General features: G+C 37.6%; 3 protein-coding genes and 2 long non-coding RNA genes across 9 annotated transcripts; 1 reads left to right on the forward strand and 4 right to left on the reverse strand.

The window, feature by feature from the left end:
• Window positions 1-9,138: 9,138 nt before the first annotated feature.
• Window positions 9,139-52,721, reverse strand: LOC136260211 (myotilin-like). 5 transcript variants are annotated; one of them, XM_066053853.1, is made up of 20 exons: window positions 52,233-52,721; window positions 51,482-52,176; window positions 36,807-36,874; window positions 36,187-36,371; window positions 35,648-35,822; window positions 34,801-35,076; window positions 33,737-33,789; window positions 33,123-33,330; window positions 32,921-33,016; window positions 32,786-32,848; window positions 32,632-32,731; window positions 31,911-31,965; window positions 30,746-30,855; window positions 21,605-21,750; window positions 21,405-21,486; window positions 18,724-21,068; window positions 10,561-10,611; window positions 10,412-10,504; window positions 9,525-9,547; window positions 9,139-9,433 (listed from the first exon to the last, which is right to left on the reverse strand). In XM_066053853.1, the coding sequence occupies exons 3-13, from the start codon at window positions 36,868-36,870 to the stop codon at window positions 30,847-30,849; spliced, it is 1,284 nt and encodes a 427-aa protein (XP_065909925.1). In that variant the 5' UTR covers window positions 36,871-36,874; window positions 51,482-52,176; window positions 52,233-52,721; the 3' UTR covers window positions 9,139-9,433; window positions 9,525-9,547; window positions 10,412-10,504; window positions 10,561-10,611; window positions 18,724-21,068; window positions 21,405-21,486; window positions 21,605-21,750; window positions 30,746-30,846. The 5 variants fall into 5 exon arrangements, with proteins under 5 accessions (XP_065909925.1, XP_065909923.1, XP_065909922.1 ...); XM_066053851.1 differs by lacking the exons at window positions 51,482-52,176; window positions 52,233-52,721 and adding exons at window positions 44,109-44,201; window positions 44,253-44,482 and having other exon boundaries at window positions 32,786-32,866; XM_066053850.1 differs by lacking the exon at window positions 51,482-52,176 and having other exon boundaries at window positions 32,786-32,866; window positions 52,233-52,719.
• Window positions 9,207-23,696, reverse strand: LOC136261179 (apoptosis inhibitor 5-like). Its single transcript, XM_066055152.1, has 8 exons — window positions 23,634-23,696; window positions 21,605-21,750; window positions 20,849-21,068; window positions 19,830-19,913; window positions 18,724-18,909; window positions 10,561-10,611; window positions 9,530-9,547; window positions 9,207-9,476 (listed from the first exon to the last, which is right to left on the reverse strand). Exons 1-8 carry the CDS (start codon window positions 23,694-23,696, stop codon window positions 9,207-9,209), a joined length of 1,038 nt encoding a protein of 345 aa, XP_065911224.1.
• On the forward strand, window positions 52,275-54,671 carry LOC136260212 (uncharacterized). The gene is made up of 2 exons (XR_010703454.1): window positions 52,275-52,484; window positions 54,429-54,671. It is a non-coding gene; the product is annotated as an uncharacterized lncRNA (long non-coding RNA).
• Window positions 54,672-63,016: 8,345 nt separating this feature from the next.
• On the reverse strand, window positions 63,017-67,114 carry LOC136261750 (uncharacterized). The gene is made up of 16 exons (XM_066055797.1): window positions 66,938-67,114; window positions 66,596-66,874; window positions 66,043-66,537; window positions 65,810-65,986; window positions 65,126-65,203; window positions 64,653-65,066; window positions 64,503-64,574; window positions 64,332-64,453; window positions 64,228-64,272; window positions 64,067-64,153; window positions 63,941-64,009; window positions 63,795-63,892; window positions 63,534-63,654; window positions 63,383-63,482; window positions 63,267-63,325; window positions 63,017-63,213 (listed from the first exon to the last, which is right to left on the reverse strand). The coding sequence occupies exons 1-16, from the start codon at window positions 67,002-67,004 to the stop codon at window positions 63,064-63,066; spliced, it is 2,433 nt and encodes an 810-aa protein (XP_065911869.1). The 5' UTR covers window positions 67,005-67,114; the 3' UTR covers window positions 63,017-63,063.
• A 75-nt stretch (window positions 67,115-67,189) lies between these two features.
• Window positions 67,190-67,910, reverse strand: LOC136261751 (uncharacterized). Its single transcript, XR_010704007.1, has 3 exons — window positions 67,791-67,910; window positions 67,462-67,605; window positions 67,190-67,381 (listed from the first exon to the last, which is right to left on the reverse strand). It is a non-coding gene; the product is annotated as an uncharacterized lncRNA (long non-coding RNA).
• Window positions 67,911-72,089: the final 4,179 nt, after the last annotated feature.

Raw genomic sequence — 72,089 nt, forward strand, 5'->3', positions numbered from 1 at the left:
CATTGTGTCTAGTTTCTAGCTGATCTCTCTACAGGGTGATTTGTTTGTAGCTGATCTCTCTACAAGTTGATTTGTGTGTAGCTGATCTCTCTGCAGGTTGATTAATTTGTAGCCGATCTCTCTACAAGGTAATTTGTTTGTAACTGAACTGTCTATAAGGTGATTTATTTGTAGCTGATCTCTCTGCAGGTTGATTTGTTTTAGCTGAACTCTCTACAGGGTGATTTACTTGTAGCTGAACCCCCTACATTATGTCTAGTTTCTAGCTGATCTCTCTACAGGGTGATTTGTGTGTGGCTGATCTTTCTACAGGTTGATTTGTTTGTAGCCGATCTCTCTAAAAGGTAATTCGTTTGTAGCTGAACTCTGTACAAGGTGCTTTTTTGTAGGTGATCTCACTGCAGGTTGATTGTTTTGTAGCTGAACTCACTAAAGGGTGATTTGCTTGTAGCTGAACTCCTTACATTGTGTCTAGTTTCTAGCTGATCTCTCTACAGGGTGATTTGTTTGTAGCTAATCTCTCTACAAGTTGATTTGAGTGCAGCTGATCTCTCTGCAGGTTGATTAATTTGTAGCCGATCTCTCTACAAGGTAATTTGTTTGTAGCTGAACTCTCTATAAGGTGATTCGTTTGCAGCTGAACTCTCTACATGGTGGTTTCTTTGTTGCTGAACTCTCTACAGGGTGTTTTGCTTGTAGCTGAACTCTCTACAGGGTGATTTGTTTCTAGCTGATCTCTCTACAGGGTGATTTTTGTAGCTGACCTCTCTTCAGGGTGATTTTTTTCTAGCTGATTGCTCTACAGGTTGATTTGTTTGTAGATGAACTCTCTACAGGGTAATTTGCATGTAGCTGAACTCCTTACTTTGTGTCTAGTTTGTAGCTGATCTCTCTACAGGGTGATTTGTTTGTAGCTGATCTCTATACAAGTTGATTTGTGTGTAGCTGATCTCTCTGCAGGGTGATTTGTTTGTAGTCGATCTCTCTACAAGGTAATTTGTTTGTAGCTGAGCTATCTATATGGTGATTTGTATGTAGCTGATCTCTCTGCAGATTGATTTGTTTTAGCTGAACTCTCTACAGGGTGATTTGTTTCTAGCTTATCTCTCTACAGGTTGATTTGTGTGTAACTGATCTCTCTACAAGCTGATTTGTTTGTAGCTGATCACTCTGCAGGTTGATTTGTTTCTAGATGATCTCTCTACAGGTTGATTTGTTTGTAGCTGAGCTCTCTGCAAAGTGTTTTGTTTGTAGTTGATCTCTCTACAAGGTGATTTTTGTAACTGACCTCTCTTCAGGGTGATTTTTTTCTAGCTGATATCTCTACAGGGTGATTTTTTGTAGTTGACCTCTCTTCAGGGTGATTTGTTTCTAGCTGATCGCTCTACAGGTTGGTTTGTTTGTAGCTGAACTCTCTACAGGGTGATTTGTTTCTAGCTGATCGCTCTACAGGTTGGTTTGCTTGTAGCTGAACTCCTTACATTGTGTCTAGTTTGTAGCTGATCTCTCTACAGGGTGATTTGTTTGTAGCTGATCTCTATACAAGTTGAATTGTGTGTAGCTGATCTCTCTGCAGGTTGATTTGTTTGTAGCCGATCTCTCTACAAGGTAATTTGTTTGTAGCTGAACTATCTAAAAGGTGATTTGTTTGTAGCTGATCTCTCTGCAGGTTGATTTGTTTTAGCTGAACTCTCTACAGGGTGATTTATTTGTAGCTGAACTCCTTACATTGTGTGTAGTTTGTAGCTGATGTCTCTACAGGGTGATTTTTTGTAGCTGAACTCTCTACAGGGTGATTGCTTGTAGCTGAACTCCTTACATTGTGTCTAGTTTCTAGCTGATGTCTCTACAGGGTGATTTTTTGTAGCTGAACTCTCTACAGGGTGATTTGTTTCTAGCTTATCTCTCTACAGGTAGATTTGTTCATTGCTGATCGCTCTAAAGGTTGATTTGTTGCAGCTGAACACCCTGCAAAGTGTTTTGTTTGTAGCTGATCACTCTAAAGGGTAATTTGTTTGTAGCTGAACTCTCTCCACAGTGACTTGTGTGTAGCTGAATTCTGTGTAACTGAATTCTCTAGAGAGTGACTTAATTGTAGCTGAATTCTCTACACAGTGCATGACTTGTTTATAGCTGAACTTTCTTCAGTGTGACTTGTAATGTTCTGAATCTCTATAGTGATATATTTGCATAACTCTCCACATGGTGACTGTCTTCTTGCTGAACTGTCTATAAGATTAACTGTTTGCAGCTGAACTCCCTACAGAATAACTTGTGATGTAATAAAATTCTATAATGGAATAAATAAATTAGCCGAATGCTCTATTAGGGTGACTGTTCTATTAGAGTATCTCGATCTCGCATTTGCTACACGGAGTTGGCTTTCCAATCATAACTCAGTGGTTTGTAATCCGATTCTTCTGTACTACTGCAAGGACTTTCTATGAAGATTATTCCAGCTATACACCGATTTTCAGCTCATTGCTATAAGCGGTTTGCCTAATAGGCGTGAAAACTAATACTTTTTTATTCATAAAAATCGATCGCGTAATTGTGACACAGGTTGGGTTTTGTGTCATATCTCCGTGGTCTTTATCTCGATTCCTTTAAAACCACCAAAAGGCACTCCTACGATGGTTACTCCATCTACATAGCAATTTCCAACTCATTCCATGAAGCGGTTTACCCTGTAGGCGTGACAACAAATCGATCTTGTTTTACGCGAATAATCGGTCATAACTCCTGAACCATTCATCGGATTTGTACCAAATTTGATGCTAGGATTCGCCGTTGGACTCCCTTTCTGTGTGCCAAATTTCAAGGCGATCGGAGTACGCGTTTGCTTGTTATAGCAACTTTTGCAAGTGTGCGAAAAGACGAAGAAGAAGAAAAAAAAAACGAAGAAAAAAAAAACGGAACTTTGGCAGCTCGTATCTCGGAAATGGCTGGAGCGATTTCCTTCAAATTTGGAATGTAGACTCCCTTGGCTGGCGGGCAACTGTGTAGCAAATTTGGTTCCAATCAGATAAGTGATCACCGAGATACAAATGTGTGAAAATGACGTTTTCGTTCTTCCTGTCAATATACTCACGGGTGTGGCGCGCCAGCTTCTTGGGCCGAACGACACACTACCGTGTGTCTTGATAGCAATTTTTGCAAGTGTGCGAAAAGACGAAGAAGAAAAAAAAACGAAGAAAGAAAAACGAAACTTTGGCAGCTCGTATCTCGGAAATGGCTGGAGCGATTTCCTTCAAATTTGGAATGTAGACTCCCTTGGCTGGCGGGCAACTGTGTAGCAAATTTGGTTCCAATCAGATAAGTGATCACCGAGATACAAATGTGTGAAAATGACGTTTTCGTTCTTCCTGTCAATATACTCACGGGTGTGGCGCGCCAGTTTCTTGGGCCGCACGACACACTACCGTGCATGTGTCTTGATTTTATAGTTGCTTAAAGGAAAAGGTCAAACCACAAAAATGTAGCTTTTTCCTTTGATCTTAATTTTCAAAAATATATACTCTTTAATTAAGTTTATTTTTGGTTTACATGTTGCTCTAATACCCATCATTCACCACTGTGAGTTTAAAGTTGGGACCAATAGTAGATCATGAGTTATAAGTGTTAATGTATAGCCTTGTAATCACTGCTGTTTGTATGGTTCAAGTATGCAAAGATGCAATACCAATTGCAAGTGGCTTTATATAATACTATGTCACAATCATTTTATACATTGTTGGTTTGTAAGTAATGTTAATTTGTTTATGTTTGTAAGAAAACTCAGTAAAAGCTTATAGCTACTTAAATACATATATTCAAGTATTTTACCCCTGATCAAGCTTGTATATATTGTTTCTGATTATGACGCCAAGTCTATTATACAGTAGTGAAATATTGAACTTGATGACATTTTCACTAGCTACAGTAACTGCTACTACTACTGTTAGCATTTAATGCTGATTGTTAATATGCAAGTATGTATTTTGATACACAAATGTAGCTATAGTGGAAACTATCTAAGCCAGTCAGTGCCAATTTTTTTGGCCTTAATATTCAGGTGGCTATTTATATTGTTTGATGTGTATAAATGTCTTACTAGACCAATTTAAAGTTGGCCCTTAATAGAAAGGTGGCCTTTCGTTACAGGTGGCCACTAAGACAAGTTCCACTGTAATTTGAAACACTACAAATAAAACATGATGTTATGTAGCTGCATTCTTTGTTCTTAACACAGGCATGAATGTTTTAATATTGTAATCTACTAGAGATTTTCTTAAAAAGTAGTAATGAATGACTGATGCAGTATTAACGGTCTTTTCAACTTATACCTTCAAAAATTCAATTGTGTACTGATATCAATGCATCAGATTTCATCATAGGCGGTGGAAAGGGGGGGCTAGGGGGCTGAAGCCCCCCCTCAGAATGATATCACACAGAAATTATCTTTCTTGGAGTGGGGTTGAAAACTGTGATAAAGATCGAGATACTCTAATAGAGCAGTCACTCTAATAAAGTGATCAGTGTGTAGTGAGCTATGTAAGGATTTTTATGTAGTTTATCAGCTAGAAATGGTAGCTGGTGAGGTAGAAAGCTCTTGTCAGTTGGTTGTGACCTTTTTTTTTTTTTTTTTTTTTGGTCTCACCTTACCAAACTATAGAAATAAGTCTGGGTCAGCCCAGCCTCCCTCATATCAACTACTTGCTCCGCTGCTGGATTTCATTGCATATCAAAGTTACATGTGAATGATTGTAGAGACTGTCATGCAATATGCACCACTTTCAGTCTCAAGTTTTACTATAATGCTCTGATTTAACTTTGAAGTTAATTGCCTTGACCCTTTCTTTAATTGATTGTTAATGTATTTCACTTAAAGCTATAGATATGTATCAGTGTGCAATTGCTGTAGTGAACCTTTCTACAATGTAATTTCTATAGAACATTTCTGTGATTCTAATTATAAAAGAGCTATATACATTGCTATTTTTATCATGATACAGTTGATGTATGGAGTTAAAGTCAGGTACCTTAGAGCCATAATTTCTGGGCCTTAATGTGCAGGTAGCTGCTTAATACATTTGCAATAAGTGTATAGCAACAATTTAAAATTGGCCCTTATGGAGTGGTGGCCTTTCTATACAGGTGGTAACTTTCCACTCTATTCCATCAAATTTCTGACGAGTAAGTGGTTTTAAAAGTGTACATTTTTCCAGCAAAGGCATTGTTTATAGGTACAAACATATAAAGTTGGCCTTTAAGTGGTCAGTAGTAGGCTTGCTCTTTCAAAGTATGATTCAAAAGTGATATACAGTGTAACATACCTTAGCGGCTACCTTAAAGGCCACCTTTTTATAAGAGCCAACTTAAAATAGGATATTTCTACTCTAGTGCAACTATATGAAGCAGCTATCTAGGTATTAATACCAAGAAGCTTTGGATATCACTAAGACATGGTATTTCAATTCCACTTTACATGTACATATGTATGAATAACTGTCGTTTGCATCCATTATACACACATATAAGATTGGAGACGCTGAACTTACAGCAAAAACATAATCAGTGATTCCTTTATTAGGCAGCCTTATTATTGCTCCAACTTTCTTAGCTTTAAAAGTGGCTCTGTTAATATGGGTTCACTGTAGTGAGCCCTTGTCAATACTATTTTAATGCATAAATGATATTTAACATACCAATATAAGGCTACTTGCAATTGGTATTAGAAATTACACTGTAAAAATACCATACAAACAGCAGTAACTACAAGGCTACACATTAACACTTATAACTCATGATCTACTATTGGTCCCACCTTTAAACTCACAGTGATGAATGATAGGTATTAGAGCAACATGTAAACCAAAAATAAATTTAATTAAAGAATATATATTTTTGAAAATGAAGATCAAAGGAAAAAGCTATATTTTTGTGGTTTGACCTTTTCCTTTGAGCAATTATAAAATATTATATATCACCTGAAAGAGAATGTAATAATGATTTCAAAACTCTAAACTAGAAATTTCTACATCACTCACAAGCAAAGTTATGGTCATTTTATTGAAGACATGTAAGCAAAATAAAATTTTCAACAGAAACTTTGAGTGGTCATAACTTAAAGGGAGACCAATGAAATGAGCTAAATTTTGGTATGAGAAAGTTTCTTGATAGAGTCCATGTTTGTGCCAAATTTCATGAAAATCGAAAGGGGTCCGGATTTTTTTTGGTTGATTTGGTATGGAATGACCCCTGGGTCATTCCATACCAAATCAACAAAAAAAAATCTGGACCCCTTTCAATTTTCATGAAATTTGCACAAACGTGGCCCCTTTCAAGAAACTTTCTCACACCAAAATTTGGCTCATTTCATAGGTCTCCCTTTAAGTTATGACCACTCAAAGTTTCTGCTGAAAATTTTATTTTGCTTACATGTCTTCAATAAAATGGCCATAACTTTGCTTGTGATTGACGTAGAAACATCTGGTTTAGATTTTTGAAATGCTTATTAAATTCTCTTTCAGGTGATATATTATGTTTTATAATTGCTCAAAGGAAAAGGTCAAACCACAAAAATGTAGCTTTTTCCTTTGATCTTAATTTTCAAAAATATGTATTCTTTGATTAAGTTTAGTTTTGGTTTACATGTTGCTCTAATACCCATCATTCACCACTGTGAGTTTAAAGTTGGGACCAATAGTAGATCATGAGTTATAAGTGTTAATGTGTAGCCTTGTAATCACTGCTGTTTGTATGGTATTTTTCAGTGTAATTTCCAATACCAATTGCAAGTAACCTTATATTAGCATGTCAAAAATCATTTATGCATTAAAATAGTTAGGGTTTGTATTGACAAAGACTCACTACAGTGAAACCATACTAACAGAGCCACTTTTAAAGCTAAGAAAGTTGGAGCAATAATAAGGCTGCCTAATAAAGGAATCACTGATTATGTTTTTTGCTGTAGTTCAGTGTCCTATAAAATATAGGTGGTCTTATTATAGAGGTAGCTGTATTTATAAGAGATTTACTGTACAACTAATGATATTCCAACTATTTTACTTACTGTACAATAATATTCAGCCACAGATTATGATGATAGTTTCCAATCTTATACGTGTGTATAATGGATGCACACGACACAGTTATTCATACATATGTACATGTAAAGTGGAATCGAAATGCCATGTCTTAGTGATATCCAAAGCTTCTTGGTCTTAATACCTAGATAGCTGCTTCATATAGTTACATTAGAGTAGAAATAATATTCTATTTTAAGCTGGCCCTTATAAAAAGGTGGCCTTTAAGGTAGCCGCTAAGATATGTTACACTGTATATCACTTTTGAATCATACTTTGAAAGGGAAAGCCTACTACTGCATGGCCACTTAAAGGCCACCTTTATATGTTTGAACCTATAAATGCTGCCTTTGCTGGAAAAATGTACACTTCTAAAACCACTATGCATTGTCTTCCTCGTTAAATTAAAAATTTGATGGAATAGAGTGGAAAGTGGCCACCTGTATAGAAAGGCTACCACTCCAATAAGGCCAACTTTAAATTGTTGCTATACACTTATGCAAATGTATTAAGCAGCTACCTGCACATTAAGGCCCAGAAATTTTGGCCCTAAGGTGACTAGCTTATACTCCATACATCAACTGTATCATAATGAAAATAGCAATGTAGCTCATAATTTGATTCTACAATTGAGAATCATAGAATCATAGAAATTTTCCATAGAAATTACATTGTACGAAGGTTCACTACAGCAATTGCACACTGATGCATATCTATAGCTTTAAGTGAAATACATCAACAATCGATTAAAGAAAGGGTCATTAAAGAAAGGGTCAACGCAACTAACTTCAAAGTTAAATCAGAGCTTTACAGTAAAAGTTGAGACTGAAAGTGGTGCATATTGCATGACAGTCTCTACAATCATTCACATGGAAACTTGATACATTGATATCAGTACACAATTGAATTTTTGAAGGTATAAATTGAAAAGACTGTTAATACTACATCAGTCATTCATTACTACTTGTTAGAAAAGCTCTAGTAGATTACAATATTGAAACATTCATGCCTGTGTGAATGCAGATACGTAACATTGTTTTATTTGTAAGTGTTTCAAATTACAGTGGAACTTGTCGTAGCAGCCGCCTGTAATGAAAGGCCACCTTTCTATTAAGGGCCAACTTTAAATTGTTCAAGTAAGAGATTTGTACACATCAAACTATATAAATAGCCACCTACATTATTAAGGCCAAAAAAATTGGCCTGACTGGCTTAGACAGTTTCCACTATAGCTACATTTGTGTATCAAAATACAGACTTGCATATCAACAATCAGCATTAAATGCTAACAGTAGCAGTAGCAGTTACTGTAGATAGTGAAAATGTCATCAAGTTCAATATTTCACTACTATATAATAGACTTGGTGTCATAATCAGAAACAATATATACAAGCTTGATAAGGGGTAAATTACTTGAGTATATGTATTTAATTACAAGCTTTTACTGGGTTTTCTTACAAAACATAAACAAGTTAACTTTACTTACAAACCATCAATGTATAAAATAATTGTGACGTACTATTATATAAAGTTACTTGCAATTCGTATTGCGTTTTTGCGTATTTGAACCATACAAACAGCAGTGATTACAAGGCTATACATTAACACTTATAACTCATGATCTACTATTGGTCCCAACTTTAAACTCACATTGGTGAATGATGGGTATTAGAGCAACATGTAAACCAAAAATAAATTTAATTAAACAATATATATTTTTGAAAACTAAGATCAAAGAAAAAAGCTACATTTTTGTGGTTTGACCTTTTCCTTTGAGCAATTATAAAACATAATATATCACCTGAAAGGGAATTTAATAAGCATTTCAAACCTCTTAACTAGATGTATCTACGTCAATCACAAGCAAAGTTATGGCCATTTTATTGAAGACATGTAAGCAAAATAAAATTTTCTGCAGCAACTTTGAGTGGTCATAACTTAAAGGGAGACCTATGAAATGAGCCAAATTTTGGTGTGAGAAAGTTTCTTGAAAAGGTCCATGTTTGTGCCAAATTTCACGAAAATCAAAAGGGGTCCGGATTTTTTTTTGTTGATTTGGTATGGAATGACCCTACTGCTATATTATAACTGAAGTTATGTCCACCTTCCACCAGTTCTCCAAGTGCCTCTACCACGACCTTATCTATTGCATCTTCCTGTACCCCAGCCATCTTGCCAATTACTTTCTGGTAAGTCACTGGTGTCTAGCTTGTTACTGTAACTGCCTTTTGATGGTTCATATACAGACCATGGTTGATGCTTTCCTGCTGTTGCGGCATTTGCTGCAGAGCTGAGTCTGATGGGAGAGACTTTTCTCTTTGGAGCTGGTGAAGTAGCTGTGTCATTAAGTTGGTACTGGTCTCTTGCTAGAGAGGAAAACAGTAAGAGGTAGGAGTTGTTCCAACACATCTATCAACATGACTATACACACACTATACTCATACACATAATCTATACCTTGCCTGCACTATTTTTGGTTGCTGTAATGAATTCACATAACACAAGAATCAAAACACAATCGTGACCAGATTTTGCAAAACCGACCCAAATCGCACATCAGGCAAAATCAAACTAACACCACCTGTGGATAGCTACAGTATCACACTACTAGTTTAGACACTCAGTACTACTCAAACTACTCGAGGCTGCTTTCAACAGACGTCTTTTCTGGGTGGTGTGTAGAGCTCGAATGGCAGTTTTAGGCCTTGTGAAGGACCTGACTTGGCAAGAATCAGTGGTTTACTGGTGGACAGTCTGGTAATGTTGGGCAGATGTTTTTCTGTGGATTTTGCTGCATATCAGTCACTAAGGAGCCAGCACAGCCCTGTAATCTCGTCTCTGGGCTCCAATCGTGGTCTGCCTCCACCCCACCACCCTCCACCCCTTCGTGAGCACTTGTGATACTACTTTGCTCATCCAACTGCTCAGATGTTCTATCTTATTTGGTGGGAAACTCTATGAGCAGCTACAAGTACTGGAAGTGGTCTGAAAGGTAACAGATTGATGCATCTTTAGTGTAAATTTCATATGCGTACTTGTTATCCTTGGAGAGTTACGCTGGCTTGAATTCTTTAAAACCGTTTATCTTGAAACTTCTAATGTGCGATTTGAATCGTTTTTCCAAAATCCATGCAGTCACAATTTTAATACATACCGTAATTTGCTTTATTTTCATGTAAAAAATTTTCGTTGTAAAAATATTTTCATATGATTTACATGAATGACTGTTCTATTAGAGTATTTCGATCTTTTATAAAAATTTTGTGCAAGAAATTTTCGTACAAGTTTTTGCACACGAAAATTATTTTACAATGAAATAAAAAGGAAATTATGGTACCTCTTACTTTTAAGAATAACAGTTTAATTTTTGTTTTGTATGATCATAGATGTCCGGAGGTATATTATCTATGGTATGATGGCGGATTATGAAAGAAATCCTACACATTCACAGAACATGAGTAACCCTGAGGGTTAATCTACACACAACACATACCTTAACCAAACTGTTAATATCTCCAGTGATTGCGTGTACAACTTTGTGAATCTGTGTAGGTAGAAAATAGGCATTAAATGTGTAGATTAGATTTTTATTCATTGTCACCAAGTAAATTTTATTACAAACACAGGGGGCAGGTCCAGGAGGTGTTGGAGGATTGTAGTAGTGGGGCAGATCCAGACTTTCAAAAAGGGGTCCACTCTGGAACATGGTAATTGCAATTTAGTCTAGCTACTTAATTACCCTATGGAAATGTCTAACTAACTGTTAAATCTTAAACCTTACCACAGAAATGCAATGAAGTCTTTATAAGTAATTTTACAACCATCAAAATGATAGAGGCACCTATTTCGTATAAAGATGCTGGGGTAGCAGTTTCAAGTGATTTTGTAGTAAAATGAATGCTTTGTTACTAGTAGTATTTCAAATGAGCACTTATTTGACTGATAAACTGATTTTGTATACTGAATTAGAGAAAAAAATTGACATCAAGGCTCTTCAATAGTGGAACCCTTTGATCCCCCCTCCCCTGAGCATGGGGTCTGGGGGCACAGCCACCCAGAAGCAAAGGTATTTCATATCTTTCAGGACTGTTATTTTTAAGTAGAGCAGAGATAGTATTATTGTAAAAAATCATGCTTCCTATTAGTGATCTGTGTTGATCAGAAGTTGTAGGCAGTCATACGTAGGTAGTTCAATTATGAGCCAATTGTTAAGCATACAAAGCATTATATTTTCAAATATTCCTACCACCTGCAGGCTAAATGTGTTATGGGATGGTACTGCAGATGCCAGTTGTTAACTGTGGAGGATTCTAAATAGTGTTACATGTGGTGACTGTTCTATTAGAGCACTTGACGGACTGCTCTATTAGAGTATCTTGATTTTTTTGTGCAGGGGAAGGGGGAACATTCCCCCTATGCCTCCCTTTAGATCCACCACTGAAACATAACATGTAAGAAGTCACTTATGACTTCCTCACATATAATAATCTTATGCCAGAAAGTGATACCATATTTTCTCGTATAATAGAGCGGCATAATGCAAAAAATGGGCATTTCTTACACTTTGTGATACAATTATGAAATACTCCACACAAATTACACTCCTCATATCATTTATTTTTTGATATAGTGCCACTGCAGATTTGATCTTTGGTGACCTTTACAGTCATTTTACATTGAAAATTCATCATTAATACTGTATTTATTTCCCTGGGGCATTATTTTACACTGTTAAAACATTAAAGGTATTAAACTAAGAAACAAGTTGTAGTTGACTTTTGTTTGAAGTGAATAGCTCATTCCAGTTATGCCACTTTATTAGTGACAGAACTATTTACCCTTGAGGTATAAATTACCAATGAACAAGTAACTTTAAATTTTGTGGCTAATATGCAGTCATAACTTTGAAATGAAATCACCTATTTACTTCAAATAAAAACCACATTGTTACTATTTGAAACCATGTTCTAACCATGTAAAATAATGCCTCAGGGAGAAAAGGGAAAAATGATGAATTTTCAACGTAAAGATGGCTGTAAAGGTCACCAAAGGTCAAATATGTGATGGCACCTAAAAAATAAATGATAAATGTCATAAGGAGTGCAATTTGTGCAGAAAGTTTCAGAATTGTATCAAAAAATTGGCATTTTTTTGCACAATGCTGCTCTATAGTATGCTATACTATATAACCTAAATGTTTCAAGGGAGAACATGCATTTTCACTGATTTTGAGATTTCAGTAGGTTAGCAGCAGAAATTTTATCCTGAATATTTAGACCTCCATATAGTCTAAAAATCTGCAAAAATTTAACATTGTTCAACCTCAAAACTTTTCCCCCTCAAAATATTTAGGCTATTGTATAGACTAAATATTTCAAGGGGGAAAAGTTTCGCTACAATAGCCTAAATATTTCAAGGGGGAAAAGTTTCGCTGACTTCATGATTTTGGGAGTTACCAGTGAAAATTTTATCCTTGAAATATTTAGACCTTCATATAGTATATTTGTGACCAGATTTTACAGAACCGATCCAAATCGCACATCAGGCAAAATCAAACTAACACCACCAGTGGATAGCTACACCATCGTACTACAAGTTTTGACCCTCAGCACTACTCAAACTACACGAGGCTGGTTTTTACACACGTCTTTTCTGGGTGGTGTGGAGTGCTCAAATGGCGGTTTCAGGCCTTGTGAAGGACCTGGCTTGGCAAGAGTCAGTGGCTTACTGGTGGACAGCCTTATAATGTTGGCCAGACGTGTTCTCTGTTGATTTTGCTACATATCAGCCACTAAGGAGCCAGCACAGCCCTGTAATCTCGTGTCTGGACTCCAATCGTGGTCTGCCTCCATTTTGAGGTCTAACTTTTGCCCTCCCCACCACCCCCCAGCCTCCACCCCTTTGTGAGCACTCGTGATACTACTTCGCTCGTCCAACTGCTCAGATTGTCTATCTTATTTGGCGGGAAACTGTACAAGCAGCTACAAGTACTGGAAGTGGCTTGAAAGGTAACAGATTGATGCATCTTTTGTGTAACTTTCATACGCGTGCTTGCTATCCTTGGAGAGTTATGCTGGCTTCAATTCTTTAAAACCGTTTATCTCGGAACTTCCAATGTGCGATTTGGATCGTTTTTCCAAAATCCAGTCACATATAATACTCATCTGGCTGTAAAGGAGCCAAACACACAAAAACATACTTTGGAATCACTCCATGACCAGTGCCAGCCACCACACACTGACCAGACTTCTTTCCACTGCTCCAGGATTCTTGCCAGGTCACGTGATCTCACGTGATGCTCCAGAAATAATTTATATGTGACCAGATTTTACAGAACCGATCCAAATCGCACATCAGGCAAAATCAAACTAACACCACCAGTGGATAGCTACACCATCGTACTACAAGTTTTGACCCTCAGCACTACTCAAACTACACGAGGCTGGTTTTTACACACGTCTTTTCTGGGTGGTGTGGAGTGCTCAAATGGCGGTTTCAGGCCTTGTGAAGGACCTGGCTTGGCAAGAGTCAGTGGCTTACTGGTGGACAGCCTTATAATGTTGGCCAGACGTGTTCTCTGTTGATTTTGCTACATATCAGCCACTAAGGAGCCAGCACAGCCCTGTAATCTCGTGTCTGGACTCCAATCGTGGTCTGCCTCCATTTTGAGGTCTAACTTTTGCCCTCCCCACCACCCCCCAGCCTCCACCCCTTTGTGAGCACTCGTGATACTACTTCGCTCGTCCAACTGCTCAGATTGTCTATCTTATTTGGCGGGAAACTGTACAAGCAGCTACAAGTACTGGAAGTGGCTTGAAAGGTAACAGATTGATGCATCTTTTGTGTAACTTTCATACGCGTGCTTGCTATCCTTGGAGAGTTATGCTGGCTTCAATTCTTTAAAACCGTTTATCTCGGAACTTCCAATGTGCGATTTGGATCGTTTTTCCAAAATCCAGTCACATATAATACTCATCTGGCTGTAAAGGAGCCAAACACACAAAAACATACTTTGGAATCACTCCATGACCAGTGCCAGCCACCACACACTGACCAGACTTCTTTCCACTGCTCCAGGATTCTTGCCAGGTCACGTGATCTCACGTGATGCTCCAGAAATAATTTATATGTGACCAGATTTTACAGAACCGATCCAAATCGCACATCAGGCAAAATCAAACTAACACCACCAGTGGATAGCTACACCATCGTACTACAAGTTTTGACCCTCAGCACTACTCAAACTACACGAGGCTGGTTTTTACACACGTCTTTTCTGGGTGGTGTGGAGTGCTCAAATGGCGGTTTCAGGCCTTGTGAAGGACCTGGCTTGGCAAGAGTCAGTGGCTTACTGGTGGACAGCCTTATAATGTTGGCCAGACGTGTTCTCTGTTGATTTTGCTACATATCAGCCACTAAGGAGCCAGCACAGCCCTGTAATCTCGTGTCTGGACTCCAATCGTGGTCTGCCTCCATTTTGAGGTCTAACTTTTGCCCTCCCCACCACCCCCCAGCCTCCACCCCTTTGTGAGCACTCGTGATACTACTTCGCTCGTCCAACTGCTCAGATTTTCTATCTTATTTGGCGGGAAACTGTACAAGCAGCTACAAGTACTGGAAGTGGCTTGAAAGGTAACAGATTGATGCATCTTTTGTGTAACTTTCATACGCGTGCTTGCTATCCTTGGAGAGTTATGCTGGCTTCAATTCTTTAAAACCGTTTATCTCGGAACTTCCAATGTGCGATTTGGATCGTTTTTCCAAAATCCAGTCACATTTTGGGAGTGTTTGCAAATCCGCAAAAAAAAAATTAATTAGGTAACATTGCTCAATCTTGCCTCTTGAAATATTTAGGCTATACAGTAATAGCTGTCGAATAAACACCTGTCTCGATTATAAGACAGCACATTTGGGCTATTAATGGGGTCTACCATTAGTGGCCTTAATTTTTTTCCGTTGCTGTGCTGTTTCTACAAACATATTAACAAACCTTCTTAGGGTGAAGATACTGTGAGTAACTATGTCAGTAGTTTGTGCGAATCTACTTTCATGCAGATACCCCACCCCTATGATCTCCAATATACAAGTACCACTGTACTGCATGATACCAGTGTTGCAAAGTGAAGATTCCAAACTGTAAGTTGATTATATAAGTACTCTCAGCACCACTTTGTTCACAATCACCCCTTGCCCCGTGTGCTCTAAGAAACAAACGCTTGGGCCTCCATAGATGCCGGGCTTGTTTACACTCCGCATCCAAAATCACTTATAGGAAATAAACACCCGGGATTTTATATGGATAAATACGGTACTTATGAGCTTTGAAATTTGAGAAAGATCAGTTCGTAAAATCAGTCTATTAGTTTCTCATCCCGACATTCAACAATACTCAAAATAGCAATGAAGTCAGGTGGATTTAAATTTTATTGAACTAGATAGCTGAATTACGTAGTTTACATGACCAAGAAACGCAAATCTAGCTAGTTACTAAACTTTTTTTAAAAGTTGCTTACTATTGCTGCATTTAACATAGTGCTAAACCCAAAGCTGTACATGTTTGGAAAAATTCTGCACATGATCGACCTTGTTGTAGCTAGTTCCTTGTACATTTATCTTAAAGGCTAAGAAATTTGTTTTCCTCAGGCCAGTATTCAAGTCACACATATACATCAAGACAGATGGTAGTGTGGTGCGGCCCAAGAAGCCTGCACACAACACCCGTGAGTATATTGACAGGAAGAACAAAAACGCAATTTTCACACCTCCGTAGCTCTGTGCTGCCTTGATGAAACAAGACGAGTTTTGCTGTGGACACACCCACCAACTTCAGTACTCCACATACCTAATTTAAGCGAAATCACTTCAAGCGTTCCCAAGATATGCGACTTCAAAATTTGGTTTAGTTTCTTCGTTTTTTTCTTCGTATTTTTCTTCCTCTTTTCACACACTTGCAAAAGCTGCTATAAAACATGAACGCCATATCTTATTGCCTTGATATTTGGCACACAGAAGGGGGGTATAAGGCGCATCTCGGTACCAACTTTGGCTGGAATATGATAAACAGGCAAAGAGTTATTAGCGATTATTCACGAAAAATAACACCAATATGTTGTCACGCCTACAGGGTAAACCGCTTATGTGAAGAATCCGAAAATCGTTGGGTGAATAGGTTAACTATTGATCCTCAAACCTTTTGTGGTTTGAAAAAAATCGAACTAAAAACCAGGAAGATACAACGAAAAAACCAACAGTGTGTAACAATTATGCAATCAGTCAAGATTAGCTAATAAAAAATAACTATTTGCCACGCCTACCAGAAAAACCACTAGGGGTAATGCTTTGAAAATCACTGTACAGATGGAGTAATCATCTTAGAAAGGCTCTTCAATGGTGTAGAAGAATCAGACTTAAAGCCACAGAGTTATAACATAAAATCCAACTTGATGTAACAAGTGCGAGATCGAGATACTCTAATAGAGCAGTCATCCTAATAGAGCAGTCACCCTGAAGATATCAGCTAGAAACAAGTAACCTGCATAGAGATCAGCTGCAACCAAATCACCCTGTACAGAGTTCAGCTACAAACAATTCACCCTGTAGAAGAAGTTACCTTGTAGGGAGTTCAACTACAGAAAGAGATAGTTCAGCTAGAAGAAGTCACCTTATAGAGAGTTCAGCTACAAAGAAACCATCATATAGAGAGTTCAGCTGCAAACAAATCACCTGTAGAGAGTTCAGCTACAAACAAATCACCCTGTAGAGAGATCAGCTAGAAGAAGTTACCTTGTAGATAGTTCATCTGAAACAATTCACCCTGCAGAGAGATCAGCTAGAATAAGTCACTTTGTAGAGTGTTCAGTTACAAAGAAACCACCATGTAGCTGGAGAGTTCTGTAATAAATATAATTATGTATTATATATATATATACATAATTTGTACATTTACTGATAAAATCAGAAATATTTAAAGTGTTTAACATCTGCTTCATCTTTTCTTCTTCCTGTGGTAAAGAAAAAAAAATAGGTTAAAAAAGCCCCAAAGCCAGCCATAGGCTGGCTTTGGGGTATACAAATACAAAAAGAAGTGAAATATAATCCAAAACAGCCAAGCTGTAAAAAAGAGTGCGGTCCTCAAAAAGGCTATGGTGGAAAAAGATGTGAAATCCAAGGTGGCGGCCAAGAAATTGCTGTGATGGTAGGTTAATGGTAAAAAATTTTAATAGCAACAATTCGGGTGAATTTTGGTGCCGCTTGGTCTTGGCACAAAAGTCACCTGAATTGTCGTTATTAAATTTTGACCATTAACCTACCATCACAGCCATTTCTTGGCCACCACCTTGGATTTCACATCTTTTTTCACCATAGCCTTTTTGAGGGCCGTACTCTTTTTTACAGCTTGGCTAATTAAATATGTTTTTCTTGTGAACTAATATACCATATAGCGGGTTTTCACCACAATGTAATTTGTGACCATCTCAGCAAAAACCCGACTTGGTCGCACAAGCATGCGTATTGAGAAAATCAATTTTTTTTAAATCATAAAATTACGCATACTACAACAAAGCACAAGTTTTTATTGGGCCATTATTTGGAGAAGGAAGACTCAAATCAATTAAGCTATACATCATCTTATTTGCCAGCTCATGAAGAATTCAAAATCTTTGTTTTGTGTCTGTAGCCCCAACGGTACGCGTGTCACGTGCGTGTGTTCACAATGCAGTAAATGTTAGCAAGATCGTTGTCATTTCTTCAACTAAACTGCCTCCATACCCATGTGTGTAAGTGACTACAGGGCTAATACTATAACTTGACTGATTTGCTAATCCATCGTGAACATAATATGTTGTAGACTAATGTAAACAGAAGTTATGGCTGTGAATGTAAGCGCCTGTAGTGTATTTTCAGTACAGTAGCTGTACAAATCAATTATCTTGCTCTTCCTATTGTCTAGCGCTATAATTCCAAAACTACTCACCACAGTAAACTGAAAATTTGGTGATCCATTCCTTAAATTGGGTACTGCAGATAATGCTGGGAAGAAAAAATTGGAAGTTGTGTGAACAAGTCGAGTTTTTGCTGAGACGGTAACATTATCACAAATCTTAAGACTGCAACACAAATTTCTGCAAATACAGCTCTCCGCAAAAATAAAATCTGCTAGAATTTGGAAGAAGAAGGGAAGCATTGGTAAGCAGTTGTATACATGGCTACCATGTTTACAAAGATAGTTTGGACTTGGTAAATAGTAGAGTTATACTGCAAGTAGCCACGAAAACACAAGAAATAAAAAATTAAGTGTATTACAATGCCTAGTCACTGCATGTTCATGAAAATAAAATCTTCATGGTAAAAATCCACCATGTAGTAGTGATAATAATATTGATGGTAGTACTGTTTGGTGTTTATACAACACTGTAAACAGCAACAAATTGAAGCTAACTTGTAACTAGAAAAATGCAGTAACACGGAGAATATTTATCTAGGCAAATATTATTGATAAAGCCACATAAATAATCATTTCTTGTTATTCCCTCCTGTGTCATCCTTTTCTTTACCACATCAATAATTTTTTGTACCACTGGTGGCTATTCAGTACTTGAACTTACACAATACAGCGTAACAAATGTCCTTACAGGATACATACTATGTAACTCACCAATAACATATCATACAACAATTCAATAACACTCTTAGCTAGTTCCACGGTGACACTACAGAGGAAGGACTGAGCATACAACTGCAGGATATCATCAATAGAATCTTTGGCCTCCATTACTGGCAGGATGGGGAACACTTTGTGACATACAAAACTAATAAATGGATCCAACGGTGCTCCCCTCTCCTGTGGTGAACAGCAAGTAGTGTATTTTATGATTCATAATTTTTGCAACAAGAAACAAGAGTTGGTATTGAATATTCTTTCTTCAAGCATGAAACTCAGCACAGATCTACACAACTGGGATCACAGACTTCACATCAATGGACACAACACAATAAATGATTGCATCAGAATTTTTTTTTTGCTGTGAAAACAATTCTTTCAGGTTGTTAATATAGACCATTTTCTCAGAAAATGATTAACAAATATTAGCTTTAAGTTAATGAAATTTTTCACACAAAAGTATAATTTGTTGTATACACACAAAGATACTCTACGATAGACACAGACAACGCTCACTAAACTGATCTTTACTGCTAATCGATATCAAGTGACCAACTGATACATGTAGTCAGCATCAGTGTCCTATGTTTAACTGGCATTAGTGATGCATATTGTATGTGTAATACATGTTTCACACACACGTATGCATGCACGTACACGTGCACACAATATGCATGCACGTACACATGCACACACATACACATGGGTACAATGCTACATGTAAAGTGTACACTACTGCAGATCTCAGGATAAGGACGAGATAATGATTACATGTTACTTCAAACCAAGCAGTGGTATTAACTCATCACTGATCACTATAACATGTAATAGCTAAACACATAGCTACTAAGTTACCATTGGAAACATCGTCAATAGCTCAATATACGTAACTATCATGGGATTTGCACAAGAGATTTGCATGAATCACTAAGATTTGGTGACATAATCAGTGAGCCTTAGAGAGCCTCCCCCTGGTAGTGTTTGCTTCAATTGTACATCAAACCAGTCTGACCAAAAGTTTAATGAACATGTAAACCCTCACATTAAAGTTCACCCATGATGCTGTTTTCATCCCTCTAGTATACAAGGAAATTGCTCACTTGAAAGTCACTAGACAGGTCAGCCTGGTTGGCAACAATATCCACCAAGTCTTGAGCACCCTTCGTGGTTGCCATGGTACGTAACTGTAGTAACACATCTACAAATTCTCCCAAGTTGTCCACATCATACAGGCTCCCTTATATATGGTCAAAAGCAAATAATACTGTTCCATTATTTACTCTTGATATGGTAAAATATCTACTTTTTTGTAACATAATTGTGACCCTATTTTGGAAAACCACACATTTGGGCACATTGGCCAAATTTCTTTTTTATAACTACAATGAAGCACTGAGTGGTTATCTACCTTGTGTGAAAATTTTGTGATGATACACTAAAGCATTCCAAAAATATGGCTAATTTACTGTCTAATACATAACAAACTTTTCAGTATCAGTTTATAGAACTGTATAGTGATCAGGTGTGACAAATGGATGACAAATCACTTTGTTGACAAAGATCTCCATTCTTACAATCTAAATGGACCCTTGAGAGTATAATCATGTGTTCTGTGCTTTTCCTCAATTAAATCCAAGTATGGTCACAATTATGCCTGGTGCATCGGAAAAAAGTAATGACACTATAGACATGCCATAAAATTAATTTAGCATATGAATGATGCCCCAACCATCAATTACTGAGGAGTGAAATGGCCATCACGCTACATTTTCAGTTATGTTGAGTCAATTACACAGAAAGAAACAGCACAAGAAGTGCTTTTACAATCAATCCAGTCACTACAGAAAATACACACAATGACTGTGACAGCTAGATAACCACAGGGAAGCCATAACACTCTACTGCAAATCAACACCTTGTGCTGTCAGTAAAAAGAAATGGGACACACAAGGAGGACATTGTAAGTATTTTGTGTCACATTGAAGGCACTTTTGGGCTTGGCCATACCTCGCCAATATTGTCAAGGCCCTGTGAAAGGTATTGTGGTCAATGCTCTTTTTTTGAGAATGTGCAAACCTCTAATACTCTGACGTGTGTCATGCATGATTCATTTTCAAACCTGTTTAATGAAGAACTGCTCTGTTTCAAAGTTTTTAGTGAACAATTCATTCTTGTGTTTCATGATGGAGTTACAGACAAACTCAATACACTTCTCCCTGGTCATGTCATCTTCACCCATCACTTGACTGAACAATCCTGCCATCCGATCGCCTCCTTCGGGTATTTCTTGATCACCAAAATTAAACTGTTCTTCACCAGTGATAGCTCTGTACGATCCTCTGTGTACAAAATTGCATATACATATATATATATATATATATATTGTGTGAGTGTGTGTGTGTGTGTGTGTGTGTGTGTGTGTGTGTGTGTGTGTGTGTGTGTGTGTGTGTGTGTGTAGTGAATAATGCATATAAAAACAGTTACAGTGAAACCATTGTTAACAATTCTCCAAATTGACAATACACACACACACACACACACACACACACACTACACACACACACCACACACACCACACACACTACACACACTACACACACAAAGCAATTTTCAGAAGTTAAAAATACACATAGTATACTAACTACACACGCAACACTACACTAATAACAACTGACCCAACACATCAGCAATTTTAGTGCTCAGTTGTGGAGAATCTACACACATGTCTGGTATCACCTTGACCACGGTCATCCTCACCTATGAGTGAACAGCTAATAAACTACCAACAGTGATGTCAACATTTACAAACACAACTGACAAAGCACTGGTATCATAGCAAAGATTCCTTCAGCAACATTATTCATAATTACAATACCTCATCTTCCAACAGGTCAAACATAGCATCCATAGAAGCATCATTCGGAAATTTTGGTCCACATTTTGATACAAAGTGGTAGCCAGTCGTTTAGCACCTCTACTACCTTTAGTGGCTGCCAGTATTGCCTCATACACATCCTTATGCTACAGGGAACAATACAATAATCTTTTATATAGTTCACAGCTTAGCTGGACTAGCAACTGTTTAATAATTTATCAATGTGTATAGTCTTGTAGAGTAAATATTGTATAATTAGTATACGTAAGATTTTTGTAGATACATTTATAATAAAAAATATATATTCAATCAAGAGTATATAATGGGGAAAGGAGAGTGTTGAACTGCACTATAGACTGTGAAAAATGAGCTCGTAAAGTAACCCACATGCCTTTGTTTCCTGCCAGATTTTACATGTTACTAGTTCAAGCCGGGTGGTCTGCATGGAATTGCAATGGCTGAAACTCCAAAACTGTCAAGGCAGGGGATGGTTACCTTCATGAAATCTTGAATAAAGACATCACATGCAGTGTTGATATTAATGATGACCCACAGACCCAGAGTGCAGCACATGTGGAAATTGAAACTGAATTCGTCTGAGGCAGCATTATGTTCTTGCTTTCCAGGTCAGTCTTTCTCTTAGTGCTGAGTTCCTCTGCATGATGTGGTATACTTTTCTTGAGTACACAATTCGTTCACTCAGTAGCTTCAGTTTCTTCAGGTGTAGTTACATGCACATGCACAAAGTGTTCCCGATGCACTTATATTTAGTCGCCAATCAACACAAATCACCAAGTCGATTGAATGATGCCATAGGCTCATTTTTCACAGCATATATTGCAGTTTGACAATCTCCCTGCCCCAATTATATACTCTTGATTCAATGTATATGCTAGCAATGTTCAGGTCATCAACTTTTGTTTTGTTTCAGGTTTCCTCTGCTTCAGAGTCACACAGAGCCGGATGACACTCCTATCCTATTTAAAGCACAGGGAACGCCACAATTCCTCCCTCAGTACAAAATATGTCAATTGCTTAATGGACCATTTACCAGTACAAATTATTATATCCTGTAAATCATAACCATAAAATTGAAAACCTATTCATGGTCACTTGTGCCAAGTATATAGTCACATATTTAATGAGTTCATAATGTTTATTGGCTACAACATAATGGTTTCTAGGTACAAGGGATCTACTTAGAACTGTACATGAATTCATACAGGATATAAGCCCAACAACATGTTCTTTGTGACAGTATTAGTATGGCTTGTATAAGGAGCAAAGCACAGATGTATATACAGAACCAGGAGCTTGGCTTATAAGCTTGAGATGGTCAGCTCCACCTGAATAGGATTGCTAATTGTCCAATACACTTACTTCAAGAGTTTTGTAGAAGTTACGAATTTTCAAGTGATCCAATTCTGTTAACAGCTGCAGGTATTCCAATTTACATGTCCTAGCTAACTGAAGATGGTGGTCTGAATCCAATGGACAGGTCAACTCAAGCAAAGCAATCAAATTGGTGGTAATGTTATGAATAACAAGATCTGGTCAATAAGGAGTCACCGTCACAGCTGATGGAACTGTGGCTGGTGGTGACTCACCAGCTCGTACGTTTTGCAGGCAGGATGAATGGTAGATTATTGAAAATATTGATGCCAAACACTGTAGCACCAAATTATGCCACTAAGTGTATCTAGTTTGGGACAAAGCCACTCTCAAAACATCTACACAAATTAACAGCAGTAGGTAAAGTGTCAGATGCCACTCTTAAAAGAAAGGATAACTACCCTGGATGGAATCCTGACAACAAATGATACCAAGTTCCACAAATATGTAGCTTCCAGTTTAGCTGAATCTTGAAATTTACACTAGCCAAACCAACTTTGCCCTTAAATTTCATCTGGGCTTCAAGAATTAAATAAAAATAGTCCATCATGTGTGCGAAACACATGTGGGATGAGACTGTGTAATTGGCATGGCGAAACAATGGCTAAAATTGATGCGGTGGGTTGACACCTTGTACCCTTAACTCTGCTCCTGTCTTCTTGGAGTGGGCCCTGAGACAGTCAAAAGCAAGCTCCGTCATGTCGACAAAGCTACCTGCTTGAATGCACTGAACAAGCGTGTTTGGAGTGGGTGGTAAGCCTGCCTCAATGAGGAAAGGTGTATGAGCAGTGGGTAGGGGTCCTAGGCTGTGCCCTCTGGTGGATATCATGAGTGTGATAATTGAAGTCACAAATGCACTGGTGGAGAGACAGTTCCTTGCGGTTAGTGGCATGGGTGGGTGTAAATGTTCAAATATGCCTTATGGAACCAGGTAGTGGGTAGAGTCCAATAACTGTAAGAAAAAGGTTCGGGATGCATGTAAATAAGTCACAGGTATGTGGCAGTGCATGGGGAGTAGTGGGGAGGGGGGAGATTCTCCCCCATATGGTACACATATACAGTGGAAGCTTAAACTACTCTCTATCAGACAACACATTTACACTTAAATGACACCCACATTATTGCACCTTTTATTTGTTAGAATTGCTCAAATGACACATTATCATCATAAGACACAAAATTAAATAACACATACATTCTCATATATCACCACATGCACTATTAACACTGCCCTTCACGAATGCTGCATATACTCTTGACACTGAGACTTAAACTAGACAGAACCTATACTAGAGGAAAGATGGGAGCCCCTGAAGCCCAGATAGAACACCGAGGAACCACAACCAAATGGGCTTTACAAAGCCAAGGAGTGAACAGCAGAAGGTGAATTCAAGGTGCCACTCTGCCACAGGAATGTTAAAAGTGAATTACAGCAAATTAGCCATGTATAACAAGGCTTCTAGCGATGGGAGACTGGGAGAGGTAAACACAGACATTCATACAATCAATAATTAGGGAGATGACAATGACAAATAGTTCTTGTACAAACAACATGAACCATTATTCTAACAAACAATATGCAGTGGCAGATCTAGAAATTTGTAAAGAGTATAGCCATAAGGTTGACATGTATGTGTGTGAGTGCATATGCAAAGCACACTCACCCAGCATGCGTGCATACATGTTCTAGGGGGTCTGTGGGCATCCCCTGGAAATTTGATGTTCTTAGACTGTATTTGGTAACAAGTTTAGTTTATAGTTTCACATGTACATGGTAACTTAATTAACAGCATTTCCCATAGCTTACTGCTATAAAGACATGACATCACAGAATTGAAACAAATCTAATAACATAATACAACTTTTTAATATTTTATGGGGCTTCACATGTGACTTGCTAACTATATGCAGCATGTATACCCTACACAGCTGTTCTGTGAGAGTGTGCAACAGTTATAATAACTACTCAATTAGCCAATCATTTTTTATGTAAGCCATTAGAACAGCTTCATATGTTCGTGGAACTAAGCATGTACACCGCTAAGTCCACCCCAAATAAATTCTGTTTCCTGTCTGCCACCTGCATCTAGTTACTTTCAGCTCTACACATTCCATTATTCCGGATTCTTGCATTCTGTACAGGCTAAGAAAAGCCATCTTGTAACAGTGTCAGCTCACATGTCAGCAGTGCTATCAAGTATGCACAAATTCACTTTCAACTTAAACGCAAAGGTACAGCATGCAGCTTTTCCTGATTGTGCCAGGGAAATACAGTGGAACCTCTTTTATATGGACCTCTGCATGTTATCCGGGCATCTCCATTGTCCGGACAGCCCAAATTGGTCATAAGTCTTGTAGTTTACTGACCATGATGAAGTTTGGTTTAGATAAAAGCACAAGAAGGTAGCCTAAAGGTTGCTGTTTACATGTTTGGTGGCTTGTTTTTCTGCTAATAATAACTACCACTTGGTGGCTAGGTGATAAGGGATTTTTGCATCCCAGGGGAATGACCATGAATGCTCTGAAGTGACTTCCCTGTCTGCCCACAAAACTGCATAGCACTAACTGATAGCAATAACAGCATCACTTGTATTTAAGTTAGTAATTTTAGCATAATAGCATGTTATTCTTAGCTATGGACATTTCTGAGATACAGATGGTAATATGTACCAGACTGCCTGGATAAGAGAGGTTCCAAGGACTGTATTGGCTTTAAAAGCTGCCAATGTTATAATGGAAATGGACCACCTGCCCGCACGCAAACATACCTGAGTTGTAATTATTATAGATATTGTAATTATACTCATTTTTGAGATTCTACAATTAAAATAAATGAATAAACAGAGAATTTATTTGAAATGGCCTAATTTGAGGTACATGCTACAAATTCAATTAAAAATTTGTCTGTTGCAGAAGAGATTTTCAAAAGGGTGTTTCCGTGGAAGTGACCTTGAAACCCTTCTAAATCAGTGGGGCCTATTCTATGGAACAGTACGGAATGATGGACTAAGTTACGGAACGGAATACTTTCTCAAAATAAAGTTTGCAGCTTACCATTATTGAAACTGCCCTTTTACAAGTTATCGGCAGACCTCCAGCGGGTGATCACACATACCCCCAAGAAAGATAAAAACAATTAAAGGATTGATTGTGGGTTTTTGTTAGTTGTCATTAGCAATGAAATATTAATTGTGGGATTAGCTGTCTTAGTGATTGTTCTTCTCCCTGATATACCAAGCACTGCTCTTCAATTCATTTATTACACGACTGAGGCAAGGTTGTTACTGCAATATACAGTAGCTGATCGGATGTCAATTAATTGTTTCTGCTGATATTGATATGCTATTAAGAAGGCCAATCAATTTCATCAGTTTTAGAGCACAATCACAGTAAAAGGTCCACAAAGAAATTATCTCCAAGAAACCAGAAAGATACACTGGTGACAGGAAAAGGCTAGTTGATTATGACTTTATTTAGTCTAACTTAAGCATAGCTAATAGCCACATGGCTGAGTGAGTGAGGTATCACTTTCAGAATGTTCAGACCACCAATGTGAAGATTGATGAGATGCACGGATTCATCGAATTTTAGTTGCAATGGACTACAATTTTAATGGCGAGTTGAATTTTCACCCAGTAAAAGGAAAATCTTATTGAGTCTTTAATTGCAAAAATTCTAGCCTTAGCTATATACGTAATTATAATTATGCACTAATTAATACATGCACTACTTAATTATCATAAAGTATAGTCTAATTACAAGTACACTTGAGTTTGATGATCTCGTTGGTGTTTCTGACTGACTTAAAACTTCTCTTTCCTAGCATAACCAGGAATCTTTTAGATAACACTGTCAAAGATGATTAATGTGTGAGCCTATCATTAATGTGTAAGCCTGGTTTTGGGTTTCAAATATTCAAAAGCAAACTGACTGTGTATATCATAATTACTTAATTCACTCTCTTTATCTTCTCAATTTTGAGCCTGTACAGAACCAACTAATTTTTTCTCAGTCAATAGAAATCCTAGATGGGAGTCTTACAAGAGAAAGTTATATTTCTATTTACAGAACGTACCTATGTTGTACAACTTTACAAATGAAGAAAACGTACAGACAAATTAATAAAAGTAGTACAATTACACAATAGGGTAAATTATAAAAAAAATTAATGTGAATTTGAGTCTTTGGTTAGGTCAGATATACAGTTTGAAAGCGAAATGGTAGATGGAAAAAATGAAGAGACTGGTATATGAACTGGGTCTTGGATGATGGTACGGGTTGGAAATTTAAAGGGTGGTAATTTCTTGTTCTTGAATATGTTACAAAGTGGGTATACAAATCAAATATGATATCAATTCCATCATGTTTGTGTACAACATAGATATAGCTAATCTTAAATTTGTCACCTATTTTTGAGTGATTCCCAGTCCAGCTGGTCCAGTGGGATCACAAGCTCATGTATTTGTTACAAAGTGTGCTGCTCTGTGTTGGATCTGCCATAGCTGAGATTTCATGGTAGACTGCCAGTATATCCACACAGGCCACTGTTGCAGCATGTTCAAGTGGGGGACAAATGAATACAGTACATGCTAGCTTCTTTGTATGAAGAGAATCATGTGAAATGTTACGCTACAGAAATCCTAGGGTTCCTAGGGATCTTGGTCCAAATCAAGGTCTGGTAGCTATGAACATTGTACATGCATGAGAGGTTTAGGAGATCTGGTTGATCTTGTGGTCTCAAGTATTGATTCAAGGCTAGCAGTCAAAGACTCAGCAAGCCCTTTAATTTGCACAACAGAAAAATTTCAACTCACTGCTGGCATTAGTCCTCACATACTGCACAAAATTCTTTAAGTATAGACTGAGTTAATTTGGCCGGCTCTTTCTTGTCGCCATTGCCTTCCTGCTTGCTTTCTTTGTATAGTATACATCCAGTGTGCTGATTTATGATTGAAATGCTGGCCCCAGCCCCAGACTGTATAGTCTCATGCCCAGACCGCCATTTTCCCTTTTGTATTTGGGTGGGAGAAAATAGGGTCTGGTATAACTCCAATAGTCTTTTCGTTCTCAATCCCCAGATTCTAGGGATCATTTGAAGGGTTGAAAACAAGCCACGAACAAAATGTTTTCTTGTTCCTTGCACCTGTTGCAACTACTGAGCGATTACTGCGACAGACACACAGAACACGAAAACATAAGTTTTGCATTGTGTGTGACTTGTTTGCAACCCTTCTAATGATCCCCATAATCTGGGGATTTAGAACAAAATGGCTATTGCAGACCCTATTTTTCCCCACCTAAATACAAAAGGGAAAATAGCGGTCTGGGTACGAGACTACAGACTGTATTCTAAAGGCATAAACAAATCACATACTATTAGCTTTAGTGACAACAAACAATGCATTAAATGCCTTCTTGATAAATCTGGAGATAAACATCACTTGTGATTGTCCAGAAGGGGCAACTGTTATCCCCTCCAATAGATAATGTATGGGAAAATGCTAACTTCAAAATATCATATCTCATGACCTATATATGCTAAAATTGGAGACTTTACCTTTGACATTCACACCTACAAAATAATGTAAAATTCAGGTTGCTAGGGGCAATGGTTTAAAATTCTTTATTATGAAATTCATCTATGAGCCTTATTCGCAATTACGTCATAATGTAAAAATGGTGAATAGAGTAGGGGTACTTTGCACAGAGAGCCAACGTTTCAAGATGTTCCCCGTGAAAAAAGCAGGAGAAAACCAGTTTCTCACATCCTTTTCTGTTTGCTGATGACACAAAACTATTGAAAATCATATTTTAACCATCAGACAGCTTAGTTTTACAAAAGGATCTTGACTCTTTTTACAACTGGAGTTTAGTAAATGAGCTGTATTTTGCAATTCCCAAATTTGTCCCCCTTAGTATAACAACAAATTACTGACATCTTGCCACATTGATTGCAATGTGCTATCCCATCTAAGCGAACATCGTGATCTCAGAATACAAACATCATGTAATCATTCATGGAATAATCATTACAATATGATCTGCTTGAAAGCATATAAACTCCTTGCACTATTAAGAAGAACATTTGGCAGATTTGGAACAATGGAGGCGAGAAGATCTCTCTACTTGGTACTTGTCCATTCTCAAATGACATATTGTTCACAACTGTGGAACCCATACCTAATTAAAGACATTATTACACTTGAGAGAGTAGAGGCATACCACCAAGTATATCCTGAATGATTACACATCAGATTACAGACTATGACTACTTAAACTAATTAAAGCTACTTCCGCAGATGTATACTCTTGATTATTATGAACTACTTTTTTTGTGAAATCTCTAAAGCAGCCAAGTGATCACTTTATTATTCTGAATTATGTAGCCTTCTCTAATAGTAGGACAAGATCAGCTACAGCTCACAAGTTGCTTCACAATTATTCATCAAATAAAATTCATAATTTCTATTTCAATCACCTCCCTAGACTTTGGAATGCTCTTCCCCCTATCAACACTGAACTACATTTCAACACAATCAAATCAATAATATTATTTACAAGCACTTGTGGAACCATTTTACAGAACAATTTAATTCAAGTAATTCATGCACATATTATTTCCTTTGCCCTTGTTATAATTACTGCAACAGTGCTCCTACCCCTAATTTTAATTAAGTATTACTGTAATTCAATTTTTTTTCCGGCTGCTAGCACATAGCCTAGCAATATGCAAAATCTAATGTTATCCTCTTTCATATCAAGAAGTTTGCAGACATTTGCTAATCTTTTGTTCATGGCAAAAATGCCACCTGGAACAGGCATGTCCAATATATTTCGATTGAAAAAACATTAAAAATTACATTAATTATCGTGTACCACCTACCTCAAGTCTGTTTAGTAACTTTCCAGATTTGATATGTGTAGAGCAACTCACTGTGAGTACAATGATGCCAAAAGAAGTCCAATTCATGGAAATTTAGGCTCGTCAAAAAACCAAGTGTAGAAAATTTCCCCAAACATTTTTGTATTGGACATTTCGGGGGCATGCAATAAAAGGCGTAATAACCCACAACACGTGATAGATACCTCAGATTCCAAACCAGATTTGGAAAAAGCAGTGAATAGCGATTAAGATGAGCTATAGCAGAAGGAAATCAGAGGAAATTTACTCATCTTTTTAAGGGTGAAAATCACTTTTTCTATGGCAAATTGAATGGCGGATATTTGGAAAGGAACACTCTGAGCTATTTCGATGTCTTGACAGCCATTAACCTAGTGTCACAATGAAACAAAAGCATTGTGAATTAGTTCTGCAGGTTAGTTTGTGAAAATTACAGTGTTCCGTGATTAAGCAAAAATAATGTCTGTCACGGCCTAGTCTGATACATTGCAGATCCTATCCGCTGGGGCTTATCGATTAGAGATTATAAGCGCCCATATCCAGCGGGCGCCGATGTACCAGACTAGTCACGGCCAGTGTAGAAAACTTCTTCATATGACTGTAATTGTACCATGCCTTGCACTCTAAAGTTATTATTACTATAACTATAATTATACTATTACTGTGTTTTTCATCAATAAAACTGATGGTTTTCTCTCTCTCTGGAGCTCGCTCTGGCAGGCGAGTTCTTATTAATGTGGGCACGCATTTTCGGGTTTTCGGGGCTCACACGGTTTTGTTTTCAATAGCAGACCTCAAGAGCACGAAAATGCGTGCCCCTGCATAAGATTATAGTAACAAAGTCTCACCAGAATTTTCTCTTGCATTCTTCACCGGGAACATCTCGAAACTTTATCCCTTCCAATGGCTCTCTGTACAAAGTACTCCCACTCTTTTCGCCATTTTTTCATTATGACATCTAGGAAGTGATAAAATATAGTAACAAACATGAAAGTGCAGGACTATAATAATGGAATGACATATATTTAACATTGTATGGCTAAGTATTATGCTGTAATGTGCACCTTGACTATCGATTACTGAAAGCAACACGGTTATTCCACTATTGTTTCAGCTATGTTCTGCCTATTATACAGCATTACGAGCTAAGAACAATATGAAAATGTTTCTGCAATCAATCCAGTCACTACACAAATAAGATTCTTGTAATAGCTAGTCAGCATTGAAACCCTTATTATGCTGCCTGCGAATCAACACCTACAAAGTAGGGGAGAAAGTAACGGGACACAAAGGAAGACAAAGGTAAGTCCATGATGTAGCTGCTATAGTTGGCAAAAAGACATATCTAGGAACTAAGTGATGTTGAACAGCAAAGAAATCAACCCTATTGTACAAACTAACCATAGTTAAGATATGCTTGTCTGAATGCATCAGTCTGTCAGTTAACTGTTAATAATTAATATTTTTAAAATTTCCATGTAAGCTGTTCTAAAGGCAAGTTTGGGTTTGATTAAGGAAAAGTGATGTTGGTTTTGGGTGATACTTTTGGATAGAGAAGTCCTAGCAATCATGCTCTCTATTATACAGTGCTACTGTACTGTATGATATTGTAGCATATTCTTGTCAAAATACTCAGTCGTCCAATTCATCTGCATTAAAATTTTGCACCATGCAGGCATGCTGTACACCTAAGCATGTAGAAGTACAATACTTTGAGGCCTGTATTTAGGTGTCTGTTATATTTACAAGAAATCACTGAATGCTAGCTAAACATTAGTGACATGGTCTAAATCACAGAAATTTGATACTAAAATATGAAAACTGAAGGTTACATTACACCACACTGTTAATCAAACATTTCTACATAATTATGTGCTGCAATGAACAAAAGAGAATTTAACTATTTATTGTTGTTGAATTCCTACTGTTCATGCCATCATACTTATATTATTATATGAAACATTTTATTATAGACTAACTACTGTACTCCCTTACCACATAGTTTTCCCTTACCATATAGTTAGCTTCTTTTTCTCTATCCCATGTCACTGCTGTTGAGAATATTGTTCTGTAAATAAAACAGTGACATATTTAAATGTTAGCAAACATATAAAACTAAAGAAAGGGTGTGGGTGAAAATAGGTGCACGTAAGTGTAGGTTGTTGTTTGGATATTAGGATCTGCATTATTTTATTATCTGAGGAGTGTTACATATTATTATTGAGGACATAATTACATAATAATACTAAGGGTTTCTAAATAGTGCAGATCCAAGTATTCAAAAGTGATATTACAGTATGATTGGTTGGTTTCATTAAGTTGTAGAGTAGTGGTATATAGAAGATCTGTAGAAAATGAGTCTGATCGCTGGTTTGCTTTGGTTTTCTGACCAAATATGTACTCATGTAAAAAGTAAGCTTCATAAATAAATATGTACGCAGATAATGATTGTTGTGACAGGAAATAGAAAAATACATGACAAAAAAATATGTTGTGGGTTGTTCTCTAATCTGTCTCTAATTTGTGGTCACAGGTGAAATGTCTAAACATTAAAACATACCACAGTGTATATGTGACATTGTATAATTCTGGCTTAGTATTTTTTTTAACTACATTTGGAGACATGTGTGTGCACATATATAATTGTATACACACATTTTTTACATCTTTAGTGGTTCTACTGTTTCCTACATTGAAATTGCACTATTTATACACAGATATAAGAGATACAAACCTTCTCCACTTGAATGTAGCCACTCCAAGGCAAGCAATAATGAACACAAACAAGATCAAGGCAACAACAATTGATATAATAATAGCAGCTAGAAAAGAATCTGCATAGAAAAGTATAAAACATGAAATAAATGGTACCCACATTCTGTACATACCTGAAGGATCCGAAGTGCCTGGAGTGCTTGAATCATCTGAGGTACCTAGAGTATTTGAAGCACCTGAAAGAGTTAGAGTACCTGAAGGAGTTGGAGTAACTGAAGGAGTTGGAGTAACTGAAGGAGTTGGATTACCTGAAGGAGTTGGAGTAACTGAAGGAGTTGGAGTACTTGAAGGAGTTGGAGTAACTGAAGGAGTTGGAGTACCTGAATGAGTTGGAGTACCTGTATCTGCAGTTAAAAACACATGTTTATAAAATTAACATTAACATTACATGATGCATGTTTATAAAACACAACAATAACACATGATGGATTGTATTAAGGTTATGCATACCTTCGATACTAATGAACACACTGTACTCATCAGTCCCAAAGCCATTCTTAAGCACACATCGATACCATCCTTGGCTAGCATTAGTGAACGTCATAATGTGTGTACCATTATTTGTTGTACCACTCTCTGTCTCATAAAACTCATCATTAATATACCACGTGAAGTTTGGTGGGGGTACAGCATAATAGTCAAATGATATGTTAAATGTTGACTAGGCTTAAGTCTATTATGCTCCAAAATCTTCCTATTATTTTTTCTGGCAGTTCTTTTTTTATTCACCTATTATTCCCAAAATTATTCCTGAAATTTGTGCCAAAACAAGCAAATTAATTACATATTAGTGACTGCTATATTAGAATTATGGACTTGAAAGTGACTGCTCTATTAGAGTAAGTGACTGTTCTATTAGAGTATCTCGATCTTTTCAATCGTTTTTAGGCTTGCACCATTTCAATGTTTTATCCAAAAGATTTTTGCATCATGTTACAAGAGAAACTTATAATTTTACACTAATAATTCCTAGAACTTGTCCAATTATTCCGGAATATTCCCCAATTCATTTCTCTACCTATTATGCCTGAAATTATGCCGGCATAATAGACGCATGTCTAATGTGACCCATTTTGTATACTCATGTTTGAAGGGGTTGACAGGACTTTGCTGGGAACTATAGAGAGCAAAAATCTACATATAATTAGCACTGTACGTACCTATATAAATTCATGTATGTATAGTCCACATTTTATAATGAGTATGTTACTGTAAGTTGGTAATGGTACTCCAGCTGAAAAATAGTTTATTAACTTATACACACACACACACACACACACACACACACACACACACACACATGTAGGATTGCGTTTTGAACTTCATAATATGCATGGTAGTAATATATAATAGGGATTATAAGGGTTTGGGATTTTCTGCCAAATATCACCAAAAATCAACCTTACTTTTCGTTCATGACAGCCTGGCAGTATTGGTGACTTCAGAGCCACCCTAAACACTTCTAACACATTCCTATTAACTCAACAGACTGACTGACTGATGCCTAGAACTGTGGTAATCTTACGGGAATGATTTATTTACTGTTTTTGGTCACTTCAGCCCGAGACACACCTTTGTCTACCAGCAACAGCTACAATGGGTGTATCATGGAGTTACCTTTGTCTTCCTGGAGGCCATTGTGAGGTGCAACATTTGATGTACTGTAAACATGGAACATGTGTTGTATGTGCGTATACGTGTACAGCATGCAATGTGATGTTTGTGTGCATGTGGAGTTGCATGTGTATGTGTGCATGTGTGCAACTGCACGTGTGTGGATGTGGACATGTCAGGGTAGTGAGTAAGTGAATATTCACATAATCATGTTTACAACAACACACATTGTTTATTCTCTATACAGAAAGTACAAGAATTTACTAACAATTGGTATAGATGTATATAATGCCACTGGAAATTTAGCTCCTGAGATCAATTCTGAGGGAAATTTCACCCATCAACTGTTGTATTTGAACAACTACTACTACTATTCTATTAGAGTACTTTTACAATGATAGTTGTACAATATTCTATAGCTATAAATGGGGCTGGTACCCTTCTGGTTGTTACTTGTATATTATTAACATGTATACACAATATTGTATTATTGTGCAATCACATAAAGTATTACCAACAATCTCCACAAAACTAGAGTAGTTGTCACTTCCAAACTCATTTTTTACCACACACTGGTACCATCCTTCTTGACTAGCATTACTGAACACCATAGTGTGTGTACCATGTGATTCTGTGTAGTCCACTGTCTCATAAAACTCATCATTAATGTACCACGTGAAGGTTGGTGGGGGTACACCATAATACTCAAATGATATGCTAAATGTTGGGTCTTCTTCTATAGTCATGTTTATAGTCATGTTTGAAGGGGTTGACAGGACTTTGCTGGGAACTATAGAGAGCAAAAACTATACATAATTAGCACTGTATGTACCCATATAAATTCATGTATGTATAGCCTACATTTCATAACAATGATACCAAGAGTATACAAATACACCTGTAATGCAATACAAAAAGATGAGTACAATTATGAGACATAAGGCCAAACATACAAACATGCAGTAACATTGTGGAAGCTACAAATTCATTGTTTACAAGTATATCAATAAAATTTTACTCGGAGTATATTTTATTAATTTTGTCTTGCAGCACTTGAGTGGTCTCTTTTAATTTCTTCAACTGATACTTTTTACTAAATGTAACTGGTGGTACTACACATCATAATTTCATTGGTAGTTGTCTTCTTCCTTTTTAAAAATAATTATTTCTATATCACACCGTCTCGCTGTGGTTAATCAAGATCAAGCATTATACCAACAGTGGCCATAATGCAATGTTGGTTACAGAAATTCAACAATACCATGGAACTAAGCATTCCTTCACATCTTGCTACAATTAGCTCTCTTATAACCAAGAGTTAAAATAGTACCTTTTATTATGAACTCTTGCTTATAACTAACCTTCAAGTTGACACTCTTTTACAGTAGTAGTGATACTAAAATTCTGGAAAGGGTCATCAAAATCATCATAGTAAACCAACACTGCACAAGACTCATAATACTGATAATTTGTGGAGATCTCATAGCTTAACTGATGTTTGTCACTGATATCATCTGACATTCTACTATAGTCATTCTGATGGATACACAAGTGAGTAACTTACAGTATACACACATGTGAACATGGCACAAAACACTGGTGAGGTAAACCTTGATTATTACCTAAAATAAATTTGGTGATGGCTTGAGTGAACAGATTTCTCCCTAGCAACCATCCCATCAATATTTATGCTTATCAATCAACCTTCAGGATTTTGTTCTTGGCACATCTTTCTTTTTCCTCTAATTATTCAAAAGAATAAAATTATTTTTCAAACCATCTACACAATAGTTTTAGTGATATATATAGAGCGTTCACATCTATTCACTTATATGCATATGAATTGCTACTACATTGTGTGTAGTATAGCATTAGTATGTTATATATGTGACAAACTTACAGCCACTGTCCAGTTAGTACTATCACAGTCAATATCTGTTCTAGCATCTGCCAAGCGATATGAGATTTGTCCAGGTGTGAGATTTAGATTTGCAGGTGGATCCACATCCCAAAATATACTAATGATATGTGTTTGTGCTTCATGGTCTGTAGTGCAGTTTACATCCACAAATGGTCGCCCCAAATCTGCAATCATAAATCACAGTGTCCGTAAACCAGTGAAGTTAAATGCAGATAATTACAGTATTAAGACATGTGTGACCAATGGAAGCCAGTGTGGGGTGTATAACAGACAAATAAATGTGTGGCCAGAATAATGACTTGGTCGTACTTACACAGACCACTACTTTTCCAATTAAATATTCCCAGGTTAGGATAACGTCCTTACCAAAGATGTGCAAAACCAGTTTAGCCATCTCTGATTGTTAATAGTTGTTATTCTAGAACAACATACCTAGGTTGGGACAAATAATTGGATGGTTGTTTTAGGGAATTCCATGTGATTACATTATCAGCTCTTTTACCAAAACATTCCCTTACCTAGATCAATGTAATGTACAAAATACACCATTTCTGAACTATTCTGTAGCTACAATGGATTCACACATATTTATTACTTACAGTCATAACCATAACTAAATGCACCCAGTGGGAGTACCAGCAAGAGTAACATCATGTTATCCATCGTGCTAGAATGAGAAACGACAATGTAAATACAATTTAAAAACACATTTCACAATAATTTTCGAAACAGCTTTAAATACATACACATGTACATGTATGGCAGTCAACATGTATTAAAGAAGCACAGCCAACTGCTGAATAAAGAATAAAATATGGTATTAGTACAGAAGAAAGGAATTACAAGAATTATGATGTCCATGTACTAATCTACCACCACTGTATGTATTGGTTATTACTGCAGTTCCCTTTAAAATTTTCATAAGTACTATACATGCTCATATAAATACCAACTACACTGAACACATGTACAATGGCATTGCATGTATGTAAAGTAAGAATTCACATCTGGTGAAGCCAAGCATACACAGTGAAGCCCCTCTCTAATCCAATAATTTAACAATGTTTGCTGTACCAAGAAAATTATCACTAGTAATCTGATAAAAATATTTTTGTCACCACAGATTATATATTATATGTACTATTCTGAAGCTGCCAATAATGCAATCAGCTATAAACTAAAAACATAGTGAACAGAATATTTGGTGTTTTGCTTAATCATTACCATTTGGCAAGAGTTTAATGTAATGAAATGCATGTCAAGCTAGCTGAGTGGCTTTTCGTTTCTCGTCTTTTTTACAAAGAGCTGAATTACCTCATTGGGCTGCTTACTGGAGACACTCTTTTTTTATGTGAGAGGATGGAGATTTATTCAGTGCAGCAAAAGGAAACAAAGTGATCAGGAATATTCTCTATGCAAGAATACATTATAAAAGAGCTTACGCACCTCTCTATAATCTGTGGTTCAGTCTTGGGTTAGCTTGCTTCTCTCATGACTGCTCAATCAGTTAAAATATTAAAAACACTAATAATATAAATACGGCAAAATTTGATTTTGTAAGCATCCGCCAAATTGCCAATTTTAATTCCATACCTAAAATTCTGCTCATACAGTATTCTGAATCAATGATAAATTTTAGAAAGCAGCTATTTACATGAGAGCATCAGTCTACTATCATACCAACTATGAGAATCTCTGTAGAGAATGTCCTTCTTATGTTTTCAATACATAGCTATTATACTTCCTCTCATTACAGTTACATGAAATCGATAGTTACAATCAAAACACTTTTAAGGCACAGATCTTTCCTATATAAAATACATATTGCTTGCTCAATTAAGACATGAGGTATACAAATGTTGTATGGATATGACTAATAGTTTGGCAACTTCTGACTAATGAGTGTGGTCAACAAATGTCAGTTGATCAGGATTACTCAGGATTGCCAGGTAAAGACGACTTTGGCTTTGGCTGCTGTTCACACACAGCCATGCCTAACCAGTGGTGCACTATCCAGATACCATGAGTCACTTGATGAGTAGATAGGCAAATCCTCCTGGAGGGCAGGACTAGTACCCCACAGGAGTGGGCGAAGGTATTGGCCGGAGGATGTATGGACAGTTGGCATTTGTTATAACAGATACCACATCACCTGTATGCTTCTCAGTAACCCATAGGTTATAAATGTGAGTTTTGTACTTAGAATGCTGTATACAATGTTTATACATGCAGTTTAATTAAAAGGTGAGTACATTAATACTATTTTTCTTTGACACAGGAAGCTAAAGAGTACACAGACTATGAATACACTGACTAGACATCCTGACATTTTCCTAGAAGATACATGTTGTGTCTGACCATAATCAGTGTCTGACCATAATCAGTGTCTGTCTGGCACCAATATTAAAGTGACAATTGTCCCCTCCACTCTAAATTTACATGTATGTGGCATGTGGATGAATAGTCTGGTAGTGCCCGCCCCTTCGCTTTAGTGCTGCCACGATATAGAAAAACTCTATATCACATATCACCAAGGTTTATATCATGATATGAACATATATCACGATATAGAACTAACTATAACATTTGCAAGACAAACATATTCATTGTAAGTTTAAATGTATACAACAAGCAAAAGTACTCTTGTTTATCAGGTTTTAAATGCATTTTGCTACTGCTTTACAGTTGAGACAAGTGGCTGGCACTACATAGAAACCTTAAAACCTCCCAGTTTACTTTGGGGTTGGCTTATTTACCACACTACACCATCAACACACAACTTAATTAAACGCCAAATACCATATGTCTGGCCTCCCCCACATCATCATCACTAAGCGGTGCCACTATTGCGCAACGATCGATATAACTGATTGGCTATATCATATCATATCACCACCTTGTTATATTGATACTATCGATGTATCGATATATCGTGGCAACATTACTTCGCTTTTAGAGTAAAGATCTGGTGACCGTAGTATATGGTACTTGTGCTACTACCACTATAGTGGTACAACCAATCAAATTGCAGTATCCAGTTTAAATAAATATTTGTGACATAAAACGTGTAGTTTGTGCCATGAATAACACAATACCGAATTTGGAATAGTTGGAAAGCAGCTGATACTCTCTGAGCGAGACTCCAAGATACACCTGCCATAAAGACTTACATTGAGAAGCATGAAGTTTTGTGCTTTCTTCGCCTAGTTACAACAGGTAATTTATCATGTCACACACAATTCGAAACCACATTTGAATTCCTGTCGCACAAGTAGCATATACTATGGTCACCAGACCCTTATTCTATGCGAAGGGGCGGGGCACTGCCAGACTAGTGGATGGTGGATGACTGCATTTAGATTCTGCCTTACAATATAATATAGCCATTACCCCTTCCTTCTACCTTATGTAATTTACTGCAACACCACTAAAAACTGACTAAAACAATGGAAATGTCCAAGGTAGCTTTACATAGACAACATTACATTTGTGGTGAAAATGTAAGTGAAAATACATCAAATACACAATATCTCCACACCCATGATTGAAGAATAACTTATTATCTTCTACCAGGTAATAAAGGGACAACTTTAAGCAGTTAAATAGGAACCAGTAATTTTAGATGAAAGTAATTTTAATTTGTTGGGTGTTTCAGCACATTTGTGTATAAATCAGGATTAGATAGGTTTCAGCTTGCTAATGCTGCTGGGAATGGTTAAGGTTTTTTACACAAATTTAACAGAAAACGTTTCTCAGGTGCATACAATACTACTTTACAACATATCAAAAAATGTGTGACCCGGTCTGCAAAAAGGGGTCTTATAGCCTTTCCAAATTGTCAAGTTTGACTAATCATAACTCCTCATGTTTTCAACCTATCACCTTCATATCACAACAAGCCATAGTGCTATGTTAAGGGTATAAGGGGACCAATTTTCAGGGTGATACCACAGTCACATGTCAAGTTACAGGTAGCCATACATGCAATTGAAAAGGCTATAAGACCCCTTTTGACAGACCGGGTCACATATTCAATTATGATTTATGTAGTAAAGTTGGGTGACAGATAGAATTGCCTCAATGACAGTGATAAATGTGCAAAGACCTTTGTTATGCCCAACCCTAGGCTTTCATAAGAAAAAGTATTGTTTATATGAGGTCAGAAATTACCAGAATGGTTTACACAACTATGAAACTCACACACCACACAAATAAATTTATGCATACTATTACATCTCTATTGTCACTTTTGATGTTGTGAATCATATCACAATGAGAAACAGGCTGAGTTTAAGCAGAATCTCTGAGTATTTATATAAGGCAATGTGCAGGACAAGAACAATAATTTGCTCTATTGCACACCTACGTGACCTCACAGGCAGCCATGCATTTATTCCACTGTAACTTCATGTGGTATGTCCACATCCTGTGCAGCCTTATAATAGTGTTATGGGGAACTGTATGAACAAACTCAGCTGCACACCAGAGAAAGTTGGAACCACTAACAGATTACATTTGTTCGAATCCTGGGGTTGGAGGGATTTTTTTCCTTACTTTGGCCCCTTTTCTGTTACACCTTTTCAGCTATAATTCACTAAGTCTAAGTCCTTGAAATTAGGTTAGGTAATCCTAAGGCTGCAGCACATGTTGCTGTCAGACCTTCAGTGCTGGTCACTGTAAAGCACTAATAACAATAAATACTTTAGGTTTAAGGAAGAAATCCATCCCTCCTGGAGGAGACTGAGTGTGGCCCCGACTAGACATTGGGTGACCTGCAGTTCAAATCCTGGGGTTGGAGGGATTTTTTTCCTTACATTGGCCCCTTTTCTGTTACACCTTTTCAGCTATAAGTCACTAAGTCTAAGTCCTTGAAATTAGGTTAGGTAATCCTAAGGCTGCAGCACATGTTGCTGTCAGACCTTCAGTGCTGGTCACTGTAAAGCACTAATAACAATAACATATAAACAGTATAATGTCACTGTGGCAACCTTGCTATGATTATGAAGTATATTTATACATCAATTTCACCCAAAATTTAAGAAGCACATTTGCAAAACTAAGTACACTACTTTTACGTTCATGTAGAATACAATCTGATACCTACTGAAACCAGTGAGTTTACAGTTTTGTATTTCACATTTTGAAGCTCACAAAAGATGGCATCTACTAAATATGGAATACATTTCAGCAGTACTTACTGTACAACAATCTCCTCAGGGCATACGAAAGCCGCGAACAATAAGGCAATCAAAATCATGCACAATTAAGCATGTAAGCCCACTAATGATTTAGACCATTAAACATAATAATTAAGTCAGCCATGAATCTCACAAGAAATCAATTCTTGGAAACAACCAATTCTCAGAAACAACAAATGGTAACTACAATACAAATATGACATTTCCGTTCAGCAAATGAAGCAGTAACTAAGTGTTGACTGGATTTCATACTTGTCTGGAGACATTATTATATGTTTGGTTTACATTCAACTTTAGCTCATTTCATAGAAACTGCATTTGTATACATATCAAACATACCCAAATATATTTACCATGAGATAATTAGACTTTACATAATCAAGACACGCGGTAGTGAGCCGGCGCACCATACCGTGAGTATATTGACAGGAAGACAGAAAACGTCATTTTCACACCTTTGTATCTCAGTGATACCTTATCCGATTGGAACCAAATTTGCTGCAGGGTTGCCCGCCAGCTAGGGGAGTCCACATTCCAAATTTGAAGGAAATCGCTGAAGCCATTTCCGAGATACGAGCAGCCAAAGTTTCGGTTTTTTTTTTCTTCCTCGTCTTTTTGCACACTTGCAAAAAATTGCTATAAAACACAAACGCGTAGTCCGATTGCCTTGCAATTTGTCACAGAGAAAGGGAGTCAAAAGGCGAATCCCATAATCAAATTGGGTGCAAATCCGATGAACGGTTCAGGATGTATGACCAATTATTTGCATAAAACAAGATCGATTTGTTGTCATGCCTACAGGGTAAACCGCTTCATGGAATGAGCTGAAAATCTGTTTGTGGATAGATCAACTATTGTAGGAGTGCCTTTTGGTGGTTTAAAAGCAATCGAAATAAAGATCACGGAGATATGACACGAAACTGAAGGTGTGTAACAATTGCGCGATCAAGATTCTTGAATAAAAATACCAAGAATTTGCACGTCTACCAGGCAAACCGCTTAGAGCAGTGAACTGAAAATCAGTATGTAGCTGGAATACTCATCCTAGAAAGTCCTTGCAATAGTACAGAAGAATCGGATTACAAACCACTGAGTTATGATTCGAAATCCAACTCCGTGTAGCCAATGCGAGATCGAGATACTCTAATAGAACAGTCATCCTAATAGAACATTCAGCTCACTCCATTATAGATTTCTATTATATTGCAAGTTATTCTGTAGGAAGTTCAGCCGCAAACAGTTACTCTTATAGACAGTTCAACTGGAAGCACGTCACCCTGTGGAGAGTTAAGCTACAAATATATCACTGTAGAGATTCAGAACATTACAAGTCTCACTGAAGAGAGTTCAGCTATAAACAAGTCATGCACCCTGCCATGTAGAGAGTTCAGCTACAATTAAGTCACTCTCTAGAGAATTCAGCTACACACAAGTCACTGTGGAGAGAGCTCAGCTACAAACAAATTACCCTGTAGAGAGATCAGCTACAAACAAAACACTTTGTAGAGAGTCTAGCTACAAACAAATGAACCTTTAGAGCAATCAGCAACAAACAAATCAACTTGTAGAGAGATCAGCTAGAAACAAATCAACCTACAGAGAGATCAGCTACAAAAAAATTACCCTGTAGAGACACTAGCTAGAAACTAGACACAACATAAGGAGTTCAGCTACAAGCAAATCACCCTGTAGAGAGTTCAGCTAAAACAAATCAACCTGCAGAGAGATCAGCTACAAACAAATCACCTTATAGATAGTTCAGCTACAAACAAATTACCCTGTATAGAGATCGGCTACAAACAAATCAACCTGCAGAGAGATCAACTACACACAAATCAATTGTAGAGAGATCAGCTACAAACAAATCACCCTGTAGAGAGATAAGCTAGAAACTAGACACAATGTAAGGAGTTCAGCTACAAGCAAATCACTCTGTAGAAATTTCAGCTACAAACAAATCACCCAGTAGAGAGATCAGCTAGAAACTAGACACAATGTAAGGAGTTCAGCTACAAGCAAATCACCCTGTAAAGAGTTCAGCTAAAACAAATCAACCTGCAGAGAGATCAGCTAAAAACAAATCACCTTATAGATAGTTCAGCTACAAACAGATTACCCTGTAGAGATCAGCTACAAACAAATCAACCTGCAGAGAGATCAGCTACACACAAATCAACTTGTAGAGAGATCAGCTACAAACAAATCACCCTGTAGAGAGATCAGCTATAAACTAGACACAATGTAAGGAGTTCAGCTACAAGTAATACACCCTGTAAAGATTTCAGCTACAAACAAATCAACCTGTAGAGCGATCAGCTAGAAACAAATCACCCTGAAGAGAGGTCAGCTACAAAAAATCACCCTGTAGAGAGATCAGCTAGAAACAAATCACCCTGTAGAGAGTTCAGCTACAAACAAATCAACCTGCAGAGAGATCAGCTTCACCTTGTAGAGAGATCAGCTACAAACAAATCACCCTGTAGAGAGTTCAGCTACAAACAAATCAACCAGCAGAGAGATCAGCTTCACCTTGTAGAGAGATCAGCTACAAACAAATCACCCTGTCTAGAAACTAGACACAATGTAAGGAGTTCAGCTACAAGCAAATCACCCTTTAGAGAGTTCAGCTACAAACAAATCAACCTGCAGAGAGATCACCTACAAAAAAGCACCTTGTACAGAGTTCAATTACAAACAAATTACCCTGTAGAGAGATCAGCTAGAAGAATTCACCTTGTAGAGAGTTCAGCAACAAAGAAACCACCATGCAGAGAGTTCAGCTGCAAACAAATCACCCTGTAGAAAATTCAGTTACAAACAAATCGCCCAGTAGAAAGATGAAGTTACCTTGTATAGAGTTCAGCTACAAAGAAACCATTTTGTAAAGAGCTCAGCTGTAAACAAATCACTTGTACAGAGTTCAGCTACAAACAAATCACCCTGTAGAGAGATCAGCTAGAAGAAGTTACCTTGTAGACAGTTCAGCTACAAACAATTCACCCTGTACAGAGATCAATTAGAAGAAGTTTCCTTGTAGAGAGTTCAGCTGCAAACAATTCACCCTGTAGAGAGATCAGCTAGAAGAAGTCACCTTGTAGAGTGTTCACCATGTAGAGAGTTCTGTAATAAATATATGTATTATATATATAATTTGTACATTTACTGATAAATTCAGAAATATCTAAAGTATTTAACATCTGCTTCATCTTTTCTTCTTCCTGTGGTAAAGAATAAAAAGATAGGTTTAAAAAGCCCTAAAGCATAGGCCGGCTTTGGGGTATACAAATACAAAAAGAAGTGAAATCTAATCCAAAACAGCCAAGCTGTAAAAAAAGTGTGCGGCCCTCAAAAAGGCTATGGTAAAAACAAGTGTGGCAACAAAATTCACCTGAATTGTTGTTATTAAAATTTTTACCATTAACCTACCATCACAGCCATTTCTTGGCCGCCACCTTGGACTTCACTTTTTTTTTACCATAGCCTTTTTGAGAGCCGCACACTTTTTTTACAGCTTGGCTGTTTTGGATTAGATACTCTTAACACTGAGACTTAAACTAGACAGAACCTATACTAGAGGAAAGATGGGAGCCCCTGGTGCCCAGATAGAACACCGAGGAACCACAACCAAATGGGCTTTACAAAGCCAAGGAGTGAACAGCAGAAGGTGGACTCAAGGTGCCACTCTGCCATAGGAATGTTAAAAGTGAATTACAGCAAATTAGCCATGTATAACAAGGCTTCTAGCGACGGAAGACTGGGAGGGGTAACCACAGACATTCATACAATCAATAATTAGGGAGATGACAATGACAAATAGTTCTTGTACAAACAACATGAACAATTATTCTAACAAACAATATGCCATGGCAGATCTAGAAATTTGTAAAGAGTGTAGCCATAAGGTTGACATGTATGTACGTGAGTGCATATGCAAAGCACACTCACCCAACATGCGTGCATACATGTTCTAGGGGGTCAGTGAGCATCCCCCCTGGAAATTTGATGTTCTTAGACTGTATTTGGTAACAAGTTTAGTTTATAGTTTCACATGTGCATGGTAACTTAATTAACAGCATTTCCCATAGCTTACTGCTATAAAGACATGACATCACAGAATTGAAACAAATCTAATAACACAATACAACTTTTTAATACTTTATGGGGCTTCACATGTGATTTGCTAACTATATGCAGCATGTATACCCCACACAGCTGTTCTGTGAGAGTGTGCAACAGTTATAATAACTACTCAATTAGCCAATCATTTTTATGTAAGCCATTAGAACAGCTTCATATGTTCGTGGAACTAAGCATGTACACCGCTAAGTCCACCCCAAATAAATTCTGTTTCCTGTCTGCCACCTGCATCTAGTTACTTTCAGCTCTACACATTCCATTATTCCTTATTCTTGCATTCTGTACAGGCTAAAAAAAGCCATCCTGTAACAGTGTCAACTCACATGTCAGCAGTGCTATCAAGTATGCACAAATTCACTTTCAACTTAAACGCAAAGGTACAGCATGCAGCTTTTTCTGATTGTGCCAGGAAAATACAGTGGAACCTCTTTTATATGGACCTCTACATGTTATCCAGGCATCTCCATTGTCTGGACAGCCAAATTGGTCATAAGTCTTGTAGTTTACTGACCATGATGAAGTTTGGTTTAGATAAAAGCACAAGAAGGGAGCCTAAAGGTTGCTGTTTACATGTTTGGCAGCTTGTTTTTCTGCTAATAATAACTACCACTTGGTGGCTAGGTGATAAGGGATTTTGCATCCCAGGGGAATGACCGTGAATGCTCTGAAGTGACTTCCCTGTCTGCCCACAAAACTGCAGAGCACTAACTGATAGCAATAACAACATCACTTGTATTTAAGTTAGTAATTTTAGCATAATAGCATGTTATTCTAAGCTATGGACATTTCTGAGATACAGATGGTAATATGTACCAGACTGCCTGGATAAGAGAGGTTCCAAGGACTGTATTGGCTTTAAAAGCTGCCAATGTTATAATGGAAATGGACCACCTGCCCGCACGCAAACATACCTGAGTTGTAATTGTTATAGATATTGTAATTATACTCATTTTTGAGATTCTACAATTAAAATAAATGAATAAACAGAGAATTTATTTGAAATGGCCTAATTTGAGGTACATGCTACAAATTCAATTAAAAATTTGTCTGTTGCAGAAGAGATTTTCAAAAGGGGGTTTCCGTGGAAGTGACCTTGAAACCCTTCTAAATCAGTGGGGTCTATTCTACGGAACAGTACGGAATGATGGACTAAGTTACGGAACAGAGTACTTTCTCAAAATAAAGTTTGCAGCTTACCATTATTGAAACTGCCCTTATACAAGTTATCAGCAGACCTCCAGCGGGTGATCACACATACCCCAAAGAAAGATAAAAACAATTAAAGGATTGATTGTGGGTTTTTGTTAGTTGTCATTAGCAATGAAATATTAATTGTGGGGTTAGCTGTCTTAGTGATTGTTCTTCTCCCTGATCAGGGGCATAGCCAGGGGGGTTCAAAGGGTTCGGACGAACCCCCTTTTCAGAGTTAAGTTTTTTAAATCGTGATACTGGTTAACTAGAACTGAATTAACTTACACAAATCCACTGAAATGGGTAGCTACAGGTCTTCAGGCAGAGGAATTCAAGTACCTCTACTCGCTATTGCGAATGAATTTATAAGAATACACATGTTTACACGTGTACACGTGTTTACATGTGCACACCTACGAAATAAATGAAGCGTAAAAGTGCTACCTCAGGTGGCATTCTAAAGTTTTTTCGAAAAGAATCCATGCAGAATCTAGAAGGCCAGATTCTAGTAAGTTGTAGCACATAGGCATATTTCTGTGGAGATTCTATACTTAGGGCAGAACCCCCCTTTTGGAAATCCTGCCTACGCCCCTGCTGATATACCAAGCACTGCTCTTCAATTCATTTATTACACGACTGAGGCAAGTTTGTTACTGCAATATACAGTAGCTGATTGGATGTCAATTAATTGTTTCTGCCGATATTGACATGCCATTAAAATATTTAGAAGGCCAATCAATTTCATCAGTTTTAGAGCACAATCACAGTAAAAGGTCCACAAAGAAATTATCTCCAAGAAACCAGAAAGATACACTGGTGACAGGAAAAGGCTAGTTGATTATGACTTTATTCAGTCTAACTTAAGCATAGCTAATAGCCATATGGCTGAGTAAGTGAGGTATCACTTTCAGAATGTTCAGACCACCAATGTGAAGATTGATGAGATGCACGGATTCATCGAATTTTAGTTTCAATGGACTACAATTTTAATGGCGAGTTGAATTTTCACCCAGTAAAAGGAAAATCTTATTGAGTCTTTAATTGCAAAAATTCTAGCCTTAGCTATATACGTAATTATAATTATGCACTAATTAATACATGTGCTACTTAATTATCATAAAGTATAGTCTAATTACAAGTACACTTGAGTTTGATGATCTTGTTGGTGTTTCTGACTGACTTAAAACTTCTCTTTCCTAGCATAACCAGGAATCTTTTAGATAGCACTGTCAAAGATGATTAATGTGTGAGTCTATCATTAATGTGTGAGCCTATCATTAATGTGTAAGCCTATCATTAATATGTAAGCCTAGGTTTTGGGTTTCAAAAGCAAACTGACTGTGTATATCATAATTACTTAATTCACTCTCTTTATCTTCTCAATTTTGAGCCTGTATAGAACCAATTAATTTTTTCTCAGTCAATAGAAATCCTAGATGGGAGTCTTATAAGAGAAAGTTATAATATTTCTATTTACAGTACGTACCTATGTTGTACAACTTTACAAATGAAGAGAAACGTACAGACAAATTAATAAAAGTAGCACAATTACACAATAGGGTAAATTATAAAAAAATTGAGAGTCTTTGGTTAGGTCAGATATATAGTTCGAAAGCGAAATAGTAGATGGAAAAAATGAAGAGACTGGTATATGAGCCAGGTCTTGGATGATGGTACGGGTTGGAGATTTAAAGGGTGGTAATTTCTTGTTCTTGAATACGTTACAAAGTGGGTATACAAATCAAATATGATATCAATTTCATCATGTTGTGTACAACATAGATATAGCTAAACTTAATTTGTCACCTATTTTTCAGTGATTCTCAGTCCAGCTGGTCCAGTGGGATCACAAGCTCATGTATTTGTTACAAAGTGCGCTGCTCTGTGTTGGATCTGCCATAGCTGAGATTTCAAGGTAGACTGCCAGTATATCCACACAGGCCACTGTTGCAGCACGTTCAAGTGGAGGACAAATGAATACAGTACATGCTAGCTTCTTTGTATGAAGAGAATCATGTGAAATGTTATGCTACAGAAATCCTAGGGTTCCTAGGGATCTTGGTCCAAATCAAGGTCTGGTAGCTATGAGCATGGTACATGCATGAGAGGTTTAGGAGATCTGGTTGATCTTGTGGTCTCAAGTATTGATTCAAGGTTAGCAGTCAAAGACTCAGCAAGCCCTTTAATTTGCACAACAGAAAAATTTCAATTCACTGCTGGCATTAGTCCTCACATGCTGCACAAAATTCTTTAAGCATTGACTGAGTTAATTTGTCCGGCTCTTTCTTGTCACCATTGCCTTCCTGCTTGCTTTCTTTGTATAGTATACATCCAGTGTGCTGATTTATGATTGAAACGCTGGCCCCAGCCCCAGACTGCATAGTCTCATGCCCAGACCGCCATTTTCCCTTTTGTATTTGGGTGGGGGGAAATAGGGTCTGGTATAACTCCAATAGTTGTTTCATTCTCAATCCCCAGATGCTAGGGATCATTTGAAGGGTTGAAAACAAGCCACGAACAAGATGTTTTCTTGTTCCTTGCACCTGCTGCAGCTACTGAGCGATTACTGCAACAGACACACAAAACATGAGAACATAAGTTTTGCATTGTGTGCGACTTGTTTGCAACCCTTCTAACGATCCCCAGAATCTGGGGATTTAAAATGGCTATTGCAGACAATATTTCCCCCACCCAAATACAAAAGGGAAAATAGCGGTCTGGGAACGAGACTACAGACTGTATTCTAAAGGCATAAACAACTCACATACTATTAACCTTAGTGACAACAAGCAATGCATTAAATTCCCTTCTTGATAAATCTGGAGATAAACACCACTTGTGATTGCCCAGACGGGGCAACTGTACCCCTCCCATAGATAATGTATGGGAAAATACTAACTTCAAAATATCATATTTCATGACCAATATGCTATCCTTTTAAAAATTGGAGACATCACATTTGACATTCACACCTACAAAATAATGTAAAATTCAGGTTGCTAAGGGCAATGGTTTAAAATTCTTTATTATGAAATTCATCTATGAGCCTTATTCGCAATTACATCATAATGTAAAAATGGCGAATAGAGTGGGGGTACTTTGCACAGAGAGCCAACGTTTCAATACAGTGTATGTTCCCCGTGAAGAAAGCAGGAGAAAACCAGTTTCTCATATCCTTTTCTGTTTGCTGATGACACAAAACTATTGAAAATCATATTTTAACCATCAGACAGCTTAGTTTTACAAAAGGATCTTGACTCTTTTTACAACTGGAGTTTAGTAAATGAGCTGTATTTTGCAATTCCCAAATGTGTGTCCCTTAGTATAACAACAAATTACTGACATCTTGCCACATTGATTGCAATGTGCTATCCCATCTAAGCGAACATCGTGATCTCAGAATACAAACGTCATGTAATCAGTCATGGAATAATCATTACAATATGATCTGCTCGAAAGCATATAAACTCCTTGCACCATTAAGAAGAACATTTGGCAGATTTGGAACAATGGAGGCTAGAAGATCTCTCTATTTGGCACTTGTCCATTCTCAAATGACATATTGTTCACAACTGTGGAACCCATACCTAATTAAAGACATTATTACACTTGAGAGAGTAGAGGCATGCCACCAAGTATATCCTGAATGATTACACATCAGATTACAGACTATGACTACTTAAACTAAAGCTACTTCCGCAGATGTATACTCTTGATTATTATGAACCAACGTTGAAACCGGGTCACTACTGCTGACCCGGATGACCCACTGACCCGGATGTGACCCGGATTAATTAAAGCCGAGACGTGTTTCGGCTAGTCTCGGGTGAGCGAACGAGTCGCGTTTGATTTGTGTTGAGTAAATATTGCAACTTCAGCCTAGCTGTAGGTTGAAGACCAAAAAAAAAAAAAAAAAAGGTCTTCACCTACTGACAATAGCTACCCCTCACCATAGATACCCTCAGTTTCATGCTACATACTGCACTTACTAACAAATAGGCGTGGCTGAGCATATGTTGGTAATGCGATAAGTGGGCGTGGCTCACGAAAGAGCTATGCGATAGCGTTTATAAGTTCCACATTATCAAACGAACAATTTCGTTTCTCACGTGATCCAATCCGGGTCAGACCCGGATGACCCGGAGAAAATGTGACCCGGATGACCCGACCCGGTTTCAACGCTGTTATGAACTACTTTTTTTGTGAAATCTCTAAAACAGCCAAGTGATCACTTTATTATTCTGAATTATGTAGCCTTCTCTAATAGTAGGACAAGATCAGCTACAGCTCACAAGTTGCTTCACAATTATTCATCAAATAAAATTAGTAATTTCTATTTCAATCACCTCCCTAGACTTTGGAATGCTCTTCCCCCTATTAACACTGAACTACATTTCAACACAATCAAATTAATAATATTATTTACGAGCACTTGTGGAACCATTTTACAGAACACTTTAATTCAAGTAATTCATGCACATATTATTTCCTTTGCCCTTGTTATAATTACTGCAACAGTGCTCCTACCCCTAATTTTAATTAAGTATTACTGTAATTCAATTTTTTTCCCGCTGCTAGCACAGCCTAGCAATATGCAAAATCCAATGTTATCCTCTTTCATATCAAGAAGTTTGCGGACATTTGCTAATCTTTTGTTCATGGCAAAAATGCCACCAGGAACAGGCATGTCCAATATATTCCGATTGAAAAAACATTAAAAATTACATTAGTTATCATGTACTGCCTACCTCAAGTCTGTTTAGTAACTTTCCAGATTTGATATGTGTAGAGCAACTCACTGTGAGTACAATGATGCCAAAAGAAGTCCAATTCATGGAAATTTAGGCTCGACAAAAAACCAAGTGTAGAAAATTTTCCCAAACATTTTGTATTGGACATTTCGGGGGCATGCAATAAAAGGTGTAATAACCCACAACACGTGATAGATACCTCAGATTCCGAACCAGAATTGGAAAAAGCAGTGAATAGCGATTAAGATGAGCTATAGCAGAAGGAAATCAGAGGAAATTTACTCATCTTTTTAAGGGTGCTTTTTCTATGGCAAATTGAATGGCGGATATTTGGAAAGGAACACTCTGAGCTATTTTGAAGTCTTGACAGCCATTAACCTAGTGTCACAATGAAACAAAAGCATTGTGAATTAGTTCTGCAGGTTAGTTTGTGAAAATTACAGTGTTCCGTGATTAAGCAAAATAATGTCCGTGCCAGTGTAGCATGAAACTTCCCCCGGAAACTTCTTCATATGACTGTAATTGTACCATGCCTTGCACTGTAAAGTTATTATTACTATAACTATAATTATACTGTTACTGTGTTTTTCATCAATAAAACTGATGGTTTTCTCTCTCTGGAGCTCGCTCTGGGGCACGCATTTTCGGGTTTTCTCTAGTCGAGTCTGGTGGTTTTGTTTTCAAAAGCAGACCTAAAGAAGCACGAAAATACGTGCCCCTGCATAAGATTATAGTAACAAAGTCTCACCAGAATTCTCTCTTGCCTTTTCTTCACAGGGCACATCTCGATTTTCGCCATTTTTTTCATTATGACGTAATTGCGGATAAGGAAGACGCAGAAACCACTAGCGAGGAGGATGCGAGGGAGGATGACACAACGGCTGGTGATGAAAACGCTGGAACTAGAGACAGATGTCATGACGGCAACGAAGATGTCAAGACAGGATGGTCACGCAGCTGGCGAACCATTTCTTCCACAAGCTGGCCTTTATCAACCCAAGTAAGTGTATCTCTCTCTGGCTCGTGGCATCACCTTCCGCCTCAGGTCGATTGGTACTTCTAGGACGAGTCCAGGAAACGTGCACGCTTTGATTGACCTCTATTCGATGATTGACTTCTGCGCTTCATCTTTGATACTACTAGTGTATAGAGTCAACTGATATATGAGTTCTGATAGTTAGCTAAAACACTAGCGAGCCAGTAGCCATCTTCGTGATATTTTTCAGCTGATTATTTGTCAAGAAAATACCGAATTTGACAAAACAAGGCTTCCACACACATCCAATTTTCTGACTTTAACCAACTGTAACTTGATTACTCAGTAAGTTAAGCTAGCTATTTACACAGTAATATATATATATTGACTTAAAACTTTCATTCCATAGTACCAGTATCAGGTCAAAATTTGCAACTAATGACATACTCCTACATTGAGTTATGGTGCTTCAAAGTTATAAAAGTGGATGTGTGAGGAAGCCTTAATTGTTTTGTCAAATTCGGTGACTCTTTCTTTTCTCTTAACCAACAAGAACCCCCACACCCACTCCAATTCCAACTCCATTAATGAACCAATCTGATACCAATATATGCTAAAAACAAGGCCGACATAGCCAATAGCTAACCTGATTATTGGTACATCTCTAACATTCAGTGGCTTCTCAGTAGTAAATTTCATCAAAATCGTGTATCTTAAAAAAATTCCTTGGAGCATATACCCCAGGTCCTTCATGCTTTGCATTTCACACTTATAGTGATCCTCTCTCATAATCCCATAGAACCATTAAAACCAACCCCAACCTGCCTCCCAGCTTAATATTAGTCATATCAAATCATCCTCTGCCATCATCTACCATAGGAGTTCAGGGTCATCAATATAGTCCATGGTGTATTATTAATGGTCAATCTTGAGCTACCTGTACACTCATTAAACCTACAGAAACAAAATTAATGAGATAAAGACATGCAAGAAAAATGACAGACGGGAAATAAACAACCTCTTAAGGCACAGTTCACTGCACAGGCTGACTGGTTCATCCCTGACAACAAGAAACCACTACTTTGTCACAGTCCAGGGGCGATATACAAGTAATAAAAATATCGATACTGATACTAGAATGTCTGATACTTTACCTTTTATGTGAAGAATCAGAAATTCAAGTTCTATATGTGATCACATGATATTTTGTTTTAAAATTTGCTACATAAACTTGCAATGGCCACACATTTTGGATGCATCCAAACATTCTAAAAATCTAAATGTTTCTAATTTCTAGTTTTATAAGTAGCTACAATTTGATTTTTCTTTTTTCTTGCCAGAGCTTGAGATATTATTTCCTTTTTAGTAATAAGGAAACTATTTTTTTAGTGTTTACAAATACAGCATTTTAATTAAATAAGGGAAAAAGAAACTCTTTGCTTTGTTCCAACTGTGGGCAGAGAAGCAAATTCTGCAACTTAAATTGGTAACCCTGAGTCTAGTCTTCTGACTCCTTGTAATTATATTGTACATGTAATTGCCAAATTATGACGTTATCAGTCTAGAATTTCCAACTCAAATAGGAAGGTGCTTCCTTTTGTTGTTTCTGGAGATTTTCACACACTTTAAGATAAAGCAAACAAGTGCTGATTTATTATTGGATTGCTTGTAGCATTGGGTATCAGCATAAGTTTAACTCACAAAAACATACAAAAGGTGGTCATGCCAAAAAGTTACATTGTACAGCTTATTTGAAAATCGTTGCATTTTAGGGTGATTTAAGTCACAATTAGTGTATTTCTACCCTTGTAATTAAGACTTCTACATCTTGTAATGCTATAGCAGCTGTAATGGGGTTGTTGGTCTTAGTACCACTTTTGGGTATTTGTGGTTAAAACTGCACTGATATTGAAATGGAAGCAATAGACAATTTAATAATATATTAGCACTTGTTTGTTTTGTCTTAAGGTCAGTCTGTGTAATGATCAGAAACAATGAAAAAAGCTGAGGTACACCATCCTATTTTGCAGTGGAAATCCTATATGAAGGAATTTTTGGTCATGTGACCACTTTTTGGACATTTACATATAGTTAAGGCCACTCCAAGAAAATTTATTGTTTCCGATTTCTCACTGCATGCAAATTCATTTCCGCATGGTTTAATTCATTATGCTGTAAACTGAACATTTTAATCATTATTTATCATGTGAATTTGTATAGCAGGGAGTACACAGGCACTATTTCTAGCAGTAACCTTATTCAGAGTCATAACCCATGGAGCTTTTATACTGTTGTGTGGGTCATGGATTTAATAAATTAGTAGCATATATATAGTGAATAATGAACTGCCCACCCGCATGCAGTTTTGAAATCAATGAAATGGGAAACAATGAATTTTCTTGGAGTGGCTACTGCAAACAATCCAATAACAGATTAACACTAATTGTTTGCATTATTGTAAAGGTAAATCTGTGTGAAAATTTCCACAAAAACAACAAAATGAAGCACATTCCTATTTCGAGTGAAAACCCTATAAGTTATCATTATCTTGGAATCGTTTTGATGCAATTTTTCAAAGTTTGGTTTTTTGAGGACTATGTTCATCCTTCCGCTCTACTTCAGATAAGATTGTTTGTGTTCTACATTTGTTGATCCAGTGATAATTTCCCCTCTGATGGCTTGCTGGCTGATAGCTTTGGATAAAATCCAGGTGTTCAACCTATTGGTATTGGAGAAACAGTACATCATATAATTGCTAAGGCCGTCTTGTCTGTAATTGGTGAAGACATTACGTTTGCTGTTAGTTCTCTGCAGCTCTGTGCAGGCCAACCTTCAGGAGGTGAAGCTGCAGTTCATCCAATGAGGGAAGCTTTTCAAAATGATGATACTGAGGGCATTTTATTAATTGATGCTACCAATGCTTTTAATTCTCTGAATAGAGCTGTGGCTTTATATAACATTAGATGTCTGTGTCCATCATTTTCTACCATTCTGATGAATACCTATCGAAGCCCAGCTTGTCTTTATGTTGACTTAACTCGGAGGAAGAGACAACTCAAGGTGACCCTCTTGCAATGCCATTCTACACTCCTGCCACAGTACCTTTGATTCGGAAATTAATTGCTCGTGTTACTCAGGTGTGGTATGCAGATGATGCTGCAGCTTGTGGTAAAATCTCTGATCTTCGAGAATGGTGGAACCAAGTGTCTTCATTGGGTCCTTCCTTTGGTTATTTTCCAAATGCAAATAAGACCTGGCATGTCACTAAACAACAATATTGTTCTATTGGTAGGGAGATATTTTGTGATGCTACTGTAAATGTAACATCTGATGGTAGACCTCATCTGGGTGCTCCAGTTGGTACCACTGAGTATGTGGAGAAGTTTGCTGTGGATAAGACTGACTGCTGGATTTCTGAAATTGACAAACTGTCTTCTATTGCAGTCTCCCAGCCGCATGCCGCTTGCACTTCTTTCACTCATGGTTTAATTAGTAGGTGGTTGTATGTATCATGTACAGTTCCTGACACTTCATCTTCCACAAACTTGAGAAAGCACTGTTAGCAAAGTTCATACCAGCCTTGACTTGTCTTGACTCTCCTGGTATACTACAACGTTCACTTTTTGCCCTGCCAATTAGATTTGGAGGCTTGGGCATTGTTGCTCCTGATTCTTTGTCACCTGCTGAATTCTCAGCCTCACTGTATGTAACAGCACCATTACGACTGCACATCCTGTCACACAATTTCAATTACGGAGCAGATACTAGATGTAGTCAGCTTTCACGTAAGATGGAAATCAAGGAATCTAAGATGCTGAATTTGTCCCCACTTTCAAAGGAGCTGCTCCCTCAACCCACAACTAGGCCTCAAATGGCTGTTGGTTTGGCACAAGAAAAAGGTGCCTCTAGCTGGCTAACAGCTTTACCTGTGCAGGAACACGGCTTTTCTCTACATAAGACAGCTTTTCAAGATGCTCTTGCATTGCAGTATGGTTGGCTTCCCACCCGAACACCATCTCACTGTGCATGTGGCTGTGCATTCTCTGGTGATCATGCATTGTCATGTTCAAAGGGTGGATTTCCCTCAATACGACACAATGAGGTGAGGGATCTAACTGCTGAGCTTTTAACTGAGGTGTGTCATGATGTAGAGGTTGAACCTCATTTGCAGCCACTGGATGATAAGACTTTTAAATATAAGACAGCTAATGTTGAGGATGGCGCACGTTTGGATATTTCAATGAATGGTTTTTGGGGTGGACGTTTCAAGTGCTACACAGATATCAGAGTTTTCAATCCACTAGCAACTTCCAACAGAGGATCCAATCTTCACTCAAGCTACAGGAAGCATGAATCTTTGAAGAAGAAAGCTTATGAGTCACGACTTCGTGAAGTGGCGGAACATGGTACGTTTCACCCCATCAATGTTTTCTGCTACAGGAGGAATGGGTCACAAATCCACTGTATTTTACAAGAGACTGACCAGTTTACTTTCTGAAAATGGAAAAAACCATATACAGCAGTTTTGGAATGGATTAGATGCCGTTTATCTTTCTGTCTCCTTCGTTCAGCAATCCAATGTATTAGAGGAGTGAGATCCTCACAAGGACACTTGTAAAGTTTGCTCCAGTGGACTTACTCAGTTTTGTAATTGATTTTAAAATTTATGTCTAATGTATCCCTACCCTAACACTAAGGAACTACTTTTCGCATCCCCTAAAGTTGAATGCTCGGGGCAACCTACACTACATCTTACCTACCTCATCCACCAAGGCATACCAAAACAGCTATTTCTCAAGAACAATAAACGACTGGAGCACACTACCAACTGATACAATTGAAATTGCAGATACTGATCTATTTATGACTGGACTCCAATCATATTGTTGTACCTAATGTATTTGTGTTTATGTGAGGGTGTAACTAATCACTGGACTGGACTACTGGACTGGAACACTGGACTGGACTACTGGACTGGCATATTTTTGGTTTTTAAACATTCTGAGGTTAGTTTTATTGAGTCTTGATAGTTAAGGGCTTCCAGAGAACTTGCAATCTGCTACTAAAATGATGGGTGTGAGGAGTGGAGTAAGCAAAAACTGACTTCTATAGTGATTTCACTACTTATTGTGTTCTTGTACAGTACATATACCTGTACTCCTTATCAGTATGCTACAGGGAATGTGCTAGTTATGGTTAACCAATGATAACGTTTTGAAGATAGTGGTAAGCTTCTACAATGCCAATATATTTAGTCACGTATTATAGTACGCCAACCAGCACATGTAACAACTAATTATGACAGCAGAAAAAAACCCTACAGTTGTGCAATGAGTTTGTATATTGCATGTAGGAAAGAATTTAGTTACAATAGGAAGGATAGGTTGTGTCCTAGGGGTCTGAGCTATTTAGTTCAAGGATACAGTATATCATTGGTAGCACAAATATAGTACAGTGATTTTGGTTAGCTATTGCTATATATTACAATCTCCAAAACACAATATTAAGAAGTGTATAGATGTTGTAGAGCATAACAAGTAGTGAGAAGTCAGTTTTTGCTTACTCCACTCCTCACACTTATCATTTTAGTGGTAGACTACAAGTTTTCTGAAGGTCCTTAGCTAGCAAGACTCAATAAAACCAACCTCAGAATGTGTAAAAACCAAAAATATGTCAGTCCAGTAGTCCAGTCCAGTGTTCCAGTCCAGTAGTCCAGTCCAGTGATTAGTTACACCCTTTATGTGATTCCTGAGCACACCAGCAGGGCTGACTGCTCAGTAAATAATAATAATAACCTACTAGACGCATCCCCTAAAGTCGAATGATTATACTAAATTTATAAATAAGTAGCTAGCTACACATGTACGAATATACTCATGATTGAGTTTGTACCATTAACAACCTACTTGACGCGTGCCTTAAAGTCGAATGCTCGGGGCGCGTACCAACCTTAGCTCGCCTAGATACAACCAGTGTGCTTGATAGTCCAGTAAATGATGGACTTGTGCCGGTAAAATAGCCGTTCACGTTCGTAACCGGTGCCGGTACTCTTTTTTTTAGTATCGACCACTCCTTCTACATACCAAGCGCGCGCCCTTATGGTACTTGTGATTGGTATAATTATATCAGACTGCAGCGTTTTTCGTATTCTATAGCTAGCTGAGCCAAAAATCGCATGAGTGCTACTCGCTAAATTTAGCTACTGTTGTAGTTGTGGCCGGAGACTATCGAGTTGATGGGGATTCGTTTACAATCAGTAAGGTTTTTTGTTGAATTTATGAGTAAGTCTGTGTGTATATAGCTAACAATGTGTGATAATTATTGTACGGGAATACCACTAAATTGAGGCGTGCCATGTTCTGTGGAGTTTCTACGCAGTAATAAATAGTCGCCATCATGTCAAACACTGACGGATTGGTTCGACATTCTATATACACATTAGAGCTCACTACTACACTGATGGCCATGCGTACTACCATAGCCTTCTCATCATCTACCATCAATGCGTATCGATATTCATTTCAAATTCTCCATTCCTTTGGAACTCAGTACTTGCAGAAGTTTTGCAAATAACCAATTTACACTACCAGATACAGTGCATGAAATTGCCATGAAAATAACCATGAAATACCAATGAAAATACCTATGGTTTATCCCATGAATTTTAACGTTTCATGGGTACTGCACCCATGAAATCTCTGCAATGCCATGAATTTACCATGAAAATCTGATCTGGAGACGCATTTCATGGCCCATGAAACAACCCATGCTATACCATGAATTGACTTTCATGGTACATTTCATAGGGGCGATTTAACATTTCATGGCAAAAACATAGACGTTTCATGGCATACTTCTCTGGTAGTGAATTAAGGCAAGCCCTTTCTGGTTAGCGCTTCGTCATTTTCTTTTTAACTCAACTGATCTCATTTTGTTTTTGTATAGCTAAGTATTTTTGTGCGTCATGTTCTGTTGTAAGTTAGGGTCCGCAATCCGAAAATCAACTATTACAAATCGATCTTCCTATCATTGTGGGATGTTCATTGTAGTATCCCATTGCTAGATCCACCGTGAAACTGGAGGCACGATTGTTGTCTTCACAGAAATATCATTTTTAGTATGACACGAGATGCAAAATTTATTTTTAAAATTTCATGCTCCACACAAAGAACCGGATGAAACTTGCTGCTTATATCCAGAGTTGTTGTAGTTAAAAAGTACATACAGTAATAAGTAAATGATTTGCTGAGTGACCGGCACAGGGTTGCTTTCTTTGAAAAAACAGACAAAGAAGTACAAATTTTCGATTTCAAACTGCCCTACCACCCAAGGCAAGAGAAGCCAACTCTTCCTCATAGTATTTTGATACGGTTAGGTGCATAGTCTGTCTATGCTGTTATTATATTTTATAATTGTAAGACTCATATGCATGAGCATAGTGCAATGATTAGTTACAAATTAAATTAGAATGTAAGTAAATAAGTAAGTAAATTAATTAAGTATAAGTAATTAGGTAAGTAAATTAATTAAGGATAAGTAATTAAGTAATTGAAGAGATCACTAGTGTACAAGTGTAGAGAATTGTTGTAGAGTTGGTGCATTGACAGTGACACTTGGTAAAGCATTCCACTGAGGGACTACTCGTGGAAAGAAACTGTACTTATAGCTATTAACTGTTGAAGATATTGTAACAAATCTTTTGTTGTGACCTCTAGTGATAAGAGAGTTTTTAATCATACATTCTGGGAGTGAAACATCTATTAAACCATTTAAGATTTTATAAAGGACGCATAGAGACTGAATATCTCGTCTTTTCTTCAAACTGTCCCACTGTAAAGTTGATAACATTTCACCAACACTGCTGTATCTGTTAAAATCAGACATCACATATCTAGCAGCTCTCCTTTGAACAGATTCTAATTTGTTAATGTTAATGTTGGTATAGGGGGACCAAACAAAAGCTGCGTACTCCAAAATTGGTCTGACATATGTACAATAAGCATCAACTCTAATATTCCTCTGACAGAAATGAGTGTTTCTTCTTATAAATGCTAGGGCAGAGTTGGCTCTTTTACAGATACACTCAATATACTTGTTGAAAGTAAGTTTACTGTCTAATGTAAGTCCTAAGTATTTAGCTTCCTGTACATGGGCAAGCATTTGATCATACAGTGTGTAGTGTGTGACAGTTGGATGCACTTTGTGAGTAATTGTTAAAACAACACATTTAATTGGGTTAAATTGCATAAACCATTTGTTTGCCCAGTGTTCCAGACAATGTAAATCATTCTGTAGGACATCGGAGTCATGCTTAGAGTGAATTTGGCGATACAATAGACAGTCGTCTGCAAATAGGCGACAAGTAGATTTGATACAGCTGGGTAAGTCATTTATAAAAACAAGGAACAGTAAGGGGCCCAATACAGAGCCCTGAGGTACTCCACTGGTAACATTGACAACTTCTGAAATAGAACCATCACAAACAACTTGCTGTTTACGGTTGGTTAAAAAAGACTGAATCCAGTTAATTGTCTCTCCAGTAATTCCGTAGTACCTTAACTTTGTTAGTTTGGAAAAGATCTGAGTCTTCTCACCATCTGGGTGATGAGCGTCAAATTTTTCTGCAGCATTAAGAATTGTGTCACGATTTCTAGCCATTTCCAGCGCTTCTGCAGCCACAATCAAGACACATGGTAGTGTGTCGTGCGGCCCAAGAAGCCGGCGCGCAACACACGTGAGTATATTGACAAGAAGAACGAAAACGAAATTTTCGCACCTCCGTAGCTCTGTGCTACCTAGATGAAACAAGATGATTTTTGCTGTGGACACTCCCTCCAACTTCAGCACTCCACATTCCAAATTTGAGTGAAATCGCTTCAAGCGTTCCCGAAATATGCGACTTCAAAAATTGGCTTAGTTTCTTTGTTTTTTTTCTTCTTATTTTTCTTCCTCTTTTCGCACACTTACAAAAACTGCTGTAAAACGCGAACGCCATATCCGATTGCCTTGAAATTAGGCACACAGAAGGGGGGGTATAACGGCGCATCTCGGTACCAACGTTGGCTGGAATACGATAAACAGGCAAAGAGTTATGAGCGATTATTCACGAAAAATAACACCTATATGTTGTCACGCCTACAGGGTAAACCGCGTATGGGAAGAAGCTGAAAATCGGTGGGTGAATAGGTTAACTATTGAACCTCAAACCTTTTGTGGTTTGAAAGAAATCGAGCTAAAAACCAGGAAGATACAACGAAAAAACCAACAGTGTGTAACAGTTACGCAATCGAGATGTTGCATCCCGCACGCGTATTTTGTCCCATACGCGTATGAGATATCCCGTACGCGTATGGGCATTTTCCCTGTCCCGTACGCGTATAGGGCCCCGTACGCGTACGGGACGATATAATTTAATTCTGAGGCGCTTAGCGTTGCTTGCATAGATTCAACTGGGTTTACAAATACGTAGCTTTTGCAGTTCAGTTTCATTAAATATACCTTTGTTTTGGCTGTACTACCTACTGACATATACTATGTAGAAATTACATAGCTAGCACACTGCTGTCGCGCTTATTTGTAGCTAGCTAGCTAGCTATTTGTTTGCCTCATAGTACTTCGCGCACGTTTCTTCTCCATGCTATAAGCTGCTATGTGCTGCATGTATCATATATCTGGCCTTCACCATTCAAATCATGTGGAGCATGCATATGTTGATTAAATCGGATGAACTTCTTGAGTAGTCTAGCAACCTTTTGGGCTAGCTAGTCACGAGTCCCTTGAACAAATCAGGCATCATTCTGCCTGTCCAGTAAAATATTTACTTATTTATTTATTTGCAATGTACAAACTCAATTTGAGTATTAATTCTATAATCTATAGTTACTAATTGTTCTTAATGGAGTAGCGATGGACATGTCAGTCTGCCTGTCCAGTATAATAGATAAATAGCAAATTATTTATATAGCACACCATAAATATCTAGCTATTCTATTATGTGACTGGACATATACCAGTGGTCAAATGCATGCTGGGTAGAAATTAATGTGAATTATTGTGTAAGCAGAACTATGGTAAGTTAGTATAAATAGCTACATGCACTTCGTGCATATATAGCACAACATGCAGTACCGGGTAAATCATTAAAATCGATTGAAAGCTGCAATTCCATGAATCAATATAATTATTATTAGCTATAACAAGCCAGGTCATAAATTAATGCATATAAATTAGACATGGACTAAGACTACATACTTATAACATAATAGTGCTGTCAGACCTTCAGTGCAGCTGGTCACTGTAAAGCTTTACAAACAAAAGCAAACAGCACAGCTAACATAATACCCATGCACTAACACAGAGTTCAGTCCAAGAGATTCGTTTCAACTAGTTAACGCAAGTGTAAGTGAGACTGAAGTTTACACATCCACTTAACGGTATATAAAACTACTAAAAATCGACTGATTTTCTGACATAGGATCACATAATCATAATATCTACTCTGCACTAAGCAGTAGCAGTGCTAGCTCTACACCATGCATGTTCGCTGGGGGCCAAACACAATTTTATAAATTATAATATGCCATACATTAATATTTAACCATGATTACATAAAGTCAATTACATAGGTTGCACCAGTAGAACAGCATGGTCCAATAAAGTTAACTATAGGTATATCCTCTGGATTCAACTTAATGCTAATGTGCCTGTTGACACAATTCAGGTGGTACCACGATTCACATGTTCCACAGCCAATCTATGTATATATTCAGCTGATAGTCAATGAAACAAAGAGCAAACAACACTTACCCAATCCTGTGCTTTAGTAGCAGTGAATGAGCAGGTCCTGCAATGCTCTTCTATGGGTTCTGCAAACAAATAGATTGCTAACAACACTCATAAGTACCTTACAACTGTTTGTTTACCTGAATTGTTAAGTATTTCTTTTGCCATCTCTATTCTTAAATCGTGAACTGTTCCAGCATGGATGTTCATTGGTAAATGTCTTAAATATTGTTCAGCAAACTATTTTAGAAATTCTTTATGTTGTGTTGCAGAATATACTTAAGGCCATACCTTCATAACATAAACTCCACAAGACGAATTGTCTTCCTGTATACTGTGTGGAGGCGTAACGACTTCCCATACATACTTCTTTGGCCAATATCCACCACAATATTGATAGGTGTTGTAAGCGCTGCAAGAGAATTATATGCAAATAGCCAGGGATTATATGCAAATAGCCAGGGAGTTCAAAGAATGTGTTCCTGTTGATATGCAAATTAATGTGTATACATACTTAACTAACTATGTGTGCAAAATATTAACTGTACTAACTTCCAGTTTTTTCTTATCCTTTGTATTAGTCTATGATCTCTTTCTTCATACTTCTTTGGGTCAATGTAGAGAACCTTTCCATTCTTTGGTTCGACGATCTAAAGAAATAGTAGCTATAAAGATATAAATGTACAAATATGTCTGACCACCAATATCCAGTGCATCTTCTGGTAGCAGTAAGGTCCAATGAGGGCATTGTAATGAGACAAATCAACCTGCAGAAATATATGTATACAGGTGTCTGTAAGTCCTCGTAAAGTACCAACTCATACATTGCTTAAAACTTTCTTCTTAAGGATATACGTCCCATTACAAATGTCATTCACTGCAGACACGTCCATGATAAATATTTCTTCTTCCTGTGTTTGGAAGTGAGCATGCACATAATGCATACATTCATATGCACTAGACTTTTCTATGTATTATCTCTAACCTTTTTGTTGGCACGGATCATGTATAGTAGATAAGATGCTATCACCTATATACAACATATATACATATATGCTTGCTTGTTTGATAAAGTTTACAAGCACGTACTTCATCAGTAACCCATCCATTGGTGTCGATCAGTGACAGAATTCCCTCGTCGTAAACTTTGTAACTACCAAACTTCGCTTCAAAAAGCATCTGGGTTTTGTTTCTGATTCTCATTAATCGGCCTGCATGATAGCAATATTATGCAGACAGATGATATACCGGGCACAAAACCTTCGGTTTGATAATCATTTTCATCAACTTCTTCATCTGATGAATTAGGACAATACTGATGAACTACCCCTCCTGCAAAATAAAGATGAAAATGAATGAATGAAAAGTGTAGATAGAGAAAAGTAGTTACAGCCTACAAAATATCCTTACGGGATTTGTGCAAGTGGAAATAGTCAATAAGTACATTAGCCATTGTAGGCTCTTCTTGATTCAATAAGTCGGCTGTTTGTTTGTTTGTCTCTACATCATCCTTCAAATCATACATTTTGTTGGTAAACTTTTGCACAATTGTGATTGGAACTGGTTCCTTGTGAGCATAGCAAAGATCCTTCAAACATTTCTGGTCTTCATAGTTATCCACAACATAGCTGTGCAGAAATGCAGCTGGTAAGTTGGTTTTGAGACTGTTAGATATGTATTCATGGGCAGGCCCACATGGCTTAAACAAAAACGATGGATGGTTCTGTATAATAGTTTTCATCTTCTTGCTAAGTTTCACGATTTTGTCAAACTGAAAGCTGTTCCCTGGTGGAATATCTTCATTGCTGAAAATTTCATGACCCCCTAAAATGTATAATCCATGCAGATTAACACACACCTACATGATTGAATTTATTTCTTACCTTCAAGCTTAGGGCTGGTTTCTTCTACTGACATACTACTGGCTTCTTCTTCTTCTACTCCCTGGACCCCAGAACTACCTGTTGTACCAATTCATCTTATACCGATGATCTACCCGTGCATGTACATTTACTTAGACATATCCATGACAAATATGCTATGTATGGGGAGCATTAAAGATATTTTGTGTGCATGTCCATGCAGATGTTTCAATGCATCTCACTTCAACATAGTACATGCAGTGTACCCTCTACCATTTGGAACCAAGAGTTTGACCAATATGTGACCTGGGCTGACAAAATCAGTCTCTTATAGCCTGTCAAAATTTGACCTACTTTTAAATGCTTGAAGCTACATTACTTTGTCCATGATTATAGCTAGCATCCACATAAACGTTTAACCACTTATGTAAAAATTGCTTACAATTTTAATGAAGTTTACAGAATTATTCTAGGTCAAATACAGTGATGGAGATAGACAAGATTCAGTAAACATGTGTATTTTCGGGATATACACTGATTTTGTCAGACTGGGTCACATATTAATTTTTAAGTGGACCAGAACTCACGGGGCTAATATTTTCTGTCCTTATTACAAAGTTATTTTTAGAGACAGGTTCTATTGTAACTATATGTAGCTGTAATATCATGTCTGGCATGATAGTTATTGTATGCATATGTGCTCACATCCATCCCGAGCATTGCTGTATGATGGCTCTAGGTCAACCTGTTCCCTCTTCACTGGAAAGCTATCACTGCCAATTTGTTTTGTCTTCACTGAGGTGCTTCCTGTACGATTCTTATTAGCTTGTTCACCGGTCTCAGTGTTCAATGGGCAACTATCATCAATGCTAGAATCATCTGCTGTCAAAGTGGAATATAATTATATTATACTACACAAAAATAACTACTATTCATACCGATGACTGAATTCTTGCATTTTGTCCCTTTGTGGCAATATGTTGTGCATTTTACTTTGCTTTTGAAACATACACATTTGCCATTTACACAACCAGATTTGCAATTGCAGTGTGAAACATCAGTTTTCCTTCGATTGAATTTTTTTGCAGCCGATCGCAGTGCTATTGTGGGATCATCTTCCCACCCAGTGGTTTGTACTGTTGCATGAAAGCACTTCTGAAGCTGGTCAGTTCGACATCTTCCTTTCAAAAGTCCATACTCGGTTCTTATTTTGTAAGACCCATGTTGTTTTGCAACCACAACTCCTGGTATTCTTCTCAAATCACCTACACCTCTGTCATGTCGTGGAATCCTTACAGTCACACCATCCCCAATTTTAAATTTTACAGCCTTGATTCTTTTGCTGTTATCATAAAGTTTCTTCATTTTAGCAGCTGAATTTGCAATGTTTTTCTTTGCAAACTGTCTAACTTCATGGTGCCTGTCTTCATTTTCTGCATTAATAACAAACAAAGCAGCTGCAATGGCAATTTTAAATCATTCCCCTTATACCTGCTGGAATGATAGGTGTCTGCTGTCTGAACTCTGTGTCACCAACACAGGTTCTGGCCTTGGCCACTTCAGGTTGCGTAGCCTTGGTCACCGGATCAGAGTAAGAATCTGTGTTACCTAGCTCTGTCAAATCATCAGTTTCTGTGGGAGGATCCATAATAATGGTCTCTTCTTCTGCCAAACACATTCCTTTCACGGGTTCAGAAGATGGATCTAGACCAAACACCACTTGGTATGGTGATGTTTTAATGGTCGCATGTGGTTGCTTATTGATTGTAACTGGAAAAACAAAATTATATACAATAATTGGCATCAATAGCACCTGTTTTAAATAAAACTTACATTGAACTCTGGGAAGAAACTGAACCCATTCTGTTGTCTTCATGTCAGCCATGAGTGAAGTGAGCATGTGTTTCACCACTCCGTTAGCTTTTTCAACACACCCATTTGATTGGGGGTGCCTTGGTCTACCTCGAATTAAAATTGTCTCTTGACTCCACTCATGAACAATCGTCTCAAAAAGCTATAAAGGAATGCATAAAATACAGCATGCACCTAGACAGTTGTCTTTCCAACCTCATTGTTAAATTCTCGACCATGATCAGATTGGAGTATCTTAGGTACCCCAAGGTATGCGAAAACATATCGTTGCAAGCACAAAACAGTTTCTGCAGCACACTTCCTAGATTGTGCCCATAGAATGGAAAACTTGCTAAAGTGATCTTTGTAATGACCAATCCATCTGTTGTTGCTGTCTGGAATGCTTGACATGTCAATCAAATCAATCTACAATATGAAGTATATATATATAATACACTTATTATGTTATTCCTGCATAAATGGAATATAAAAGCAATATTATTTACCTGTCCACGAACATGGAATCTCTTTGAAATGATGGGTTTCAAAGGAGCTTTTGTTAATTGAGGCTTCTTACAAGAGCAAGTGAGGCACAGTCTGCAATATTCCTCTACACAAGTTCGTGTTATCCCTTTGTAGTTTGACAAAATCTTCAGGCGAAAGAATGAAAATTATTGTGTGGCAGTGCTTATACCGCTTACACATACAGTGAAAATGTGCATTTTTAATAATGCAATAATGACAATAGCAGCTAGGGAGTGTACATAGTTAATGCATTAATGCTAGCTGATTTATTAATAACACTCATATAATTATATTATACTATTATGCATACCACTGAATAAGTCTTCCTAACACCCGAGTGTGCCGTGCCTTTCTCATGAACAGACTGGATGATATCAAATATATCATCTGTTGTTACTACTCTTCTATAGCCTTCAAACAGAGAATTGGCCGCAACCTATATATATTAATGAGACATGCATACATGTGAAAATAGCTATAGCTATATATCTCCAAATTTTATAGGCAGCTACATAATATATATTAAAAAGATTTAGCCACTCACACATTGAAAGGGTCTGATATATTTTGCGTTAAAAACTTATTTCTCCAATTGCAACAGGGTATAATATTGAGACAGACTGTCAAGTACCCATGCATACTCCATAGTTAATGCCACCGACATGCGCGGTGTTGAAGGAGCGCGCGGCCGCATTAAACTCACCATGCTCTTGCTCTTTGTAGGAACGATCACAGCATTATTTAATCCAATCTGCGGAAAATCTTTCAGTTCAAACTGCTTCTCCTTGACGTACTGCCTAAATCTTGGTTTAATTTTGTAATCGTCCTTGGAATCACCACCATCTTCCGAGCCATCTTCAGCTCCGTGACCAGAGTGGTCTAATGTACGAACGAAAGAGGAACATTGAACTACAGCCTATACTACACAGCCGCTTAGCTATCTTCAAGCAAGGTGGCCTTGATTAAATCGAATTTCTCACGGTTAAACAAAGAATTAGAACGTTTCGCGGCCTGGCTAGCTAGGAACTCGTTAAATTCTCTCCGAACCCTTTCCACGGAAATTTTATCATCCATCACGGCATTCAAGCGGGACTCGATACTCTCAGGTGATACTCTCAGGTCATAAACTATACTACTAGCAAACACTATAGGATTGCATGCATCAGCACTTGTGGCGGCAAATAAGCTCAGTAAAGCGAGCAGCAAAGAGATCAAAAGAGAGGTGTTAAAATTATAGAGAGAGCATGTATCAGGCACTGATACAGAAATATATATTATCAAGAGTTCATAATAATATGAAGGGAGGTGGCTGGTCTAAGTTCAAGCTGAGAGAATAGAAGTGTAGAATCTACATAAAATATATAATCAACCCAGACTGCTTTTAATTCTGTATATAATATAACCTGTAACTTTAGTTTTGTAATTTAATTTTTTTCCTTGCCATGCCCACTGCTGTCCACTGTTGGTCAGACATGTGGTCGCATGTTGTCCGAGGACACATTCTCTTGTACACAATATAATATAATTTGTTTGTAATCAGTCATTCGTGTTTTCTCAACAATTATTAATGATGGTTTCTTCTTCTATACATAATATATACATGGACAAAATGAAAGTGAGTTTTAGTAGGACTCGAGCATGATCAATGTATCAGATAATGAGGGTGGTGATAGCTACTGACCATATCCATGGCTGGTGTACAACTTACAGTCTAGATAAACACATGATGAGTCACAGTGTACTCTTAGTACACTGTAGGCTAGCATACTGCACAGCATGCCCTGCTAGGAATAAAAGGGCATTCTTCCCAATTTTTGAATATCTACCTTCCTGAGATTAAAACTATAGAAGAAAATCTTTTAAGTCTAGGATTTGTTTAACTATTCTTACTACCAACTGCCTATGCTATATAGACTCACTTCTCCTCTACATGCTGTCAATGGTATGAAACTAGTATGTAAATGCATAGCCACAGTATTTTATTATTTTTTGGCAGGAAGTAAAGGCATGCCTATGCAATTCACAGGCCAAGCAAGGTGGGTGCCTAGCCACCCCATCCACTCCCTGGATCAGCCCCGGCCCTATGCATGTGTGGCAAAGGCCACATGGGTGAGTGGTTGCTAGGAGCATGTTCGATTGTTGACTGGATAGCCACTTCACTTCCTGCTTGGATGGCTCCTTGAGGTATTGTTGCTCAGCAGTTGCTATCGGTGATGCTACATATTACTTAATTGCCCCATGCAATGAAGTAATTTTCTCTAGTTATAATGTTGTTTATGACCCACACTGTTAAAAGGATGTTCCCAGTACACCTTTCGGGGTGTCCCCCACATGTTCCAGAATAGCTAGCTATATACATTAGCTATACACTCCTGCATTTGTTGCACCTTTGCACCTTTGCAATTTTAACTCTTCTAAGTGCTGATAGTTCAAATCAGGATTCAGGATACCAGCTGCTTTATCTATAAGTTAGTTTTGCATTAAGAATAAATATTATATTAAACTTGATATCATGCTATAGCTAGCTTTACTGTTTATTCACATACAATAGACTGTGTACTACACCTTCATGCAAGTTCCAGTAAAACTATAAAAGTCATTTTTCTCTCCACGCCATGTCAACCCATTGAAGCTGTCGATAGCGAATTAAGCGCCTCTAAAATCATTTATCGTCTAGCCAATTCATTCAGTTACAGCTAGATAACAGTGATTTTGTAGTGCAACAAAGCTATTTGGACAAGATCTAGGCGTGCATAGTAAGATGGAACCTATTTCAAAACATCGTCCCATACGCGTATGGGCATCCCATACGCGTACAGGCACCCCGTACAAGTATACGCGTATGGGATATCCCATACGCGTATGGGCAAAATACGCATGAGGGACACAACAGCCTCTACCAGATCACACTCATTGTCTATTCTATGCAAGCAGTCATCCATCAACTCTTACCATTACTCCTTTTTGTGAACAGTGTTTTTTGGTGGAACTCCATCCCATTTGACATTCTGTCAACTACACGCTTCACTACTTTTGTAGGCAAATGTTATACAATTTTCTTTTTGTTTCTGTATGTTTTTAATGTAGGCTTTTATTTCAATGTACTGTAATTGTCTTTGTAATGTATCCTTAGTTGTTTGGTTTTGCATTGTATTGTTTTTGTAGGTGGTACTCATATAGGCATATTTGCCTTTTGTATTCACCTTACCTTTTGGTTAAACTAATAAAAATAAAATAAATAAAGACTGCTTGCCACGCCTACCAGATAAACCGCTTGGGGTAATGCTTTGAAAATTGCTGTACAGATGGAGTAATCATATTAGAAAGGCTCTTCAATGGTGTAGAAGAATCAGACTTACAGCCACGGAATTATAACATGAAATCCAACTTCGTGCAGCAAGTGCGAGATCGAGGTACTCTAATAGAGCAGTCATCCTAATAGAGCAGTCACCCTGAAGAGAATTCAAGAGATCAGCTAGAAACAAGTAACCTGTATAGAGATCAGCTACAAACAAGTCACCCTGTAGAGAGATCAGCTACAAACAATTCACCCTGTAGAGAGATCAACTAGAAGAAGTTACCTTGTAGGGAGTTCATGCAACTATGGAAAAAGATAGTTCAGCTAGAAGAAACCACCTTGTAGAATTCAGCTACAAAGAAACCACCATGTAGAGAGTTCAGCTATAAACAAATCGCCCTGTAGAGAGATCAATAGAAGAAGTTACCTTGTAGAGAGTTCAGCTACAAAGAAACCATTCTGTAAAGAGCTCAGCTGCAAACAAATCACCTGCACAGAATTCAGCTACAAACAAATCACCCTGTAGAAAGATCAGCTAGAAGGAGTTACCTTGTAGAGAGTTCAGTTACAAAGAAACCACCATGTAGAGAATTCAGCTACAAACCAGTGACCCTGTAGAGACATCAGCTTGAAGAATTTACCTTGTAGAGAGTTCAGCTACAAAGAAACCATTCTGTAAAGAGCTCAGCTGCAAACAAATCACCTATATACAGAATTCAGCTACAAACAAATCACCCTGTAGAGAGATCAGCTAGAAGAAGTTATCTTGTAGATAGTTCAGCTACAAACAAATCACCCTGTAGAGAGATCAGCTAGAAGGAGTAACCTTGTAGAGAGTTCAGCTACAAAGAAATCTCCCTGTAGAGAGATCAGCTAGAAGAAGTTTCCTTGTAGAGAGTTCAGCTACAAACAAATCACCCTGTAGAAAGATCAGCTAGAAGGAGTCACTTTGTAGAGAGTTCAGTTACAAAGAAATCACCATGTAGAGAGTTCAGCTATAAACTAGTGACCTTGTAGAGACATCAGCTAGAAGAAGTTACCTTGTAGAGAGTTCAGCTACAAAGAAACCATTCTGTAACAAACTCATCTGCAAACAATTCACCTGTACAGAATTCAGCTACAACCAAATCACCCTGTAGAAAGATCAGCTATAGAAGAAGTTACCTTGTAGAGAGTTCAGTTACAAAGAAACCACCATGTAGAGAATTCAGCTACAAACAAATCACCCTGTAGAGAGATCAGCTAGAAGAAGTTATATATCTTGTAGATAGCTCAGCTACAAACAAAGTCACCCTGTAGAGAGATCAGCTA

Source organism: Dysidea avara, chromosome 7 (genome assembly GCF_963678975.1).
Source record: "Dysidea avara chromosome 7, odDysAvar1.4, whole genome shotgun sequence".
NCBI classification, from domain to species: domain Eukaryota; kingdom Metazoa; phylum Porifera; class Demospongiae; order Dictyoceratida; family Dysideidae; genus Dysidea; species Dysidea avara.

Bases quoted from the DNA above. Each gene is read 5' to 3' on its own strand.
- LOC136261179 (XM_066055152.1), bottom strand. From the start codon at position 23,696: ATGACGGAGCTTGCTTTTGACTGTCTCAGGGCCCACTCCAAGAAGACA. The intron at 19,914-20,848 runs GTTTGAAAATGA...GTGTTACTACAG, and splicing joins AGCAGTTCTTCATTAAACAG to TTACGTACCATGGCAACCAC. The intron at 10,612-18,723 runs GTGAGTTACATA...CTACCTACACAG, and splicing joins TGTTGTATGATATGTTATTG to ATTCACAAAGTTGTACACGC.
- LOC136261750 (XM_066055797.1), bottom strand. From the start codon at position 67,004: ATGCTCACTTCACTCATGGCTGACATGAAGACAACAGAATGGGTTCAG. The intron at 63,326-63,382 runs GTAAACAAACAG...ATTTGTTTGCAG, and splicing joins AGAAATACTTAACAATTCAG to AACCCATAGAAGAGCATTGC. The intron at 63,214-63,266 runs GTAAGTGTTGTT...ATATATACATAG, and splicing joins CTACTAAAGCACAGGATTGG to ATTGGCTGTGGAACATGTGA.
- LOC136260211 (XM_066053850.1), bottom strand. From the start codon at position 36,870: ATGGATAACATGATGTTACTCTTGCTGGTACTCCCACTGGGTGCATTT. The intron at 33,017-33,122 runs GTATGCATAACC...TTTTAACTGCAG, and splicing joins TGTGTTCATTAGTATCGAAG to ATACAGGTACTCCAACTCAT. The intron at 32,732-32,785 runs GTATGTACAGAA...TTTTCTATGCAG, and splicing joins AGGCACTTCGGATCCTTCAG to ATTCTTTTCTAGCTGCTATT.